Source organism: Scleropages formosus, chromosome 14, assembly GCF_900964775.1.
Source record: "Scleropages formosus chromosome 14, fSclFor1.1, whole genome shotgun sequence".
Taxonomy (NCBI): domain Eukaryota; kingdom Metazoa; phylum Chordata; class Actinopteri; order Osteoglossiformes; family Osteoglossidae; genus Scleropages; species Scleropages formosus.
The window spans coordinates 27,409,939-27,481,376 of record NC_041819.1 but is presented as its reverse complement, the minus strand read 5'-3'; the positions used below and the strand labels follow the sequence as shown (position 1 = coordinate 27,481,376).

The window sequence follows — 71,438 nt, the reverse complement described above, 5'->3', positions numbered from 1 at the left end:
CAAAACCTGGCGGTCTAGAAAGCGTTCTGGTGATGTGACGAGGCCCCTCGCCCCAGCAGAGCAAGGGGAAGCTATCACCTGAGCTTCATCTCAGTGACTGTGGTAGAAGTTCGCTGCTTCCTCGGGCGCTGTTATTTTGGAGCAGCGTCAGGGTGGAAGACGTATCTTCTTCTTACTGTACAAATTCCATCCGTCAAAAGTTCCTAAAGAGAGGCAAGTATGACAGCTTCAGAGCGCGGGGGGAAGTGAAGAAGGGAAGAGATGTCACCGTCACATGGGGTTTCAGCAGCACACCTCAGCCCGAGTCGAGAAAGAGAGAAGGACGACCGGGTGACAGTTTGTTTTCTGAAGAAATGTGGACAGTTTCCACAGATCACACCGCACTTCTTTTTCTCGTCTGCCTTTCCTTCCTCCCCAACATGCTCCACCTTCAGAGAAGGAGGATGGCAGCCCCTCAGCATCCACCCAGGATTAGTGTCTCCAACTCTCTCTATGAACTTTTGTGAAAATGCTTTTTGCTCAAATTCACAGTGACAAGCAGAGTAGCCCGGTTTTTTATTGAGAACCTACAATGTGGACTGAAAGCGTTCCATGAGAGGACTGGGGTTCAGCCAAGGTCTAGGATGGAGCCTCGGCTCAGAGAGTCCATTACTGTGGGAGGTCATGGAGGAGGTCGCAGCGAGTGACCCTCTGGGCCGCTAATTGCCCTCAATGTGAGTTAACAAAATGCAGGTCGTGGACGACTAGAACTGCCGGAACGCCGCCCCCCGTGGAATTTGCGGCGTTCCGCTGCTAAACGAGCTGTTGCTGATTAATATCATCATTATTTTTTGGCCATCGACATGTTGTTGTTGTTTGTCTTGTTGGCACGGCACGAAACAACTTTGATGCCTGTGTCTAACATACTGTCTGAACGGACGGGGTAATTAAGCTCAATTAGGGACTGTCGCCGAGTCTCTCCGCTCACGTCTCCACACAATCTCGGCGCCAATTAAACCCGTCCGATTCGTCCAATATTGAGCGCGCGCACACATCTCCTGCTCGCCGCTGTCTAATTAGCCAGCAAACAAACTGCGTGTCTCTCGGTGTTCTCCCGATGCCGTCTGGCTCGTTTCCAGCACAGATCTCGGTGAAACATTCGCAGAGACACCAGATAGTGGACTGCGTTTGGACAACGTTGCCCCGAAGTTGTCGAAAGGTTGTGGTGATACAGCTGTTCTGTGGCTGGTGAGTCATAAGTGAAAATACACAAAGCGGTCCTGCCGAGGTGCTGACGCGGTCTTGGTACAACCTACTGGAACCAGTCAAAGCAATCATGAGACATTCATTCGTGCTCAAACGTGTGTATATGGTGTGTTCTCTCTCCTTGCAATTCAAGCGTGTAAAAAAGTTGATGGCTTAGCTGACGGTGCAAAGTAGGCCAACGCTGAAAAGCCTCATAAAGGTCTCGGTTCCTAACTCCACCCTCAAAGCGTAACTAGGTTTTACTCCACCAACGATGAGGTAACTGGAGACCTTGCTCCAGCCTGATGAGTTTCTCTTTGCTGGTCTAGCGCTAGATCGGACTGGTCTAGCAACTCTACTGCAGGGGCAAAGAGGTCCGCAAGTGTTATGTTCGTCCTCCTTTTGAGGAAATACGTTCCATAGTTTCACAGTTCAGATCCAGGAGGAGAAACAATGTTCTAACCTTGACAGAGACGACTGAACAAACCAGAGAGGTACCTTGCTGAATCACCGTAGAAAAGTGTGGAACTGTAAGCTTTCTAAATCACTGTGGATTAAAGTCTCTCCTAGGAGACATAAATAATGTATAGAGTGATGCTCTATCGCACAGTTCTCTCTCCCTCCTTTTATTAATGTTTTGCGTCAGACGTGTCATCCGGAATCTTGCGCCAGAAGCAGAGCGATCCGCAGTTTTCTCCATAAGTTCTGTAGATTTGTCATGCAACCCTGGAGTCAGCTGCTCTGTGAATCACGCTAAGGGCTCGGGGCTGACCAGCTGCTCGCCACTCAGACTCAGCCAGTCCCAGCCTGGCACACAAGATTATGTGGTAAACACACTTAGCCAATCCCAGCCTGGCGCACAACTGTGTACGGTAAATGCATTCAGCCAATCACAGCCTGGCGCACAACTGTGTACGGTAAACGCATTCAGCCAATCACAGCCTGAAGCGCAACTGTGTACGGTAAACACATTCAGCCAATCACAGCCTGAAGCACATGACTGCACTTGATTGCAATGGATTATTATTGCTCCACCCAGAGGCAAATTACTCAGTGCACCCTATTATATTCTAGCCCTCACACAGTGCCTTAAAGCAGAGAAATCAGGAAATATTATAATATTATTATTATTACTTTTACAGGAAGATCTACAATATGAGCTTTGAGGCGGGGGACCATCTCAGGAGATAAGGGCGGGTTACTAAGTCCTATGGCAACAGTCTTGTAACTAGATAAGACCAAAGTAATATGTCATCCTAGGAGCGCTGGACTTCTGCAGAATCTGCTGGACCATTATCTGGACATGTTTACTGGTTCTCCTGGAGCTCCTGGGCTGCTCTGGACAGGTGACACTGCACCGGTTGTTTCCTGCCACACTTGGCTCAATTAACTGAGGGTCCAGGGAAGAGGAATGATTCCTCCGACTGACCCCAGCTGCTGAGCCCTGTAGGCTCACCTGTGTCACTCAGAGGTCCACAGGTGCATTGTGGGTAATTGCGCTGCTATGGAGAGGACAGTGTGTGAGCGAGGACACTCTCTGCGTTTCCATGTTTGCGTTTGTGGGGAGTTGTTTGTTGTTAATATCAGTGTAGCTTTATCTAATCCTGTCTTTATTTTTATCCACTTTTTTATTAACTGGATTTTCTCTGTGTGTGTGTGTGTGTGTGTGTGTGTGTGTGTTTAGAATATCCACCCTGAGGACCCTCCATTCCTTCCCATTACATGTGGGTGGAAGCGGGCACATGAGCCCAATTCCGTCGCATGGCTGGAGCCAGCAGTCCCTTCGGCAAATCCATCACTGGCAGCTGCTGGAACCCGAACATCTGGTCCCACCGCAGTGTCGTAAGAGCCCTGAGGGAGGCCTCGGCGAGGAATCTGATACAGAGACGTCGAATTCCTGCGCAGAAAGGCGGTTTCCTCTGCCTGGAGGCTTCAGCATCTCTATAAATGGATCACGCAGAAAAAGTGTTCTTCTCGGCTTGGTGGGGTGGGCGAGTAACCAAGCACTTGCGAACAGTCTTTTATTTCTTCGACAGGACAAACATTAGCACTTACAAACCTGAACACGGACCTCCTATATATGTGTACTCGTGTTTCGGACCTTTCTCACACACAAACACACACACACATATGTGGGCCAAAGGACAGGCCAGTTATGTACTGACACAACAATGGTCTGGACCTCAGGTTTGGACCCCATATAGGGTCTATCAACTGACCTTTCAAAATGTTCCCATGTATCTCCCCTGCTTCTCTCTCCATGTGCTTCCGGTAGCTGCTCATATCTACTGCAGTTCATCGCTTTGGTTGTGTTGTACAAAACGGTCAAAAGGTCTGAACCCTGATATCTACAGGAGCTGACCAGTCTCTACAACCCAGCAGAAGCACTGTGCTCCTCCATCTCTGGCCACTTGGTGGTCCCACTCACAACGGGGTCAGAAATCCAGTCTGTAGAGTCTCAGTTTTGGCCCTGATTGTTGAAATGAACTTCCCGAGTCCCTCAGAGCTGCTGAATCCCTGCAAACATTTAAGAAGGGTCTCAAACCTGTGTCTTTCAGAGTCATTTCTCTCCTGATCTCCTGAAAGCTCCATAAAAGAGTCCAACACCATCTGCTATGCCTGTAAACTTGAGGGATGTGAACCAGCAACACGGTGGTGTCAGAACTGTGTCCGTAATCCTATGTCTGTGTCTAAAGCTCTTTGTCTGTTGATGATGCACTTTTGTTTACTCTGAGAAAAGTGTGTGACTAATAAATATACATACGTTCTCTGAGGTAACAGTTTCACACTGATTTCTACAGCAATATTACTCATAATTAACGGGCTCCTAACGTGTAAAATTCTGCAGCTCCCTGTAACGTGTGCTGCAGGCGGGTGACACTCTGGTGTCGCTTTCCTCGGATACACTAACAGGGAATGTGAACAGGCTGGTCACAGAGCTCATGCTGCAGGACCTCTCAGGACACGGGGAACACCCCCCCCAGGGTCCGATTCGTACCCTGTCATCGGGCTGCTGCTGCTGTCCGTTACGTTTGGCCAAGCGTCACCGTCACCGCAGGGGGCGTCGCCCAGTGGCGTTATCTCAACCTGTCCGGCTGGTCCTGCAACCGTCTTCGTTCTGGAGCCCTGGTGACACTTGAGCCGCTGTTCACAGGGAAACAGGGACATGTTCTGCTCTAACTGCCTCTCATTTGAAACACTCTTCTTATGCGTGTGAAGAGCAGGAGGAGCAGATTCCTCTCCCAGAGAAGCGTGAAATGGGCAAAGAAAAATTTGGACAACATGACAACAGCAATAAGAGCGATGAAAGCCCCAACTGCCATTAGTGTGTGTGTGTGTGTGTGTGTGTGTGTGTGGAACCTGCAAAACCCAGGACTCCATTCAGAAATCTGCTACACCTTACAGCGTGATTGTAGCAGTAATAATATTACTGATCTATAATAATCATAAAATGTTATTTTTTATAATGATTTGCATTTACAACTCGGTGATGCAAAGCTATGCAGTGTTTATGAATAATACATGATAATAACATCAGATATGACTGTCCCTGGGCAGCACTACGAGGACTCGGGTTAGGGGATGTGCATTGCTTTCAAGGGGAAACATAACAACTGAAATTGCCTTTACATTCATTCATCTGCTGATGCTTTTTACTGGAGCAATTCACGATACGCACCTTGCTCAAGAGTATCGTAACTGGAGGTGAGACTCGAACCTGTAGCCATTGGCTCCAAGGGCAGCAGTTCTAAGCACGATGCAACCAGCGGCTCCACTCCTGCTTCCCCTTTGATGAAATTTGGAGAAAAAGACAAAAGAAGACCCATGAAAATGCCATTAATATGAATTTTACGTTTATTCACCTCATCTTAACTCAGATGAACTGAGCTGTACAGTCTGGCACCTGTTCTGCAAGGTAAAAATACCCAGCCAATCACTGCTTACCTTGCATTCGTTTGCTTACCAAATGGACCAATCACAGCCCTTGGCACATTCAGGCACAGTCTCATAAATGCAAACCCAGTGGAACAGACTCAACTGTGCTCAGTTTTATTAAGCCGGTGCCAGGGGAACCTTGTAGACTGACGATGCACTAATCGCAGGAAATATAACACCTACCGGGGGACATAATAGAGGCAGCTCGTGCAGAATCGGCCGTTCCCCGTACCTGGTCGGGAACACAGGTGTGCTGGGTTTGTCTCAATCCATCTGCGCATTGGGGCGGTGTTAATAACACGGAAAGGTCACGGGAACAGCTGCGTTTGGCCGTTCCTCCCACCGGCGACTGAGTGCGTCTCGCACCTGCTGGGGACGTGTGTCCACAAATTACAGTGAAACCGTCACTCAGAAGGTCAAAGGTCATAGTCCGGGGTCAGAAACTGTAGAAAAGGTGCTGGATCCACTGCTGTGTGGAGTCCAATGCACTGCAATATTGTTTTTAAAGTATATTTTCCATTATTTCCCAAAAACTCAGAAAAATGGAGGAAATATTCTTTAAAAATTTTCATAAACTTTTTGATAACATCATAAAACATATTTAGTTATAAAGGGAGGAAAATCTGTAATCGCTGTGCCATCTTTCAGTGTGTTTTATTGCCTTATTGTGTCACATTATTCCACGTGTTAAAACACTTTATTTGCGGAAAAGAAGAACAGTTTCGTGTCGATTATTACATTATTACATATAAGACACTTTTGTAAGGAGCACTCCAAAGTGAGCTGTAAAAGCAGAAAATGCACAAAAATATGAACTTTGGAATACCTTTTACAGTACAGAGGTGTTCGGTTAAAACTGCTACCTTTAGCCCAGAAGGATCCAGGTTCAAACCCCAATATCATGCATAATACAATTTATTTTTTATCATAAAATAATGTTACGTATAAGTAATTGTTCAAATGATTCTTTAGCAATAGAGTTGTGCCAAAATTGGTCTTGCCAGTAAAACTGAAAACAGAGGACAGGACCAATAGGACACAGCGAGAGAGCAGGGACCGAGAGGGACACTGGGGACAGACGGGTGATGTGAGCTGGACACTGACCATGTGACACATAGCTGTAGGTGTGGCTCGGTGCCCCGTCACACAGCCCAGTGTTGTCCACACACACACACTGACCTTGAGTCTCAACATCTGGACTCCCCACATGCATGCTGGGAGTCCAGGGTTCGAATCCCTGCCAAGTCCTTTGCATTTATTTATTTGGCAGATGCTGCGACACGAGGCTCTCGCTAAGCCGCAATGTTGTTGTCCGGCCAACGTGGCGCCGGGTCCCGGTGTCCAAACGCCGGACCACGGCGGTCCGGCTCCCTGCCTTCACCATCTGTCTCCACCGGCTGAACGGAGACCCCTCGGCTCACTGCTGACTCCACTTTCAGACTCAGTTTCTTCAAGTTTTCACATCTTTCTTTGCGTAAAACCACGTGCAAGGCACATTTTCTTACACTTCGCCATAAGAAACTCTTTTTGGTCGAATGGTCGTTGCGCAGATGGCGGGGGTGCTGATGCTCTTCATGACCTCATTACTGAGCATTAAAACCACGCAACAGGAGAGATTTACCAGCTTGAGCTGAAAGTGGCTAACGCTCCAGGGATCCAACCAAAAGTCGGGCCCCTCAAACACCTCACCCACGTGCGTCCTGCACCCTCGAGCAAATTGCTGCAATTTGTCCACTAAAAGTCATTTTAGGCGTCTCCGTGAGAACTCCCACCTCCTCCATTAGTTGCCACGCAGAGCCTCTTCAAAAAAGAACCCTTCAGCGACAGACACTGTGAGGTTGTGTAACGGGCCCTCGGCGGGACATGAGCGCGCGGCTCCCGCAATGCCTCTGCAGAAACCGCCCGTGATGATGAAATGATGACGGCCGAGGTGCCGAGGGGTCGCGGTGCTTAAAGACCAAGAGCTCGGCCTCCACCCGTCACAACGCTTGGGCGTTCAGCAAACCAACGGTGTCCGCAGCTCCTCGGAGCCACCAGCCCCATGGGCTGGTTCTTCTGAAAGGTGCTACAGAAACCTCTCAGGCACAACAGCAACGCCTCAGCAGCACATCCACACTTGTACGGGTCACGAGGCTCCCCATGCTCCCAGCGGCTGAAGCCTGACATGAACAATCACGTTGCGAACAAGGGCCATGCGCTTCCTGTCGGAGCAACCAGCTCTGCGTCTTGAGATGTTGATGTAGGATAAGTACCACTGACGTCAAGGATCTTCCACGTGAACAAGCGTGTGACCTGGACAAGGACTCGGCTTCCCCACTCTTTCCTCGTATTATCTGGTCACCATCTCAGAATCATCAACCATCAGCTGAAGCTCACATTAGGCATCATCTTGGAACAAAGAGTCAGATGCATGAATGAAGCAGATACTCAACCGCTACTGTATGACTCAGCTGAGCTGCACTTTGCTCGGAGTTCATCATCTAAACACAATGGCAGGACAACACAAACACTGTGGTAGTGTCTGTAGACCAGTAAACTGCAGGACCAGCAAAACATTATCACTGTATCTCAGTTTACAAAGTCCAGGTGCTTCCATTTTAGCGGAAGCAGTCAGGTAACGAAGAGTTTGGATGTGAGAAACACGGGAACTTCTCTGGAGGACCTGCAGACCAAGTCCTGTGAGATAGCCCTGGGTTCAGCAAGAGCACGACCTTCCAGGACCGTACAGGACAAGGGCCCTTCATCTGTGTGAGAACCCAGGATCTTGGGACTGGAGCCACCATCATCCAGTGTGTCGTCTTCCAGCACGTCCACATCGACAGGTTCTCCTGCCAGTTACTGAAGCACAAATAACACACGTGGGAGGGTGAAAAACGCTCCAGAAGAGCATCTCCACGCTCAACGTCGTGCATTAAAAACCCCACAGATCATCATTTCATCCAGAGGGAAATGCAGCCACTTGTGGTGCCGCTGCTCTGCTGTTCGGCAATCTGTGGGGCACAGGAGCGTGTGAAGTGTGTGAAGGTGCTGGGGGTCCGTGGGAGGACACACTCATTTATCTGTTAATTAAAATCCTCGGGAAACATGACAAGGCCTGGAAGGTAGACAGTAGTAAACAGCGCAGTAAAGGGTGTCACACCATCTCTACTTCCCCGGGGAAGGAAATGGGCCAGCAGGTAGCGTAGCTGTTCGGGTCTCCACCTTTTGATCAAAGTACTTACTCTGAATTGATGCCGGAAAAATTACCCTGCTCTATAAATTGGTAAATTACTGTATGTAGGTTGCAGGGGCGCGGTGGCGCAGTGAGTTGGACCCCAGTCCTACTGTCCGGTGGGTCTGGGGTTCGAGTCCCGCTTGGGGTACCTTGCGGCGGACTGGCGTCCCGTCCTGGGTGTGTCCCCTTCCCTCTCCGGCCTTACGCCCTGTGTTACTGGGTAGGCTCCGGTACCCTGTGTGTGTATGTACTGTATGTAGGTTAGTGCATAAAGCCTACATTCTACATTATATTATACTGTATATATCAGTGTACCTCTCTTTGGAGAAAAGAGTGGAATGAATGAATGAAACAGGTGCGTTAACCACTCTGCTACCTGTACAGAAAAGCGACAAACCGCAGCTGTTGTATGAATTCCGAATGACGTGGAACATTAATGCCGGTTGACCTCGGTGACCTCTGCGATCTGCTGACATCCCCCCCCAGAAGAAGACAATGGTGGGCCTGCTGTGGATTTATAGACACCCATGATCCATGGCGACAGTAGTCGTGGAAACGGCAGCGGAACCTGATCCTAGTCCACGGACTAAAGCAGCTGGTAGAGGAGTCCCGTTTCGCGTCCACATCCAGCGGGCGGCCGTCACATGACCCTCGCTCCACTCTGTTTCTTACTCCACAGTTACTCCGAGACTCGGGTCGCTCTTATTAACAAACTGCTGAGCTGAGTGGCGCAAGCATATTCCGTTTATTGATTCCACCTGTCGCCAGGGGCAACAGGTAGCTCTGTGACTGAGGCACCGCTTTCCTGACCAAACAAAGGGCGCGGACCGTGGCGTCGCACCGTTGACGAGAGAGCAGGTAGATCGGTGAACACCGGCAGCTGTAGGAAGGTGTAGCTTTATCGTTTTGGATAAACGGTTTAGCCAGCAAAGCTAATGACCTAACGCGTGGGTTTGGGGGGAGCCACTCAGAGACAGTATGAAAGGCCTGTAAAGTACTGAATAAGAAGTAGGATATAATTGTATGTGTGTATTTACAGTGCAAATGTCTGTATGCCGACATGTCTATGTCTACAGGGCGGCTTTCCCACACTTCCGCCGTTTCCTTGGAGGATAACTGAGATTTAAGGACAAGTTCTCCGGCCGGCAGACATATGTTGATCGGCGTTCGCCTGCGCCTCCGCGTCCCCTGTGAACCCGGGCCCTTCCTCCCAATTAGACACGATGAGAGCGCTCATCTGCGCCAAACAGCTGGAGGGGGAGGCAGTTGAAGGTAGGGGGCCGGGGGGGTTGCAATGTGGGCACTTCTCACTCTCAAGTGCTGATGCTATGAAAGCAGAGCTCACTGAGAGGTGGGATCCCAAACCCTTTACATTTATTCACTTAGCAGACACTTTTCCCCAAAGCGACTTCCAGTGAACTCTATGTAGTGTTATCAGCCCACACACCTTATTCACCAAGGTGACTTACGCTGCTAGATACACTACTTACACTGGGTCACTCATCCCTTCATCAGTGGAATGCACACACTCTCTCTGTCACTCACACACTATGGGGGAACCTGAACAGCATGTCTTTGGACTGTGGGAGGAAACCAGAGCACCCAGGGAAAACCCACACAGACAGGGGGAGAACATGCAAACTCCACACAGACTGAGCAGGGATCGAACCCATCCTCTCCACTACCCAGGCGCTGTGAGACAGCAGCGCTATTCACCTTGCCACCATGCCACCCATACTGGGGGCTGCTGGGAAAACATGTGAGTCACAGTACCCTCGAACAGAGGGAGCAGGTGGGAGGATCAGTGAAAACGCCACTCATGCCAGGTTCACCCTGTAGACCCACCTGGTTTGACCACGTTGATGCTAAGCGGGTTCGAGGTGCATTCGGCCACCTCGGCCCAGGTGTGGTTGTAGGTTCTCCTCCAGAGTGGTCCACCTCCAAACCACATTGTTTCCTTAGCAACAAGGAAGTGTTTCCAGAGCGAACGAGCTCCTGATTGCTGACCCTTGACCTGTGCACATGGTGATGCCATGTCATACAATGCTGGGACATCGTCTCCTCACCTTTGACCTCAACACCCCAATTAACGTTAAACATCCTGAGCAACGTAGTTCACCCAGCAGCACAGCTGATCACTCCTGAGTTTACTGTGGACCTCCCCCTCTCTCACGGATTAAAAATACAGTACTGTATAGTAATATTATACTGTGTAATAACAGAGGTGGTTCTTGGTTCACGACACCTTTGCGTTCCAAAAGCCCGATTGTGAGTGGAAAATCCCCCTTATACCATTTGAACCACAAGGACGTACAAACAATTAACATGCATGAATTATATAACAGGGATTTGTTTCAGTTTTTCTCTAATTTCTCATATTATTCCTGTTAAAAGAACACTAATATAGAACATGAATAATAGAAACACAGTGAAGTAATATAATGATATTTTCATTCTGCACTATTATTTGCAGTTTCAGTTGTAAACCTACTGTGTTCTGCTTCTTCTTTTCAGCACCACCAGAACGCTAACTTTCTCGCTTATTACTCAATGTGAAAAAAAGTAACGTGAAGGGAGTCGACGACGAAACGTTTTGCAAACAAAACACAGTCGCTGCTCGACGCCCAGTCGCTGGGACCCAAACTATGAGAAATATGGTATCGCGACAGCGCGATCGGCTGACGCTGTCGTACAGCAGATGGAGCGGTCGGAGTTATGACCAAACATTGGGACTCGAAAATAAGGGTTAGGGTGACGGAGAAGATCTCAGTCTTGCTGAACAATGTCATCATTCACTAGTGTTGCCCCCTTGAACCTCTGACCGTGGTTTGTTTCACCACTTCCCGCAGTATATCACTCCACGTTGGTCACACGGAGATCCTCAACCGATCATTAGGTCGGCTAAGAGCGGCAGATGGCAGGGTTGCTCACCGAACGGCGTCCCGGCCTTCCGTACGGAACGTCGCTTCTCTGAAGGCTCTCCGGCCCTTTAAGAGGAGAACCGATCCATCAGTTTGATGAGTCGGTGCAGCTGGAGGCCGGGATGTGTCGAGTGCCGCCGCTGCCTCCGCTAAGTAAAGCCCTTAACCGTTCTCCCGTGTGAGCCGCCGCTAACTGGCATCGTACTCGTCCCTCTGGAGTCATCACCTCAAGTGCGCTGACAGCTCTGGGAGACGCTGCCGGAACGGCGCAGTTGCGGGACTCAAACCGAGTGTCGGCGGAGACCGCCGCGCGGTCCGCCGTGAATCAGGTCCGTGGGAGGGGCGCGGCCCACCTCCTCGATGCCTCACGGCCCCAGATCGCGGAGGAGATCGAGGAGCGGCGATGATGACTGATTTATTCATTCCGAACGCTGACGCGCTGCCAAAGGGAGGCCGATGCGATCCGGGTGCGAATGAATCCCTTCGCCCGAAGCGGCGCCACTTCACAGCCCGTGTGTCATGAATCTTTAATGATCGCCTTCTGTGGTTCACGGTCCTCCCTCCCTTGGTGAGCCGGGGACCCCCGTCCTGTTCACGGCGTTGCTGACCGGCGAGGGCGTCGGGAGGGTTCACCCAGCGTGGGGGAGTTAGCACAGCTTGACTCGCACCGGGGGGGCTGGCAGCACATCTGGCTGTCGTGCTGGGTCGCACAGCCGTGGGGTCGGTGCCCATTTGAACACTCTGAAGATGATCCATTACTGGTGCTGCGCTGCTCTCAGCCTTACATAAAGGAGGGAGCAGGAAACTGTGGCCCTGAGGGTTGCAGGTTCAGATCCTGGTAAAGCAGTAGGGTGCGTAGTGATTGGGGCCGCCGCTGTCTGCTCAAAGGAGCCAGGTTCAAATCCCCCTTCCTGCTGTAGCACCTTTGATCAAGGCACTAACCCTGAACTGATACAGTAAAAATTACCCTGCTCTATAAATGGGTCAATCAGCATAATCGTAGTAATTTCCCTTGAAGAAAAGCATCAGCCAAAACAATCAAAGTAAAGCAACAAGTATTTTTCACTCATCAGAGGGATTGAGGAATATCTAGGTGTGAAAACAAGATAAAACGTGTAAAAATAGTTTAAAATCATGTTTCCTTTCTGTTCATGTGGCTCAGAATAAACAATCTGCTCAGAGAGAAAGTCCAGAAGACACGAGATCTGTGCTGAGGTCAAGACCCCATGCTGTACCGGGGAGGCGCTTGTTTACCAACACCGGCCGCGTGGACCATGTGCCGGCGTGAGCAGCGCTCCGTTCCCAACTGTGACGCAGCCATTCCGGGCTCCTCTTCACGCCTCTGGATTCTGCCGTATGTCAGGTTACATCATCGGTCCGACGAGAATCCGCGGGACATAGGGGGCCCCGGGGGTCCCGACCCATAACCTATTGCGAGGCACCTCGGCACCGCACGTCCTGCACGTGGACGTGGCGCAGGGTTCGAGAGCAAGGAGGGATGCTGGTGTTCGTTGTATTCTAACTGTAACGGTGTCGTTCCTACGAGTGTGTGAGGACAGTGCGTACGGAGGTTAAACCCAAAGGATGTGGGTTCGATGAGGTGGTTCCCTCTTGCAGACAAATCCCCGAGGGTCTGAAACCCATGCAGGAAAGGAACCAGTGGGAAACGGCATCTTCCGAGCATGGTAAAACACCCGGATACAGCAGAAATACTGCGCTTGTGTAACATCTGTCCGGCGTTAGGAAAACACACAGCCGAGGTGGACGCTCCTTCAGCAGGACACTTGGACCGTGTCCACAGCTCTCATGGTTAATGCATCGAAGAGTTGGATTAAAGAGCCTGTTTGCTCTGTTTGTTCCTGTGTGATCACAGGGCTCAGGGAGGGGCTGGAGCACTCAGAGCCCTCCCACACACACACACACACACACACACACACACAAACACACACACACACACGGGCACAGTGTAGAGCTCCTCACACAATCCTCTTCTCCACTTCTAACAACAAGGAAGCTGGTGTGAGTCACTGCTCCAGTGTGGGACTCAGTGCAGCGAGGCTTTCAGCAGTAGCAGAAAGCCTATGGTAAAACATGGTAACACTGCACATGGTAACACTGTAATGTTTTAACACTTTAAATGTACTATATGTTAGCACTACAACACTAATGTTCTCATAATAACAAGACACGGTAACACTAAACACTGTATGACAGACACTGTAACACTGACACTGAAACACGGTAATATGTATGTGATACTGTAACACTGGGGGGTGTGGTGGCTTCAGCCAGTGTGTGTGTCTGTGTGTGTGTGTGTGTGTGTGTTGTAAAACGGTGATTTATAGCATGGCAACACCAGCACCGTCATACTGTAGCAGGGTGACACTGTAATATTGCAAAACTATAACACTGTAACTGTAGCACCAACACTGTGAAAGTGTAACACGATCGCAGCACATGTGGCACTTAAACAGTGTGACACTGTAACAGGGTAAAATTCTAAAACATTAACTATGGTTTAATGTGGTAAAACGAACATTACCACACTGCAACAGTAAAGTGATCAAAACTGATACGTGTGTGTCTGGTCCTGATCATCCGGTGGAAGACCTAGAAAGACACACACACACACACACACACACACACACACACACACACACACACACACACACACACACACACACGCCTTGTCCGTCGGCTGACTGCGTGAGCGCGGGCGGAGCTTCGGGAAGCCACACACACACACACGCAGAGCTAGCAGCTCAGCGGAGTGTTCAGTTGGTGGCCGGTCCGGGAGGCAGAGAGAGAGAGCGAGACCGTGTGCGTGTTACCTGCACGACTGGGTGTTCAGCGCGAGGATCAGCAGATCTCCTCCAACAAAGAGTCCGGCTTCCTCCTATCGCAGTCTCGACACACACACGCGCACACGCGCGCGCGGGGGCGAATCTGTCCCACCTCCGCTCCGCTGACACGCGTTGGATCGCAGCCCCCGGCGAAAGTCGGGCACGAGGCGAGGGACTCGACACAACCACTTGCGCTGTTCTTCTTCTTCTTCTTCCTCTCGCAGCCTGAAGATCGGGCATCATCCTCCTCATCCTCATCGTCATCATCCTCATCATCCATCCCAGCCAGGTCAGAGAGAGAGCCATGTGGCGGGAGCAGGAGGTGCCGCGGTGTCCCTGAGTCTGATCGCGGACTCAGCGGCGTCTCCGTCCAGCAGCCGGCGGCTCGCGCGCGCTCACCGCTCCCTCCCTCGCGCTCCTCCACCTCACTCGCGGCGTGCCGCGTTCCTGCCTCCTCCTCGTGACTGCCGCTCTGTGTCCTGCGCGTGGCGTGGGTCACCTCTCGCTCTCGCGCCACGGCCCGGGCTGCCGCACCTGGCATGATGATGATGATGATGATGATGATGATGATGGGTCCCGGAGCGGAGCGGCGAGCCTGAGCGCGGGGCGGCGGATCGTCCCCAGGACCGAGGTGGACCGAGCTGGACCGAACCGGGTCTGGACTGGGCGGAAGTCGGGAAGAAGGTCACACCGGGAGGCTTGGCTGAGACCTTCTGGAGGATCAACACGAGGGGTTCGGAGTCGCGGTCCGGCGGAGGAGACGGAGAACCTGTAGTAGAAGACGCAGGAACACCCTGCTACACACTCCAACACACACACACACACACACACACACACACCAGCGCGTCTGACTGCACCAGCTGCTACTTCAAGGTGTGTGAAGAGCTGTGAGCTGAAGAGCCCAGAAGCCATGGAGAACCTGGTGCTCATCTTCATCTCCTGCGTCCTCTTGGGTGAGCACCTCTCCTATCTCCTCTTATTGTTAGTGTCACTGTGGGCTTACTCTGATTTACCGTGCCCAGTTTGTTACCCTGTCTGTGGCTGTGCTCTCCGCACTCTTCGCTCTAGATGTTCTAATGTAGCGGGGGAAGGTGGACGTTGAGGTGGTCACTCATCTCGGTGGGTCACTCATCTTTCACTGTTTGAATGACAAAGTGAGCACTGTACAGTGTTTTACACTTTTTACACAGGACGGGTCGCTCCCACCTGGCCTGGGCAGGTGCATGTTTGTCACTTTTATATCAATCACATATTAATGACACACATCAGTGTCATGCATGATGATGATGGTGGTGGTGATGATGAGGGGCATGTGAGGTTATATATAAACTGTTTACTCCTGAGTTACTCTGCTGGTCAGTGGTTCGTTACCCTGGTACGAAAGGTGTCCTGTGCAGGTGTTGCTGTAGCTGGACTGGATGAACTCATGCCATCTTCTCGAACCCCCACCTGAAAGGATGCAGCTCACCTGTGTAACCCAGGTGCAGCGGCAGAAACCTTACCTGAGAAAGTTCTGTGAGCGCTGGGATCGTCTCTGAATCCCGATGACTGAATCGAACCTGGGGCCGTGAGGTGCTGCTCCAGTCTGTCTGCTCAAGGAACCTTCTAGACCGAGCGACAGAAAACAAACACAAGAGCGGCTCGCTGTTGACGTGTCGCCGTGAGGCTCGACCTTGGGGATGGACTGATAGCGGCACTCGGTAACAGCAGTTGTGTGTTTTTTTCTCTCGGAGATAAAGTGCCTCCTGCGGAGAGCAGGTGGGATGATGGGAAATAAACAGTCGGTCGGCACCAGTAGGCAGCAGGACTGCAGGCACTATTGATGATGATGATGATGTCACAGTGAATGTGATAAGATGTTTGAGTGGTTAAGGTGGCAGATGGCTAATCCACTGTGTCCTGTATGCATGGGTTCGAGTCCCAATCTTGCTGCTCTTAGTCAGGAGAGTGAAGCTCTGGTATATTTCGCAAGTTGTGTTTCCGCAATGCTTCACGATGAGGCACCTTTTCTCTATCTGCTCAGTCTAAAAACAACGGGGGTCAGAAGTCTGTTCGTAACTTGAAACTGTTCATAACTCTGTTCAGAAGTCCGGAGTCATTCTGAGCAAATCACAGTCAATGAGACTTTAATAACAGGGGTCAGCAGGGGGGTGTACTGGCTACAGCTGCTGCCTTTCACACAAAAGACCCAGGTTCGAATCCCACCTGCTACTGTAGTGCCCATGATCCACGTACTTGGCCTAAAGCGACACAGTAAAAATTACCTGTCTGTTTATATGAGCAAATATTTCTAAGCAGCTTAACGCTACAAGTCACTTTGGAGAGAAGTGTCTGATGGATGAATGGATATTGAAAATGATAACCAAGCTCACGCATACAGGACCCAGGTATCTGCGGTGCTGCTTAGGAGTGAGGGATCATGGGAAGGGTCCCCAGCCGACTTGTCCCGCACAGCTCTGTCTTCAGTTGGAGACTTGGGCTCCGTCTCTTTATGAAAGTCACCTGTAGAACCATGAACCTATAGGGTTACGGGGACTCGTCCCGGCGGCACTGCGATGACTCAGGCTCGACAGACGAGCGAATATGATTCACGCCTCCCGTCGCCACCTGGGCCCGACTCTCTCTCTCACACACACACACACACACACGTTCGCACTCGCACCCCCACTACTCGGCGGGCGTTAGATGTTTCCGGAACCTGCATTTCCGGCGGGACGACCCTCGAGGAGTCGAAGCTCATCGGGTGGGGCGGTCTATCGGTCACAGGGCTCAGCAAATGCTGCCAGGTGTGTCTGTGTGTGTGTGTGTGTTTAGACTGAGTCATGCTGGCGCGCACACAAAAGCAGGCGCTGGTACACACTCACACATCTGTGTGACACACACGGGTAAACAGCCGTGATTCGGATTCCCTCTGTGTACGGTGTTTGCTAACGGAGGAAAGGGTGCAGCTCTGAGTCTCTGGGTACGAACCCTCGGTGGGGCAACTCACCGAAACGTGGCTCTCGGATCCTCATACGGGACACCTCGTTCCTCTAGGACGGACACGGTAAATATGATACCACGGTAAGGGGGGATGAGACACACGCTCATGATGTCATCAGATCGACCTGCCGCACCTGTTGGCATCGAGTCTGTTGATGGGAAGAAGTCTTTATTTCTCATCATCGCTGGATGAAGTGTGTGTGTGTGTGTGTGTGTGTGCGTGTGTGCGTGTGTGCGTGTGTGTGTGCGTGCACGTGTGTAAAGCCAAAATGTTGGTGTCAATTCCAACCCTGTTCTCGTCACAAACAATAATCACACACTATTGTGGTTATGAGACATATCACTGTCTATAGACCCAGTCCACACTGACACACACACACACACACACCAACACACACGCACTGCCACCGTGGTTCGCGCTGTGTCACCAAAGGCCGTAACACAGTTTAAAACCCAAAATTCACCCGTTCACCGAGAGTGACGCGCCGCAGACCACACGCGGTGCCCGTTCACACACCATCGGAGTAATTAGTGCGTTAGTTGGTTAGTGGTGTAACTCCGCAGTGTGAACCCACGTTGTGTCCTCCGTCGGCACACTTTGCGCGTTTTTCGTCTCTTTACTTTTCCCTGTGATGTGGAGGAGCTCTGTTTGAGCTGAGCTCCGCCCCCAGGCGGAAGGCGGTCGAGGGTCCGAGGGCCACGCGCTCTTTGCTTTCCCTTTGCTGCACGGAGCCCAATAATACAGTAAGAGAATCTGGCTCATCATCAAAGGCCTGATGTGGTTTATGGTTTTGTGCAGGACTTCGTATCCCTTTGTGCCGGGGTGGGAGTGGGGGGGGGGGGTGTGACTTGGCAGTCAGGTGTGGAAACTCAGAACCACAACCAGCTATAAAGGTGAAGCACCACTCAGTCTCCCCTCAGGCTGCTTGGGGGGGGAGGGGGGGTCTTACTGAACTGCACTGTGGACTGGATTCCCTCTGCTGTGTCAGTGATCTATTTAATTACAGTAACACTTATGGATCAGCAACAGACTGAGAGCTGTAGACGCAGACACTGGATTATGGACACGCGCAGTGTTTGTGTCTGACACCACCATGTTGTTGGTTCACATCCCTCCAGTAGCTTCTGTAGAAGTTACTTTCAAATAGCAAATGCGTAGGTAATCGTAGCAGATGATGTTGCACTCGTTTGTTGAGGTGTCAGGGGATCAGGAGAGAAGTGGCTCTGAAGGAGATGGGTTCGAGACCCTTCTTCAATGTGAGAGGGATTCAGCAGCTCTGAGGGACACGGGGAGCTTGTTCCAGCACACTGGAATCACAGCTGAGAACCTACAGACTTTTGATTTTGGATCCTTGTAGTGGGAGCACCAGAAAGGAGCTCAGAGCTCTTGCTGTAGGTACTGGGCTGCAGGTCCATTGTCCATCTTAAAGGTCACTTTGGAGAAAAGTACATATTTAACAAACAAATAAATATAATGTACATGGAAAGTGTGACTGCAAAACATGCTGCTTTGACAGTAAATCATATGTCTGTGTTTCATGTCCAACTGGGGCTAATTAATTTGCAAGGCCTTTTTGCCTTGTATGGAGACATCCTAGTAGAATGATGATGATGATGGTGATGAAGTAAAGCTGAGCCCTGCCCGCTGTGCTCTCCGAGGGCTTAGATGTTCGCTCCTGTCCTGCTAACACTATCGCTTTGTTTGCTCGTTAAGGGTCCCTGACATTGTGACTCGGGTTCGATTTACGGGTCGCTCGGTCATGCAGATTGACACTTATGGGCCTTTTGCTGAAGTGTTTTGCTGGCTGTGGACTTTGAAGACGTGCTGCCGTTGCTCACACCGATGGAGGTCGTGAGATCAGAGCCCGTGGCGTGGCGACGTGGGGCCGATGCAGGGCTGCCGGCTGGGGGGCGACGAGTCGTGACTTGTCCTCCCGCAGCACCGAGGTTCTGTGCCGCTGCCCTGCCGAGCTCACGTGGACCAGGCCAGCTGCGGGTTCGACCAGAGCGGTGCATCTTGGCCTGGACCATTAGCGGTCTCCTTCGCTCTGCGTTAGAGGAGGAGGGTAAACAGGGCGTCCGCTGGTGTCCATTACCATCCATTATGGCAGGATCCTGCCTCCTTTTCAGAGCTCACGTCTCCTGTTGTACTCTGCTCTTACACTGGTACAATGACAGGCCCTTCTCCAGCACAGGTGCTCGCACATCACCTGCTGTATGGATGTTAGCTGCTCCCCCGCTGCTCCATACCGGGTAACTTTCCAGAACGTTCCGAGTGTTCCGTCTGGGGGCAGGGATTGCAGAGACACGGCTATGGTGTGAGATGGAGTTGGTCTCCTGTCCTTCTGAGGTCCATTTGGGGGAAGTGGTCCCAGGGAGGTGCAGCGGGATGGAGCGGCGACGGTCGGGGGGTCCTTTGCCAGCATCTTCCCACGGAATGGGGCGGAGCCACGGTTCACCCAGAGACGTGACAGTTGCCAGCGCTGTTTCCCTACAAGGAGGCCATGGAACCTCCTGAAGATTCTCCAAGAAGAACTTCCAAACATGGAAGAGGCTGTAGACTCAGTCACTCCAGGCTCGCTCAACAGCGCCCACGGAGATGTGGCTCCGGTCCTTTCCGTGCGGAATGAAGAATCCGAGGAGGAGCCAACGAGGTTCCTCAGCATGGAGCGGAACCAGGTGGCAGTCGGTCGTCGTCGAGCTCCACAGGCACCTTCTTCTAACCCAATGGTGACAGGAAGGACCAAGCAGCCGCCGTGCGTTTCAGACTGAAGTCTCGTGACCAGATGAATCGAAGGTCACGTCTGGTGGACCTGGAAAACCTGTTGCTGTCACTTCAGCCCTGCTGTGGTCTCACCCCCCCCTTCCCCCGGACCCCCAGCAGAGCTGCCATTTCTTCTTCTCTGTGTCTCCAAGGGTTCGCTGTGTTACGCTTTAGGGATCTTCTCAGGATTTTGATCTGCTCCCTCTCCTTGGGTGTGGACCTGCTGAAATGGGCCTTTCATATGATTCCTTATTTGCATGTCTCTCTCTTTTCTTTGTCAGCTGAATTGTTTCTCCCTTTGGCTGTGGGGGGTGGAGGGGTGGTGGGGGTGTTCAGCTGATAAGTAGCTGGTCGGTCTGAGATGGGTCCTCGGGGGTGGAGTCCTGCTGGCTGACACGCTCGGGCCATTCAAAGGGGCTCAGTGGGGGGTCAAGGACCCTAACCCTGAGGTCTTGCGCGCACACAAACACACACATACACACACACACACACACACACACACACGCGCAGCGACCGCAGTCCTCGTCTTACTTTAGCCACAGGTTGTTGACCTGGCGACCTTTCGGGGGAGAAGGACCATCCAGGAGAGACAGAGCGGCTCACGTCCCGCCCGGCGCAGCGAGTCAGCCAGGAGGAATGGCGTGTCTTAATTACCGCGGTAGGACCCCGGGAGATCTCGTCCGTTCCTCCGGGGAAGAGGGAAGCTGAATGGAATAAAGCAGGCGAAATGTTAATGACGGATAAATTAGTAATCTGTTCACGCATGCAGGTTTTTCTGTTTGTCTGCAACGTGGATAAAAATAACGGCTTTGACTGACAAGCGCTCAAAATCTCTTTGAAGAGACGTCATTAATAATTAATTAGCGCGCTTCCTAATTTGCGGGTAAACACACTCTCTGTGTGTTACTGTGGCTTTTCTTCTGGGAGTTGATGAGTTATTGTTAATTTTTGTTCATTATTGTTCAGTCATAACGCACATCGAGGAGGAAAAGCACGAGATTGATCCTATTATTATTAATTATATTTATTATGTATAATTATATTAATTTCTGTTATTATTGTCCCTTGTTGCTCTGACTCCATTGTCTGAGGCGACTTGCAGGGATAACTCTGATGACACGAGTGACACCGAAACACTCGTTGCTCTTCGAACCCGGGGCCACGTCGGCCGCGGGGCTCTCCGAACGGAGGCGTCGTGCACAGTATCAATAGAGAGATTAGGGCAGGTTAAGTAGGAGGCAAACCGTTACTGATACAAGTAAACGGCTCCCAATTTCCGCCGATGGGGGCGAGATGCTGCGGAGATGGTTACCATGGGAACGGAAAGCGAGGGGATTTGGGAAGGGGGTGAGGAAAACAGAACCGACCTGTCAAATGGAGGATTGCGGAGAAGTGCTGCCTTCTTCTCCGAGGCTCCGAAGCCTCCGACTGGCATATAAACAACTTTGTCCAAATCCCCTTAAAGCATTTCCCATAATCCCCTTGGCCAGGAATGTCAGCGAGGTGCTCAGCTGGTAAAAAGCAGATCCCGTCTGTTCTCTTTCTGGATGCACTCGGCGTTCTGGTGCGCCGACGGGCCGGCCGGAGGGGTGGGGGGTGCTTTTCTTGAACTAGACCCCCCCAGAGGCTGGACCGCAGGCCACTGGGGGGGTATGGGGGGTATGAGGGGGTGGCGGCTGCTGGGTGGTGTCTGGAACAGCAACCAGAACAGAATGCAAAGAGCATTCGTGTGATGAGATGAAGCAGGACTGGATTGTGATTGTGTGTGTGTGTGTGTGTGTGTGTGTGTGTGTGTGTGTGTTTGTGTGTGTGTGTGTGTGTGTGGGGGGGACGGGGGCCGGCAGGACCGGCACAAACGCTCTTCAACTGGTTCTGTCCTGCTGCCCACACAGCTGCTCTAGCCCAGGTGGGTCCGCGGTACCATGACCCTCGGAGGCCGTAAATCGGGGCTTGTTAGCGCCGCCACAGCTGACGGGACCCAGCTGCTCTTCGGGGGGCCCGGTGGGGGGTGGGGGTGCTTCCCATGATCCTTTGCTCTGAGGTCCACTGTTTCCTGAAGCTCCACCCCAACAGACGCTGGCTGATCTGCCGAGGGCAGTTTAATTAATGTAGTAAAATTAATGCAAAGCACATTATTGCATCCTTCTCTGTGTGTGTGTGTGTGTGTGTGTGTGTGTGTGTGTGTGTGTGTGTGTGTGTGTGTGTGTGAGTGAGAGAGAGAGAAAGAGAGAGAATAAAGGTGTTTGGACTGCACCTGTCGTTCCTGTGGTCTGAAGCTCAGCCCAGTGTGTGTTCTTTTGTGACGCATGTTGTACACTGTGTGCACTGTGACACACACACACACACACAAAGCTAATGCAGATATTACTCTCGTTACGTTGCTGCTGGGAGGTTTACACATATTGATCACTGTTTATATGCAGGTCAGGGGCCCGTCTGCGCAGTTGCCTCCAGAGCGAACAGCATGACCTTTCGCCCTTAAAGACACCTTCTCTGTTGGATTATCGTTATTACAGGCACTCCTCACTTAACGACCGACTTCCGTTTCTACAACTATGTCGTTAAGCGAATTGGTCGTTAAGCGAGGAGCTGCCCCTTAGCGATATTTCAAGCGTACTGTACTGGTAGTGGGTTTTTGTCACCCACCTTTGCACCGTTTATAACACACTCACACAGACATATGGGGTCGCGGGGAACCAGAGCCTACCGACATTTTCAGTATATTTAGTACATTTTCGCCGACATCTTGTACTATGGGGTGCACAATAAAGTACAAATTTATAGACGAAATACGTAGTCTTGGAGATCGCGAACGCTACTGTAGTGAATGCTGACCGACTGCGGGAACGACACTGACGCTGAGAAAGGGTGATGCGAGATGAGATGCTTGACGCTGAGACGCCGCGCTGCCGTTTCCACGACCGAAGTTCTCGTACAGCGTGCGATACCGAATGGTCGGAGAGCCGGTCGTTAAACAGGTAGGTCGTTAAGTGAGGAGTACCCGGATTACTACGATTATTATGATTATTATGATCTGACACTTCTCCAAGGTGCCTTACAGTGTGAGCTTTGAACACTGAGCTACTTTTTTATGCTTCCTTTATCAGTGCAGGGTAAGTACCCTGACCAAGAGCACTATAGCGAGAGTTGGGATTCAAACCCATGCTCTTTGAATACAAACCACTACACCACCTTCTGTCACTGGCTTCTTGCTTGTAAATCCGATCTCAGGACTGGCCCACTACGACGTGGGATGCTGCATTGACTCCATGCTCTTCTGCTTCTTCATCCCCCCCACGTGGATCCAGGTGCTGATGCCTCACCTTTGATATGCAGATTAGGTGCCGTATGTGGAGTGACCTATGGAGCCCAGAGGACAACCGTCCCTGTTTACGTCTCTGGATTATAATTATGGTCCATTATCGTGTGACTCTTTTCTCCGAGATCACTGCTCCATATTCAAACCTCTATTTACACTGTTTTACCTATTCCTGCTGTAGTTTACTTTGTACTCTGTTAGCTCAGGTCCTTAGCTCTCTCGCCCACATCCTTGCTGTTGTGCCATCGGGTCGGCCCGGGTGCTGACGGCTCAACGTGCCGCCGATCCCGACTTCAAACCCCGCGGAGGGAGAGGCAGCAGTTCGCTGTCGTATTGTGCGAGGCTCCGGTTTGAAGTGGGTTTTATCCCCCCGCCCCCCATTCGCTAGTCCGCAATCCGCGCTCTGCTGCTTACCTGTGCAGTTGTGGCTGCGGCGGCTTTCCCGTGATCCTGGGAGGATTAGGCTGAAGGCGTCGGGTGCTAATGATGCTTTGGCACCGGGGCTCACGATAAGGTACGAGTGGCACTTGACTGGATTAGTGTCTCATTCCCACCCGGCCCAAATCCTGAGCCGCGCGCGGCGCTATAATCCTCCTCGGGATTTCCTCGAGGCCCTACCGGCGCTTCGGGGCTCTCGTATCCACGCCCCTTCCTGTAGCGAGCCTCTGAAGTAGCTCACTCCTAGGATCCTGCGCTGACTCCTCTACTGCAGCACAGCGTGAGTGAGACGCCTAACCCCAACCCCTACCGTGGGGTCATGACCTCGGGCTACAGGACTGCGGTCTTACAGAGGTGACGTTTTTCCCTGCCGTGGTCAAGACTCGTACCTGAACGGATGGAGCTGGGCAGACTGGGACGAGTGCGAGAGTCACTCCCTGGTCCAAGCGCTGGTACGAAAGCGCGCATCGAGGGACCGCAGAGGGTCGGATCCTGCCAGCTCTTTGAAGCCGAGTCGAGCTGCTAAATCCTGCATGAAAAGGTTGCGGGCAGCAGATCCTGTCCCGCTGAGCTGAGACAACGAGTCTCACGAGAGGGAGGTGGACAGCGGGCGACGGATCAAAGAAGAGAGACGGGGTCGTCAGACAGACCCTTTCACCTTGCGCCTTGTACCAAGCACCTGGAGTCGAGGCGGGGAGGGGGGGTCCTGCGGGACCACCGGCCGGGGGTGGGGTCACTGTAATGAAGCGTGAGGTTATAGGATCGATGGCGCACTGGGGCACATTCTGTCCTGTGACAAGTTCTGGAACCTTTAAAGTCTGAATATGGAACCACTTCTGCACCGTTAATCAGTGCACATCCTTGATTTACAAACGATCCAGATACAAATTTTCGCTTTTCCCCAAACCAGTTGAATTTATGCCTTCAGGTCTGACTTTACCACCATTTTCATTTAATATATGAGGGAAATTTTATTGAACTGTTTCAGTCGGTACCCCACTTTGAGTCTAGTAGTCCAATCGCTACATCTATGATGCAAATCACATGCAGTACATGCATAAATATATAAATGTATGTTTCTCTGTTTTACTGCAGTATTCGTAATATTTTTTAAATAAATTTTGATAGTTGCGTTCTGTTGAGAGATTATATAATCTATATCTATAGATAGATATATCTATCTGTATGAGCTATATCTAATCTACACACACACACATTTTCTGAACCGCTCGTCGTATTTCTATAACTATAATTTGGGATTTTCTGTGATTTTTAGGCCTACTTGAGCTCAGCTTGGAACGAGTTAGAAGTTTGTCATTTAGAATTATGAATTTTCCTCTAACTAACAAATGCCCAAGAACAGATTATGCTCATAAATGGGGCAACAGGTGTACTCTGTGCACCAGTGTTTAACCCCGGTAAAGTAATAAGGGAGGACGCCGCTGCACGTGATACGCTGGGTGCAAAGTGTGCTGGAGATAAAGCTTCCTGGTCCTCACAGTCACAAGGGGGTCATCATCATCATCATCATCTCAGAGCATCAGAAATGTGGCCTTTCTCCCACAGTGCTTTGCCTGGGGATATAAAAAGCACCAGGTTGGGATTTTCCTCCTAAATCCCATTCACAAAATCACAATCCAAAAATACCCTGGGAGTTTATGTCCACGGCTGCTGCTGCTGTCTTTAACACGCGTTCGCAGGTGAGGTGAGGCAACAGGGCAGCCGTGTGTGCGCGGGAACACGGCGAATGATGTAAAGGCGCATTCCTGTCGTTTTCCTGCCTCAGTGGGTAGACAAACGTGGAGGACCGTTGACTGCAGAGGAGAATGAGCGAAGAACTCTGTCCTTGTGAATTATTGATGAGGCACTTAGCGGCGTGCTCCGGCGGCCTTCGCGGACGCCCACTTCCTGCCTCCGAACCTTCCGCCACAGATACTCTCATTGGCTGGACTGCAGGTTTAACTTCAGGCTCCTCTTTTCTTAGTCACATGGAGATGATATTGGTCCATTATGGTAGGTTAGCACTGATACCCCTTGAGCAGGTTTTGAAAGTGCCAAGGGTTCAGTATCATGACCAGTCCACTCCCAGCTTTCTGGATAGACTGGTTGAGGGCCTTCTGATAGATCTGGTCAAAGGACTTGTAGCCTTCAGTCAAGACCTGAGGAAGGATTCCAAGCCTTGAGGAGGGACATTTTTAGAAGCTCCATTTCATATGGCAGGACAAGTTGAGGAATTTGTGACCTTCTGGTGGGACTGGTTAAGGAACTTGTGACCTTCATACGTGACCGGTGGTAGGTTTCTGGATCTTTGGAAGGGACTGTTTGAGAAGCTCCAGATCTTGTGATAGGACTGGTCAAGGAACTCGAAGTTGTCTGGTGACCTCCGAAAAGGGATTCCAGACCTTCCAGCAGGACAGGTAGAGCAGCTCCAATCCTTGTGGAAGGAACAGCCCTGGGACATTTGACCTTCAGCAAGACCAGTTGATGGATTTGCAGCACAGCAGATTCGTCTAGTTGGCCAACAAGTCGATTGCCTCGTTGTTGCTATGTCGGCTTCTGCTAGACGCCGCTGATGGACGTTTGATGAAAAATGTACACGTAATGAACAGAGCAGTCTGGTCGCTCTGCTCCATTGCCTTCGCCTGTTTCATCCACCCTGTTTATTAATTTTTAGGCTTTGCATTTTCTGTGTGCATCCAGGTGTGAGATTTAGTCACTAAGGCAATTATTTGTGCTATTTGTTTCAGGTCTTTACATGTACTTTTGCGTGCATTTGACAGGTCTCATGTTGAGCTTTCTGAGGAAGCCACGTGAGGATGGGTGCCTTATAAAAACAAACGGAAATGAGCTTCCTGTCTGCAGCCCGGGGCCCCTTGTCCTCCCCTCGGTTTCCAAACAATCATGTTAACTCTGCTACTACACGTCCCTCTTTACACAGCTCTAATTGCATGAAGAGAGGAAATTACATGGAAAGCCTCGATCCACAGGGGACTAGACCTTTTCCGGCAAATATCTAGGAAATGGAGGCGTCCAGACGGTTTTTCATGCTCGTCTTGACGGAGGTTATTGAGCGGTCAATTTCTGAAAAGGGATCAACGTCAGTTACAGTGAACCCTGGCTGGAAGGTCACACATTTTTATGTACAGATCATGGAATTTGTCTATAGAGCTTTTCCTCTGGATGTGCTCGTCCACTCAAGCGTGTCTGAGGGTGAGGATTTCCTATTTCTGCTCTCGGTGTGTTTCAGTTCAGCATGACAGCAAAGCTGCTCCTATACACTCGGGTTTGCGAGCTTCCGTGAGCATCTGTGAGGAAGGATGTGCGCAAGGGACTCTGAATGAGGGACGGAGACTCACAATGACATGGTGGTGGAGCTAATTGTATTTCTGGCTGGCCTTCATCCAGAAGGCCTGTTCAAGTCAAGTCGTTCCATGGAAAGGAGCTCATCATGTGGATAATTGTGACATTGCGGGGCGTGTTGTGAACCAAAAGGTAGGATCAGAGGAGTGCCTTTACTGCCTCGTGTTTGTTCAGCCTGCAAGGGACACCAGAAGAGGTTCCAAAGTGCTCCAAAGGGACACTTACACACGCATGCACACAAAGCAACTTAACACCACAGAAGGGCTGGACCTACTGGAGTCATGATGATCCAAGCGAGCTGAGATCTGAGCCATTGGGAAAAGTTAAGTGCGGTGTCCCTAGACTTCTTCCGCCGTATCCTTCCATCTCGCAGAGGTGTCAGTATACACAACATATTGGACTCTGGCTTTGAAACCCAGGAGTTTCCATTTTCGTCATGTTTGCACTCACTTTACATGCACTTCACATGGGCCAGCTTTGCTTTGCAAAGAGATCGTCTTGTTTGAAGAATTTCAAAGGCCGCGTGTGTGTATAGGTATGAGTGTGAGAAACGTTGAACACAGATGTTTTCCTCATAATGAGTTAATAATTTGGTCCCGATCTTGAGGGCACCTTGCAAAGTTTTGATGGAAGAGGCTCTTGTTCCCCTCCAAGAGAAGCGTAAGCAAAGTCCACGTCTTTGCATCTTCTCAGGGTCATGAGTTATAGGGTTAAGGATTAGCGCCCGTGGGAGATGCACACCACAGGACAGATAGTGCGAGCGCTGATTTTCGGGCGATCTGGGTTACAGGGAGGGCTTCCCCTCGGAGTCGTGTCCTGTCGTCGACGTGTCGGCAGCAAAGGCCGTTCCTCGTAGGACACAAAGGGAAGCCGCTTTCAAAGATCTCCTTGTGCGCGAGCGCTCGACACACCTTCGCTTCCTTGAGAAAAACACCTTTAAATATACATGTGACGAGCCTTGTATCTGATCCATATTTAATGGGCCTTTCCTTACATTTGCGTCAACATGTTCCAAGCTAAAGTGCGGCTGCTTTGGGTTCCTCTTTGTTTTTGCCGAGATGTTGGTCTATATTTAGACCTGCATTTCCGTCAAACCCAAATGAGCCTCCCAAATGTGCATTATAAATACGTACATCACCAGAAAAATCGCTGGTTTAACCACAACCGCTCAGAGAGGTAACTTTGGAGAGCGGTGGTGGTCAGTACAGGGCAGTGGTCAGTGGTGGTCACGAGAGCACTGTATACTTTTTGTGATCAGTGGAAGCCGGTGGTCAATGACTTGGGGTGTTTGTGCTCAGTACTGATCAATCAGGGCAGGGCTGTGGTCTGTGACCACGGGGAGGGTTGTTGACCACTTGTGGTCAGCACTGAGCCATGGACATCTCTTGCACCACTCCTCTTGCTCAAGCTCTTCCTCACACCGAAGCTCTTCTAGATTCCATCCTCGTCACATGGAGCATTTAATGAATCTGCCTCTGGGATTACGATGGCGGGTGTGGTGGATCAGTGCGGTCCTGGTAAATCTCAGCTCGTGGTCCAGGCTCCTGCTGTGTGCTCCTTAGCGCTCCATCCCTCGTTTGGCTCAGGAGAACGAGGACAGATGAGCTGCAGCTGCAAACATTTGCTCTTCTGCTGGAGTTCTCCAGCCGAGCTGTGATGGAGGGCTTCCCGCTCAGCCCCACGTTGGTTCCGTCTCTGCGTTTTGACTGTGTTGCTGTGTATTTTATAGTAAAGATATAGAAAAATGCAGATTTATTAGTGCGTTTCTATAACTCTGAGCAGGGCTGCAAAGGTGGGATGTGATCCTGCAAGCTTGCAGTTGTAAACATGGCTCTTTAATGGCAGAAGCACCGAATGAGGAAAGAACAGATGAATTATGAACATATTAAATCTTGTGAATTTCTCATCTTACCTGTTCAGGAAGGAAAAAGAACACAGAGAAATTATGAAAATTATTAAATAACATGATGTATTTTTAAAGTAAATGACTGCATGAATGAAAAGACACGGCACAAGTATAATTTGCAATAAAGATGATAAACACGTTTAGGTACCAGGTCAAAATATGGGGTTGAAATAATTAAGTGTTTTGCTTTTGTTTGTGATTAATATTCCAGGATGTTTGTTGTGATGCTGCTGACGTCATATGTGTGCATGAGAGTGTCACGGTGTAAGAGGGGGGCCGCGACACCCGTGCCGCTTAATTAAACGTGACTGTGTTGCAGAGCAGCAGGGAAACGCGTGTCGGACTCTGCCTCGCCGCTCTTGGCTCCGCCCCTCTGCACCGACCGGCCGCGCGGCAGATGGCGGAGCCTGGATCGGTGACCGCTGGCCGCAGAGTGATGCTGGTCCGCATCCAAAGCCCCCAAACACACTGCCCCATGGGGAGGGGGTGTGGCCAGAGAGTCATGTGACTGAGGGAGGTGCTGTGGGGGGGCTGGAGGGGATCTGACCTGCCTTTACAAACACACTGTCCCCCCTCATGAAGGGACTTGCAGGAAGAAGATAATGATGTGGATGGTGATAGTGGAGATGACGACATAGCGAACCTCACCAACGCTGTGAATAAAAATCCCTGTTGATGCGTCCAAAGGTCGTTCACCACAGTAACCCCGCCTCTCTGCGTCCCCCTCCCCCCACAGCGGGACCAGGCGCGGCGGACCGACTCGTCACCATCCAGGCCGGCCCGCTGGTGCGCACCGAGGGCTCCCACGCCACCATCTGGTGCAACGTGACCGGCTACCGGGGCGCAGTGGTGCAGGATTTCGAGTGGTCCTTGTACCTGGCGTCGGCGCCGGAGCGCGAGATCCGCGTGGTCAGCACCCGGCACGGCGACTACTCGTACGCGGCCTACAGTTCCCGTGTTGCCGCCGGCGACATCTACGTGGAGCGCCTGAGCGCCGATGCCGTGGTGCTGCACATCTCGCGGCTACAGGCTCGCGACCAGGGCCTCTTCGAGTGCTACACGCCCAACACGGACGGCGAGTACCGCGGTTCCTACAACGCCAAGACCAACCTGACAGGTGAGTGACGAGAGCATCCTTGGGCGGCTCCTTCAGCCGGCTGTCCGCTGAGAATCGCCCAGTTGTCACCTGAGCGTCAGTGTGGCGATTCCTCAGTGTTACCGGTGTGTTACCTCAGCATCGCTTGCAAACTACCTGAGTGTTAGCTGATTCTTACCGTAGTATTACCTGAGCATTTCCTCAGCACTCTACAAGCCACAGGGGTTAAACATGAACGTTTGAAACAAATCCAATGCACCAGAAGCTCTTGAACGACATCCGTGTTACACATGCGCCCTGACAGGCGACCCCCAGGGAGGGAGTGTGATCGGCGCTTCCTTTCATCTCGGCGCCCTGAGTGCTGCTCCTCGGATCGGAGCCCCGCCCACTCGACCCCCTTTGTAGTCGCCCTCAAAGGCCTCCCTTCATTTGCACTCGCGCTGTTTGAACTCGGTCGCCGGGGCTTTTCACCGCACGTTAATTGTAAGGCAGGAACTGCGAGAGCGGGTCTTGCCTCCCCAACGCTCCCCGCATCTCGACAGGTGTGTGTCTGTGGACGCCTGTTACTCTCAGTTGCACCGGGAGCCCTCCAGAAGGTGTGTCGAAGGTAGAGGCGGAGCCATGGTGGTCCAGCTCCATGTGGCTCTTTTATGTTCTACATGCTGTGCTCTGTAGTCTCCTGCTCACCTCATTTCATCTTCTCTGCTCTGTGACCTGAAGACAAATATCTAGACCTCACATCTCATGGACCGTTTTCTACGCCCTACGTTGTGTATCCTGTAGACCTCGCCGAATGGTCTCTGCACTCAATACCGGATGTCCCGTAGACCACGTTCTACACCAGAAGGCCAACAGACCGCACTCTACACCACACATCCTGTAGATCTCGCTCTATGCTCTACACTCCATCCGTAGCGCTGTGATGTCGGGGACTCGAGCAGCCGAGTGGGAAACTCCAGACCATCCAGCTTCCCGCTCCTGCTCTCTCACTGAGGTGCTCCGACTGCGAGGCGTCTTCGTGATCATATTACATCAGGGCTGAAGTGGGTTTGGCTGCACGATGCTTCTAATGTCTTCAGAGGATATGAGGACTCAGCGGCTTTTTGCGTGCTGTAAATAAACCAGGAGGAGATGCGTTTAGCGCCCCGGCGGAGGAGCGCTGCTTCTACACCTCGTTGTGCTTCTCATTTCAGGCATCATTAGCGTCACGCCAGCTCTCAACCCTTCGGCCGCGGCAGCTTTCCTGGCACGTTACAGGGATCCGGTCTTCACTGCACAGCGCCTTGGCCTTCAGCTGTGTCGAGCGCGTGGAGTGCGTTGAGCGTGTGTACGTAGGTCAGGGGTGGCTGGATCCCACCTGCAAACCAGAGTGTGTGTTCATGTTAGTAAAAGTGGTGTTAAATACGGTATTTTGCATCTTGTGGAGGCAAAGGTATCAAAGTGCTTGAGGGAGCAGTTTCTGATCTCAGATCTGGCACACTGTGCATGTGCAGACCTGTTGGTGCATGTGCTCTGTGTGTGTGTGTGTGTGTGTGTGTGCGCGTGTGTGTGAGAGAGAGAGAGACCGCACGTGTTTAAATGGTCTTCTGAAAGATCGCTCTGTAGGACGCGAGACGAGAACTAAGTGCGGCCTCTTCTTTAAATGGAACTTAAATGATCGCCGAAGGGGGGGTGCGGTGGCGCAGTGGGTTGGACCGCAGTCCTACTCTCCGGTGGGTCTGGGGTTCGAGTCCCGCTTGGGGTGCCTTGCGACGGACTGGCGTCCCGTCCTGGGTGTGTCCCCTCCCCCTCCAGCCTTGCGCCCTGTGTTGCCGGGTTAGGCTCCGGTTCCCCGTGACCCCGTATGGGACAAGCGGTTCTGAAAATGTGTGTGTGTGTGTGATCGCCGAAGGACTGTTTGCTAATGAGAGCAGACCAGGCTTCTGGAATGTTCCGCCAGCCGTCCACCACACACACGGGTTCCTCGTGACTTATCCTAGAATCCGGTCTGTGTTTCCGTACGAGCTGTTCTGCTGTGGAAGTCGGACACCTACTCACAGGGGAGTTTCATGCAGCTGGGAGCAAATCCCTGGTTGCAGGACGCGTTACCGCGCCGCTCCCTTATTACCGTGGGAACGAGAGAGAGGGAAAGAGAGAGATTGACAGTGTAGATAAGCGCTGTATCAACACGGGCAATTTCTTCATTTCTTATCTCCGTCGGTTTATGGACGGCGCACCCACACGCTGCTCTGGCACGGGGTCAAGTTTCAACCGTGCGATGATCTGGACGTGGGCTCCTGTCGAACCAGATGCACGGCGGTGGGGTCATGTGACCACGGGGGTGGGGGGCATCTTGGTCTTTATAGCCCAGTAAAACAGGCATTAAATATGATCTTGGCATGAAATTAATTTTTTTACTAGGAGGATTTACAGCTTTTGGACCTCTTCTCAGGGCAGGTGAACAGAAGGAAAGTGCTGGAAATCACGGTTTCCAAATATGAGAGACCAGTAAGGTTTAGGGCTGCTCTATAAGATGCGGCTTGGGGTTTGTTGGCTCTGTGTGTGTCCTGAGTCTATGGATTTTCAAAGGAACTGCTGACAGTTCCATTAAAACCAAGGCTGACACCCTGATGCCCACCTGGAGGCGGGGCCTTGGCTCCGGGTTTCCGTGGCGATGCCAGGGATTAAAATAATACCTTGCCTGCTGGGCGCAGTAATTAGTTTGTATTTTAAAGCCCATCTCCGTGAAATGGGAACTCGGGCCTGGAAGGAAGCCATTGTGGCTCCGGATCAGTGTCATCGCCCTGTACTGATGGCGTTACCCACAATCCTCTGGGTGCCACAGAGAGCCAGAATTACGCCACTCTCGGGTTCCGTTTCCTGCAAATCGCCCCCCCGTCGTAATGACCAGTTATGATTACAGGTTATGCTGTGTGACATTTGCAGTTTATGCCGGATCTGTGTAACAGTTGGGAAATGTGCCAGGAACACGGTCCTTGGAGGATTCGAAAGCCCAGCTGTCTTCTCGTCTTCACGTGCTTGTTGTCAAATGGAGACGGACGGCGGCGTTCAGTGTTCTGCGCTTCTGTAGAGTGTAGAGATGGGGTTTGTGGTGATGGGGCTTCACGCTCCTCCTCCCTTTCTTGGCTCATCACTCCTTGGCTTGAAATAACTAGGCGGAGAGTCGCACCTGTGAGGGGGGTGGAGTTTGTCACCGTGGCCCGACTGCTGAGAATCTGGGGCTCGCGGCCGAGACGCCGCCCTGCGATCTTGACGCTCTGTCTCTATGCCAGGTTTAGCAGCAGCAGCAGCGGGTCTCGCCACGTGGGCCTTGTGTCTCATCTGTGACAGAGATCTCCTTCCAGTCATTTCCCTCCTGCCCCGGTTCTTCCCTCTTGCTCAACTTGTGTACCGTAGCGCCTCCTACTGCTGCGACCCCTTAGTGAAGAGGCACTTGATTAGGGAAGGGAAAGGCAGAAGGGCTCGAGAAACTGAATTGAAAAGGTTATTGCATTGAGAGGAACTTCTGTTGTACCCTTGAGTTTGGCTCTTCCAAAATATACAGAGTCTGCGCACCCTACAAACAAAACTTGGCACTAGAAGCTGGTACCTCGTCTTGTTCGTAACTCATTTTGTTCGTAACTCGTTTTGTTTGTAACTCCGTAGTCGGTTTTAACACTAAGTTTCAACACAACAATGTTTAACCACAAGCAATCAACCCTCAATTTTTTTACTGGTTAGGTTCTATGGAAGCCTCAGGTATTGGTATATTTGATAAAAGTCCTGTGTTAAGGCTTTATCATTTGTATTAACGTCAAGCTACATTGAGAATAAAAATAGATTGTCTCCAGGACCTCCTGTTCGGTGCTGATTGTTGACCAACTCATCCCATGAACATGTTCCTCGTGCTTTTGATCACAGACACTAGGGACACCAATCAGGAGCTGTAAACACTGCGGAAGTGAGCTGAATTAAGACGGTTCCACATTCCTGATGCTCTTTGCTGCCAGCTACACCTCAGAGGGTTGATACATTTCCCACTCCCTGCTCTAATTTTAGGAAGTTTTTACAGAGTAAAGTGATTAAAATAAATAAGTAAAGGTGAGAATGCTGGTATCTTTAAATATGTGTGACTTAAATGTGTATAACGTGAGGAGCCACTGCACAGGAGTGTGACGCCGTGGCTCTACGAGTCACTTTGGATAAGACGCTGTGTTAACCCTGTGGTAGGAATGCGCCCCGACTGCGGGTGCGGGTGCGAGAGCGGCTGTTCTCCGGAATGAGGAGGAGTGGCAGGCAGGTGGGGGGGAGCGTGTTGGGGGCAGGAAGCAGCTGCCTCTGCGGGCGGACGCCAGTAACTGAGGTCGCGGAGCGGTTCTCGACCGGCCCAGCCTCTCAGCGCCACTCGGACTCCTGGGATTTCCTTTATTTCACGCGGAGTCTTTTTACCCACAATGCACTTCTGCAACGAATTGCAACGTATACGTGTGTGTATTCACTTTCTGAGGCTGTTGCTCCTCTGCCGATGCCTATTTATTAGCCAGGTGGTCTCGAGTAGGGGTGGGTCTTTACTGCTCAGTATCAAGAGACTTTAAACCACCTGGAGCAACGGCCCCCTGCAAAGTGCTGCTGCTAACGTGAGCCTGAGATTCTAACTCCACTGCGGGGTGGGGGTGGGGGTGGGGGTGGGGGCCAAGTTCCTCACACTGCTAACAAAGATCACCCCCCCCAAAGGTGTTGATAAGTGAGAAAGAGGTAATTAGCAGGTGACGAGGAGGCAGGGCAAACACCTGCTGTTTCACCGCTTAGAATATGTACAGATTATTGTGGCACAACAACACCTCATGTAACAAGCAAATAAACTGTGCTGTCGAGTAAGGAGTCGCAGGCACACGCGCACGCACCCATGCACATGCGCGCACACACACGCTCTCTCTCATCACACTGACTTTACGTCCTACTCGGGTCTCAGCCTTGGTGGTCACCTATTCACAAGGTGTGATTGGCACCGCTCTCCTTCCCAGTGTGTGTGTGTGTGTGTGTGTGTGTGTGTGTGTGTGTGTGTGTGTGTGTGTGTTGCAGAGGAGCTGTGAACAAAATCAATGCCCCCTCCACTGGTCCCCAGAGCTCTACACAAACGGCCCTTATTAACATGTTAATTGCCGCGCTACTCATTAGGGAGGATTGGAAAAGCGCTTTTGTTGCAAGGAAATGTGTTTAAACTGGGGCTCAAACGCTGTGAGGCCCGTTTTAATTCTCTAATTCATTTTAATTCTCCACTTTCTATTTATTTCTTAAAGAAAAGCTCATCACGGTTTCAGAACAGAGCGACGAATCAGAGACTGTGTGTGTGTGTGAGAGAGAGAGAGAGTGTATGCGTTGCAGCTGTAGCCCTCGTGTGACAGGACACAGGTGGGGAGTGCAGCCCATCCCGCTGCCGCACCCCCAGCCACACAGACGGGCCGGACCGGGTGCGAACACACACCCTGGGAGCAGCTGGGGGGGTCCAGCCTTCTGCTGTCCTGCCTGGACCGTGTCCCCCATGTCTACAGAGAGCCAGCGGCCCCCCCGCAGCTGCTCAGTCCCACCCCACTGTCCCACCAGGCTACGACGCACACGCGCGCACACACACAGAGCTAGCTGTTTGTCTCACACATAACAAAAGGCCCAGTGTGACAGACTCCCCGTGGGGCTCTGCCGACTGTATTAAACATAGTCCTGCTGTTCGTACTCTCCTGGTTGGGGAGGTGTGTCTCTGTGTGTGTAGGTGGGGTAATTTCTTCAGTGCAGAGGGAGATTCAGCAGTTCTGAGTGAGAGGGGGAAGTCATTCCACCACATTCGCTTGTGTGTGGGACCACCAAGAGGAGGAGTGTAACAGTCTGCTATAGAATTAAAAAATGATCTGAGCGGCTATAAGAAGCCAGGGGAGAGCACAGTAAAGCACAGTAATTTTTACTCTTTCAGTTAAAGGTGAGTAGATTTACATTCATCACACACTTTTCTTCTAAGTGACTTCCAATGAACTCTATGTAGTGTTATCAGCCCACACCTTATTCACCACAGTAACTTACACTGCTAGATACATCACTTACACTGGGTCTCTCATCCATACATCAGTGGAACACACACACACTCTCCGTCACTCACGCACTCTGGGGAACCTGAACAGCATGTCTTTGGACTTTGGGAGGAAACCAGAGCACCTGGAAGAAACTCACACAGACACAGGGAGAACATGCAAACTCCACACAGACTGAGCAGGGATCAAACCCACATCCTTTTGCACCACCCAGGTGCTATGAGATAGTAATGCTACTCGCTGCGCCACATGCCGCTCCATTTGTCAAAGTCAGGTGGAGGTCAAAGTCAGATAGCAGGAGGTGGGATTCGAATCCGTGTACTTCCGATGGCAGGTCACAGCACTAACCACCGTGTCACTTCTTAGCTCTTGATAATGAACAGGCAGCATCTTCGGCCGAACGCTGGCTGAGCTGTGATCAGACTCCGGGACTCCAGAACATTCCGGAAACAAAAGGAGAAAGGCTCCTAAATGCTGTGTCCAGTGACTGTCCATCAGTGTGTGCAGTGGGACCCTCCAGTATAGTACTTTACCCCTGGGCCTTGCTGGAAATACCATGCTGTGTGTCAATGTTTAGAACAAACTGATGATTGATGCACGATGAAATCATTTCTAGAGTGGCAGCGTATATATATACACACACACACACACACACACACACACACACATTGTTCCTCCTGAAAGGTTCAATTAGAACAAAGAGGCATCTGTCTGCATTTTGAATGCCAGTATCAACTGAAGCCCCTGGGCTGCAGGTGCAAGAGGAGTGGGGAGTATGAAGGGGGGGTCCAACAAGTGTTGGGGGGTCTCCCTGGGCTCTAGTGTGTGTTTGTGTTGATGGAGGCAGCCTGGAGGAGCCTGTTTGTGTGTGTGTGTGTGTTCTCTCTCTACCCCAGCTTTCTCTGTCCCTCTCATACAGTGTGTGTCCCACTCACCCAGCAGGTGTGTGTCCCGCTGGTGTCCCTGCAGGCACTCGGCTCATTTTCCACACTGCGTTTGATGTAACTGTGCGTTGCGGCACCACGGGGGAGTTGGGGGTTAACATGGTAACAGACAGAGAGGACTGCAGGAGGCGAGACTGTGCTGGACCGGTCACAGGTACCAGGGAGCCCCACTGGAACCCAGATTATTATATTTACCCTTTTATACAGCGGGGTGTCAGTACCTTAATGAAGGGGACTGCAGGAGGCAGGAAGTGGGATTTGAACCCAGGTCCTTTGAATACTAACTGGCAGCTCTAGGCACTGCACCACTTGCTGGAACTTTAGCTGGTTAACTGATCTGTCGGTGAGCACCTGATACCTGTGGGGGTTAAGAAGCGTGTGTGTGTGTGTGTGTGTGTGTGTGTGTGTGTGTGTGTGTGTGTGTGTGTGTGTGAAGGGCGGGGGAGCTCCTCTGATGATGTTTGTCTCTGAAAATTTGGACTTGAGGGTACAATTCATATGAGAGCAGCTGCTGCTTCTCTAACCAAGCTGCACGTGTGTGTGTGTGTGTGTGTGTGTGTGTGTGTGTGTGTGTGTGTTGTGTATGTCCATGAGGATGATTAGAGAGACGCAGCAGCACTGTGACATCACTCCACTTGTGTTCATTCCACTGTTCAATTTTCAAAGGCGGATTATTGTTTTTCCGTCTCTTTCTGCCCATTAGTTCAGTCACACGGCACAGGATACACACGTGTGTGTGTCTTTGTTTTTATGTATTCCATCTCCTTTATTGAATTTAATTCAGTTAAATCACTTACAGACACACATCTAGACATTTCTCAATAAAATCCTGACAACACCAACACAGAAGAGTTTGAACCCTCATCACCTCCATAAAATAAAAAACTAAATACTAAAAATACAAGAATTCTTTCTGTTATCCAAAAATCATAGGTAACAAGTAAACGTCACACCGTCTTCACACACATCCAGGAAACTTTGTCCACCAACATCGTCATCTATAACGAACATTAAACAAAGACACGCGTGTCCTTATAGCTCCACCAGGGTGTGGGTTCGAGGCCATGGGACAAGTGACCCCACCGGCGACTCCGTGCTCCACGGTCCTAAAACGCCCTTCGCTGGAGGTCGGCCTGTGACACCAGCACACGGGTTCACGGAAAAGAGAATTCTGGGAAATATGAGAGGGGATGCAGATAGATGGACAGGTGAGATGACGACAGCGGGACGTCCTCAGACGCCCCCTACGGCCTCCTGTAGCTGAGCCTAATCTGTGGCTCCTTTAAGACTCCGGTGGGGTCCAGCGAAAGCGATTGGGTTCAACTGCGGGGTCGTGACCTCATTACACCCTGGCAGTCACACGTTGTCCAGTATGGGTATTAGTTATTTACCGCCGTGGATGGTGTGGATGAGTGTGTCCAACATATGAGAAGAGGAGTCGAAACGGCAGTGGGACTGAACAGGTGTAGCTGGTGATACTTTAATAAATATGTAACTTCAGGAAATACGCTGCATTATTATTAAGTGTGGATATGGATTATTAAAAAGTGCACTTATGGGTTATTATTACGGATCACGATGCGCACTTGAGGGACACGTTTGGCTTAAAGACCCTCTTCCTGTTTGCTCTGCGGGTCCTTATTGCTCTGTATCGGTGAAGCGAAGGCCTTGGAGCACATGAGCACACGGTGACCCGGGTGCGAAAGCTCTGGAGCTTCTCCGTCCTTCCTTCCTCTTTCCTCCCTTTATTCGTGCGCTCGGAAACGCCTCCGCGCCTCATGGTACGTACCGCGGTCGCGCTCGCCCAGCAAAGGGCCCCCGAGGGTCACGGTTTGGCCGCGGTGCGAGATGATGTCACCGCTGCAGCCGGGCCTTATCTAATCAAACCCAGGAAGCACGTTTGGTTGGCCGTCCCAAGTCCCAAGCCCCTCCCTCATCATTAGCTGCCCCCCCCGGATGTGAGCACATTGTTTCCGGCAAAATGTTTTCCAGCAGCTGATGGACTGAATGATATCAATAATAATATCAGTAATGTGTGCATGGGGCACTAATATGATTTTTGTGTGTTTGTGCAGTGGGGGGGGGGGGGTTATTACATTGCCCTGCTCTGCATCCATTAGTGTCTCACTGATGGACAACCGCTCATCCACTCATCACTCCTGCGGTTGTTTTATGATGGTGTTTCCTCGGCCGGCTTTGCCCCCGCAAAACTGGCAGGAAAAGTCTTAGCCAGTGTCTCTCACACACACACACACACACACACACACACACACACACACAGAGCTCAGCAGTGATGCTGTTGCTACATTGACCACGCCCACTTTGACTACTCTGGTTTGAATTGACCGCATCCACTGTGGACTCAATTGACCACGCCCACTCCGGTCTGGGTTGGTGAAGCCCATGTGAAATGACTGGGGCTGGCTTGACCACGCCTTTTCTTCTGGTTTGACCACACCCACTGGCTGGCTTCTAGCAGACACACCTGTGTCCAGGTAAAGGCTGCTGTACTTACATTTGCCTGTAAACGAGGGAAAGTTCAGTCGTTCATTTGATTTCCTTTTTCTGATGCTAATTTGCTTATGATGGTGATTTAAAAGTAATTTCCCATGTGTAACGGCCTCCGAACTGGGAGCTCGAACGTGTCCCCGAGATGTGCGTTCCCCTTCCCTCGAACCCCTGGGCAGAGCCAACAAAAACATCCTGAGAGCGTGTGCGCGTGTGTGCGGGGCATTGCCATCGTGGTGCGGCAGCCCCAGGGAGTCATTCAGTGCCCCCACCAGTTTGTTCCCTGGCGATGCCACAGAACGACCCCCTGCGGTCAGGAAGTGTCTCCACACAGACCTCCAGACTGTGACTCACATGGTGATCGAGCCCCATCACAGAGTCTCAGACTGTTACTCACCTCATCTCTGAGAACAAGGTAAAACCGAGAGTCCGTCTCAGCCTTTCAGGGACGGAAGCTCCGCCCCCTTCCCGGGCTTCAGGATTGGACTGAAGATGAAAGTGGGCGAAGTTTGGGCCTTTAACTTTGGGATAGCTGAACCGATATAGTAAAAATTACTGTGCTGCATGAACAGGTAAATCGGTGTAGGTAACTTTGGAGAAAAAGAGAAAAATAACGAACAGAGAGAAGACGTCGCCGTGTGTCCATCTCGCTGACCTCTCACTGAAGGCCTCTCATTCCTCTCTGCTGGCGCCGGTGCCCTCCGCACACACGGTCTCTCAAGTGCTCTTGAAAAACGAGGTGATGCAACCAAGTGTAAATAGGCAGGGCGCAGGCAGGGGGGCGCTGTCTCCTCGGCGGGGCGCCCCGCATTGTTGGACGAAACAAGGACGGCGTCTCTCTCGATGACTCGCGCATCCGCGCCCCAAATTCCCGCTCTTTGAAGTTCGGCCCCAGTGTGGAAAATATATGAGGTATCAGCATGTATTCTCTACTAGCCCATGTCTTTACTACGGTATTCTTGCTCTTTTGCTTTATTGCAGATATGAATTGGCTCCTCCGTGCTGCGGGTGCGAACAGAGCAAAGGGGGATGGGCAAGCGGAGGAGACGCTCTTCTCCGTCTCTCCGAGATCCTCTCGGCTCTAAGACAAGGTGTTCTTCATGCCTCAAAGGCTCGATCTCGTTAACATTTTGAAAGCTGTAAATCATGGAAATTTATGACCTCGTTCATCAGCGACGCCGCCTTTGAGTGACGTGACCGCGGTCGTCCCTCTCGCGCCCTTTCTGTCGGCTCCTGTTGCAGGGTGAGCTCTTATTGGTCCGTCACGCCCTATTTATGCAAATTCCACCAACGTTACACGTTAAGGGAGATCTCAGCTGTCGGTACAAGAGTTAATCTAGATATGAACAAAGGGATTCGTTTCGCTTTTCTTCAAAGTACTTTGGGTTCATTTCCAGGATGGATGTGATTTCGCTCCAACCGTGATGCTGATATGAGAACTTTTAGAGAAGCAAAGGTGCCTTTATGCTATTATGTAAAGTCTACTTGGTTGTCATATGTCCTTTTCTTAGCAGAAGGGGATAAGTAGAGCACGATGTGCTGTGTTGCATGGTCAAGTAAGGGTTGTGAGGGGCAGAAGGTTCCAGAAAGGTTTGTCTACGCACACGTGGTTTAGCAGAACTGGTCCCGTATCTCCGTCATTCGGGAACCTCAGGTGCTTTGTAATGACCTCCTGTGAAGACGCACACGCATGCACGCCACCTACAACTGAGATGGATCAGAAGTGTCACACAGATGACAGTGACAGTGGACAGCCCCCGTCAACACTGAGGACACAAGTGGAGCACAGAACTTTCTGGAAGGACTCTATATATGGTCAATAAGACGCTAGACACACACGTGGCAACACAACACACTCATGAAGATACTGTTTCTCTCTCTTCTCCTTTCCTTCCTCCACCCGCTCCCTCCTGCCCACACACACACACACACACACGCACACACGTCATCCTCAGTTTCCCACTCACGAGCGCACTCTCATTTCTTTCCCACTCTTTCACTGACGGTCCTGTCTCCCACACACACACAGATTCCTACACACACATCTAGAGCATGGGCACACTCCTCTCTCCCACACAAATATAAACTGTTATGTAATATGGGTTTTGTAGGTGCCAGCCCTTGGGTCTGCGATGGGTTCCCCACGCACACACACGCACACACACACAGCCAGCGTCACCCCCTGTTTGTTTTCTCCGCTGTCAGCCGATCAAACCCGACTTATTTCGTCTCCTTCCTTTGTTCCGATGTCTCCGTTTGCGCTCGGCTTTCGTTCGTTTTGCCGGGGTGACGTCTGTCTCGGCAAAAACACACAGACCTCCCACCGTCGCCAACCACTCAGCCAATCACAGCGAATCAAAGCAGCCGATGGAGAGACGTCTTACCTGCGCGGAAGAGCGTGTACAGGGTTCTGATCAGTCCCAGCATGGGGGGTGTGCCAAGTGACACACCCTTGGTACCGTGTCAGTTCAAGGTAAGTTCCTTAAGTTCCTACTAGAGCAGCAGTCGAACCCAGTTGCAAGGTGACACCTCTCACCACTCTGCCCCCTGCTGTCTTAAAGGAGTATTTCGGGGAGGTGGGGGTTCAGCTGCCTGTTTTGCACGTTTCGCTTCCAGTTCATTTTCCAGCGCTGGTCCCCCTGCCAGCAGCACAAACCTCTACCGATTCCCCCGTAGCTCAATTTGTCCCGAGCGGCGAGAGCAGCCGTCGGGTTAAAGGCCGATTAGGAGACGCCACTCGGGCACCTGGGAATCGACCCGAGATGAGGCACCGTGAGAGGGAGCAGGCGTGGGGTTCGAGCCCTCCCGTCCCTTAGTGCTGCCGACGGAGCGTCTCCGAGCGGGACTGGCGGGTTGCGCATGTCGATGCGCTAATTAATCCCACAATGGAGGTGAAAACCTTGGGCGAATAATGGGAACGAGAGGAACGGAGAGACGGCAGCGGGTTCGACTGGCACGGCGGCGGTAATTGGGCAGAGTGGCGGTGAAGTGGTCTCCACGGTAATAATGGTTGCTCTCCGAGGCTTTGAAAAGACCCAAACGTTTCTAAGTCATTTTCGCAAATTGCTTTGTCAGCTATTGGTGTAAAACCTGCATGTACACACGCACGCGTGCACGCACACACACACACACACACACACGCACACACACACACACACACACACACAGAATGTTAGGAGCGCTGTTTGAGTTTGCTGCAAGCTGACACAGAGGTGTAAAGGTCTACGCAATGGGCTGGTATCTGTCAAGGCAGCAGAGCCGTGACTCCTGGGACGTGTGATGAGCGATGAGGGTCTCCTGGATGTTCTCTGAGGTTCCTGTGCTCACAGTAGAACATTGTGAGAAGGTACCTGTCAGAGGTGGACCACAAAGCAGTGAGGTCCATTCCCTGCTGTTCTGTCCTGCGCTTGGGCTCTTCTGTAGAACTGGACCTTACGGAAGGTGATCTGCGTGCCGCGTGTTCTCCGTTGTCCCCAAGAGTATAGCTGTGTGTGGACATGTATTCAATCTCCTGAAGACTCTTTGGTGAAGACGTGTCTCCATCTCCCGAAGACTTTGTCCTCCTGACCTCCTGCAGACCTGCTGCAGAGACATGTTCAAGTGGTCCAGAAAGGACAAAGAGGCTGCATCACACTGGGCTCCATTAAGCTCTCCATTAGATGTTCTGCAGAAGCCCTCATGAGATCATCGAGGGTTCACTCAAGTTCTCTTCAGCGGAGAGAAGCTCTGCGAAAGCACCTCCAACCACACGCAGGACGAGCTGCGGTGGGAAGCTGAACCCAACACTCATTCCGGAGGCAGCGAAGGTTTTCCCCCCATTTTCTACAGCACTTAAGAGGAAAGTTCTGCTCTAAACCACAGGAGGCGTTTCGATCCTTTCGCACCATCCGTGGACGAGCGATTCGTGAAGAGCTGCGGCCGTTGCCTGGTTAACGTCATATGCGGTCAACGAGAACACGCTTTTAGGACCGTGCCGTTTTTGGACCCTGTTCGCTCGCGTTCACTTCAGTGGCCAAACTTGTGCGGCCTTTTAGGTTTTTTAAAATTCATTTTGCAACTCTGGTGTTTATTTTTGATGTGTTATTTCTACAAATTTCTTCTAAAATAACTTTGTTGTGATTTCCCAACTCCGCTTTAATGAAATCATTGTAACAAATTGTCCCAGGAAATGGATTTACGGCCGTACTGGAGAGGGCGTTTAACCCTGATGGCAAGCGGCCGATGACCGTGTTGGAGAAGAGGATTCTGGGTAAAAGAGATGAACGCTGCTTTTTTCTTCGGTTCCACATCCTGCTTGCCGGCGTCACTGTCTCCCACAAACAGACTCATCACGTCTTCGGATGCTCGACAGCCCCGTGTTTGTCTCTCCATTGTCTCCGACTCAATAATCCGTTGTCCTGCCTGACTGACGTTTCCTGCGGTTGCTGCGGTTCCGGTTCCCGTCCGTGTGACCGCGCAGCGACCAGACAGAGGGTCCCCAGTACAGAGGAGCTCTGAATGGACCTGTGTCTGCGCTCCTCGCAACAGGACTCTATTGTTGCCGGGATATTGTGTGCCGCTTGTTAGGCGTGTGTCGCTGCGGTTCCATTCCGCACACCAGCATGGATTCACGTGCACCGGGAAGCGGAGATGTGGACGTTTCTCAGCTGGTTGGCGAATTGGACCGAGGTCATGGTGGAGTGTTGCACTGCTCCTCTAGTCCAGCTGGAGGCGCTCTGGTGGTGTGGTGGTCGGTGCTCCTCTGGTCCCCTAATTGATCAATTAATCACTAATGGGCTCAGACGGTGCCCCCCCCACCCCCTCTCTCTCTCTATCTCTCTCTCTCTCTCTCTCTCACCCCCCTTTCCTCTCTCCCCCCCCCCCCCCCCCCCGGAGTGCGGAAGCGCACGTTTTCTGCTAATGCGAGCTCCTCGAACGCCCGAGCGACGGGTAGCAGACAATCCCATTAGGAGGAGCTGGCTGAGTCCTCGCTGCGGGAAAACATGACTGCGCTGGTCTCTCCCTGCTGCTCTCCCCGGAGCCTCGGCGTTATCTCTGTGTGGCAGGCCTGAACGTCCCGGCGCCGCGCTTCCGTTAGAGACGCCCCAACTCGGTGTGAAACCAGATCAACTCCCCGTGTGGGTCAACATTTGAGTAGAAGCGGTCCGCAATTGGTGGGAGACCCCAGCGGGATCTCCATCCACGTGAAGAGTGTCCCTCAAGGACTTGAACTTCTCATCTGGGTGGAAAAGCAGGAGAACCAGGAGCTGCGGAGTCTCAGTCGTCTTCGGTCCAAGGGGGTAAAGAGTGTAATATGTACCGTGGTACCCTTTTGTTTGGCCTCTCACACAGCAGGAAGGAGGGGTGGCACATCGACACCAGGAGTGTACAGCACGTGTCTGGAGGTGGGGATCAAGAAGTTGATGGGCTCACACGAACACACACACACATGCACGCAGGCAGGCAGGCTCAGGATGCTCCTCCATCTGGGCAGGAGGTCCTGCCCCAGTGACCACCCTTCACAGCAGGGTCTCAGGTCCTTCCCTCCTGTCTCTTATCCACCTGCTTTTCCTATCCGGAATCGTGTCCTCGGGTCGTGGTTCAGTTGCAGAAGTTCCAGCTGTTTTTCTCTCCGTGGCTGAAAAGAACCTGCCGAAAGGCTGAGGAGTGAAGGTGTCCAGCTGGGAGGCCGTGATGCTCCTGGCCTACAGTTTGGCCTCAGTCACAGGATACGTTCTGCGCCGCAATGTTCCGGAACCCTCTATCTGCTCAGCCCTTTGGGGTTCGGAGGGTCAGGAGGGGGCTGAGAAGGGCTCGGCCGACTGTCTCAGTCTAGCAAACGACACTGGAATATTCTAGATGTCTGCGTTACCGCACATTTCTCTGCCTTTTCGGAAAGTACAGTTCAGGTCAAACATTCGGATCCGGTCAGTGTTTGCGTGTGTGATGCTGCTCTCTGTGACCGCAAACTCCTGCGGTTCTCTTACCCTCACAGCTCACACGAACGGGCGAGTGCCGGAGTCGTAACGGGCCAGCGCTCAGATCGGGTGAGGCCGGGCTCTTCTCCGAGGGTACGGCGCGTTGGCATGGAAACGGCTGGCTGTTTCCATAGGATACAGGGCGTTGGCATGGCAACAACAGGCTGTTTCTGTAGGGTACAGTGAGGGTGCGAGCAGCCTGGCGGGGTGGATCTGTGAAGCTCACGGTGCCGTCTCCGTCACCACCTTCACACAAACTTCCACCCGACGGGGGGTTCGAGGAGCAGGAGGCCCATATTTCTCAAGGGCTTCTCCCTGAGCGCATCCCACCCGGTCCTTATCCACATGGCTCAGGTTCGAATGACCACGGTACCTGGTCTATCGATTCTGTCCAAGGAAGGTTTCGTCTGCAGCTTGTCCTCCATCCATACTGTCTTTAATGTGACTGTCAAGCACTATTTCCTTTTGTCGCTCTGTTTTAAACTGGCAGCTATATGAATATGAATCTAAATATAAATATTAATATGAATATGAAATGCATTCTGCTCCTTCCCGCAGATATGAGCTCAATTCCTCATAGAACAACGCTTTTCTCCACATCTTTTCTCAGTGGAAGCGCAGCTGCGTGGGTTCGAATTGATATCCCAGACAGGGGTTTCGGTAAACCCTCCCACTTCTGTATGCGGTACATACTATGGTACATTTACTGTACTGATCACACTGATTGGATGCTATGGCCAGTGGTGCTCAGCGCAGGTCCACCGCTCCACACGCCTCGATTCGTCTTCCGCCCCTGTTCTCCCACCCCCACACCATCATGTGCGTGAGCTCTGCCACCCCCCCATTCCGTGACGCGTAACCAATGGAGAGGATGAATAATGTCCTGCCCACGCTGAGTGCACTCCTCCTCCTTCTCCTCCTCCTCCTGCCCACGGGGATCATCTGGGATGAGCGCAGCTTGAAGGAGGCCCACCTGGTGGGGGCCGTTCAGGAATCCATACCCCCTTGGAAAGGGCTCTGTGTCTGGGGGGAGGGGGGGTTCAGGGAATTCTCACACTTTGGCAGTCCCTCTCCTCTCTGAAACACACGCAACACACACACACACACACACACACACACACACACACACACCCACACCCTGACGTGTGTCTGAAAGGGAGAATAAAATAAAGATGTGCACATAAGGGAAGGAGTGAGAAAATTGTGGCTGCTCTAAAATGAGGAGCAGAAATGCTCCTGTGAGTTATGGTGTATGTTCTTAATATATGACTGAGGGCTTCACATGATCTTCATTCCATCTGCTGTGAAATATTGTAACTCAAAGCTTGATTTAATAGTGGAAGTGACTGATTCATGATGGTGCCCATGTTATTATTGTTATTATTGTGGTCAGTGTTGTTGTTATTGTTGTATAGTGATAATAATTATACATATATTATGTAATGTATAATAATAAATGACAATGATGGTCATAATTCCTTTAGGTGATGCTGTCTGGGGGTGGATTAATTATGATTAATTAAGGGTTTTATTATAATGATCAGACTTTGTGTCCTATTTGCACACTAAGCTAGTTACACTGTTTTACCCATTTATATAGCTGGGGAGTTTTCACTGTATGAGTTCAGAGTAGGTACCTTGACCAAGGCTCCTACGGTAGGGGGTGGGATTCGATCTCATATCCTTGTTTTTTTTTTTTTTACTTGTCAGTCACTGGGTGGCTCAACAGACCCATGGACCCCACATCGACACCCCTCAGGATGCTGGATCGCTTTGTTTAGACCGGGAACTGAGGGTTAGGGTTAGGGTCAGTCGTGGTGATGTCATCAGTGAGTGACGTGTACCCCCCCTTTTCCCACAGTGATCCCCGACACCCTGAGCGTGACTTCGACGGCACAGACGCTCAACAAGGTGGAGGGCGACAGCCTGCAGCTGACCTGCGATGTGAGCCGGCAGACCCAGCAGCACACCCACCTGTCGGTGGGCTGGTACCTGCGCTCGGAGGCGGGAGCACCCCCCCAGGACCTGCTCACGCTCTCCCGCGACTTTGTGCTGCGCGCCGGCGGGCCCTACAAGCAGCGCTTTGCCTCCGGGGACTTGCGCCTCGACAAGACGGGCAGCACGGCCTACAAGCTCACCGTCCACCGCCTGCAGCCGGCCGACCAGGGCCTGCTGTACTGCGAGGCGGCCGAGTGGATCCAGGACCCCGACCGCTCATGGTACGCCATGACCCGGAAGCAGTCTGAGAAGACCGTGCTCAAGATCCAGCCTGCAGGTACGTCGGGGGTAGAAGAGCAGGAACCAGGGGGCACATGGGTCTGGACAGGGTTCCTCACTGAAGGCACCATTAGAAGGGTCAGACTCAGGGTGTCACATTGGATGAGAACTAGTCAGAGCCCCAGGTGAGACTCTGATTGTGCAATTTCACTGGGACAGAAGCAGTAGCTCCCCCTGCTGGGGGTACATGAGAAATCACTCCTGTCCTCGATGGGGACCTTTACTGTGATGGGTAAAGGTGTTTTACCACATTCATTTAGCCGACACTTCTCTCCAAAGCTGTTTACACTGATTTACCCATTGATACAACAGGGTAATTTTTGCTGGATTCATCTGTCCTGCGTTTTAAGTACCTACTCGAGCGATGAACATCGGTACATCACATGGAAAGTAGCAAACAGGGTTTACTTAATTATCATGTCTGCAACTATATCTCTCTTTCTCCCAATGTAATGAACACATTGTATTTTCTATGAGATGTACGTTGCTTTGGAGAAAAGTGTCTGATAAATGAATAAATGTAAACGTAAATGTACTGCATCAGTTCAGGTAAGTACTTTGGTCAGTGGTATCACTGCTGCGGGTGGGATTTGAACCTGACGGACGGTTTTGAGCATAAGGTAGTGATACTATCCACTTCGCAGCCTGCTGCCCTGCTTGGCAGAGCACAAGCAGATGGGAACAGACACAGGCAGGTCTCACACACAGGCAGACCGCAGCTCACTAGGCGCACAGACCCCATCAGCCACCACAGGAAAGATTCCTTCACCACGTGAGCCCAAGTTCCCGCCCGTTTCACACAGGAAGCCCCTCTTTCTAACGGAAGGGTCTCCCTGGCAGCTGAGAGAGACGTTCTGGTTGGAACACAAACGCTTCCCTTCTCTCCAGCGAATGGCAGCCTGGTAAGGGCGCCGCGTCGGAGGTGCGATTGCCGTCCGTCCTCCACACCTGATGGGAACATGATGTGCCGGAGCCGCTGAGCAACAGTGAGTCACGCAGGTTCCCTCTGGCACTGGTCGGGATGGGACTGGAGCGTCGTCCTAAACTGCCCTGCGGGGAGTTCCAGTCCCCGAGGAGAGGAGCCCTGAGGAGATTAGCAACGTTCTGTCGACATTCCAAAAAGCCTGAAATCTCGGAAGCCTTTAAAAAACAGGAAGAGGCCACTGGCCGTTCCAGAATGGTAATTACGTTCATGCACCAGAGACAGGCCAAATCGCACCCGCGAAGCAGATGGACGCAACAGTACTTCCCCCGGTTTGGTTCAAGCATCACTGAACTAAGCTGAAAAATGAGTGCAGGGACCGTCCAGAAGGAAGTGAAGGTGGAGCCCTGAACCCATGTGAGTCGCCCTCACCCCCCATTCAGTTCCCTGGGCTCTGAACAAGTGCGGTTAAGCCTTTCAGGTTTCGTCTGAGGACACGGTCTTGCTTCCTGTTCACGGACCAGCTGTTGGCACCATGACCAACCTCTTCTTACAGGCTGCCGTTCCACCATAAACCTGCTGATCACAGGGAGGCCAGAATGAGGAGGATGAATGTGAGATGTGCCCTAAATGTACGTTGCTGAGGTCTCTCCAGTTTAGTCATATTAGTCACATCAGGGATACGGTCGACCCTTCTCACAGCCACGATTTCGCACGTCTCGGCACCTTCCTGTGTATCGAAGGCCTTGTTTGGAATCATCAAGGCATCCTATGAATCGTCTTCACCAACTGGGGGTGGAGGGTGAGGATGGTGTGTGGGTGGGGGGCTGTCCTGAACCTCCTTCATCATCATGTTTCTCCTGCGAGAACGACGACACTCGCGTCAAGCAGCCGTGGGCCTCCAGCAGACGCGGAAAGCCTGGAGATTGGTCTCTGCAGGAGTCGAGGGCCTTTTCAAAGCCCCGTAAAACACTTAAACAGCAGTTTGTAAATCTTGTGGTGATAAGATGATGCCTTTGAAGTATTTATGAGCGCATCAGTAATTAGTTTCCATCTCAGAATTCCGTGTCTTCTTATTCTGCTCTCTTTCATTTCGACGCCCCCGGATCCACCCGTTCCTGCCAGCGGGGGCCCTCCCGTGTCGAGCGGTTCCAGGACCTTTTTCTCGGGCCCTGTTGATCAGCATTAGTCGCATTAGTCAGGATCCGGGGGTCGTCGCCACGCCGTGTCGCGTGCCGCTCAGTCAGAGGGGTATCGGCTCACGTTCACCCGCTGCTCCGTTGGCCGTCGATCCCCCCGATGCTGGAGGCAAGGAGCGCAGGGGCATCGGTACTTGCTGGAACCCGGCAGCATGTGATCACCGAGAGTTTGAAACTCTCTCCCCAGCACCACCTGCCTCCTCCATCCCCATGGAGGCTTTCATCGGCCCGCACTCAAGTAGCAGGATGTTGCGAGGTTTCCAGCGGCTTGCAGAACTGGTAATAACAGGACGGGGTTATGCTGAGTTACCCTCGCTTCCTCCAGAGGGAAGTACAAAGTGCCTGGCAGGCTGGCAAACGCAGCACATCAGCAGCTCTGCTGGGCTTTGCATCGAACCGAACTGCTCGAGCTCACAAGAGCACAGCTTTCCAACGGGAGGCTTTAACCATGGGGATGAAAGAGCCAGTACTTTCTGAAGTGAGGAAACGGCAGGGCCATTAGAGACCATGAACTCCAGCACTCAGAGGTGCCATGCTGCTCGAGTCACTGATGGAGCTGTAGGAATATCGGGTGTCTCTGTGCTGATACATTATAGCCTAGACAGCTGCAGGAAGTCCAAAATAAATAAATAAATACATCTGAGGCAAGGAGAAGATGAAGACGAAAGGGAGAACTTTATGTGGGGCAAGTGACCTGAGGTGTAAGACAAGTATATTGCTTGTAGAATAAGCAGTGATGTAAGAGGTGGAGTGGGATAGGATATGGTTTGGCGACTTCAGGTAGGGTTGGCTAAGCTGTAGAGATTGGGTTGGGTAGGGTTCTACAAGCAGTGCGATATAGTTCGGTTGAGTTGGGTTGGACAGGGTTGAGTAAAGCTAAGCTGGGTTGAATGGGGTAGGGTGGGCCAAGGTGGGGTAGGATTGGGGTTGATTTGGTAAGGAGTTGGGCAAGGTTTGGTAGGGTTAGGAAAGCAGTGGTGTAAGGTTTGGGTAGGGCTGGGTAAGTTAAGCACACGCAGGTCCAGCGAGACAGCAGTGAATATTTATTGGACCGTTGATATTTGTTCTGGCAGAGAGCCATCAGAGCTGTACCTCTGAAAGCATCCAGTCATCTCCAAATCCCTTGAATGCCACGTCCTGTCTGCGACATCTCGGAAATTAATTAAACTGCTTGCTGGAGTAAGCCGTCTGATGCTATTTTGGGCTGTTGTATTTTTGGAAGGCTCAAAAAAGGAGGGAATAAAAGACTGTTAATCTGCCATTTCTGTTTCCCGAACAAACAAAACATCTCCTTTATTGTTACACACACACACACACACACACTTTCTGAACCGCTTGTCCCATATGGGGTCACGGAGCCTACCCGGTAACATAGGGCGTAAGGCCGGAGGGGGAGGGGACACACCCAGGACAGGACGCCAGTCCGCCGCAAGGCACCCCAAGCGGGACTCGAACCCCAAACCCACTAGAGAGCAGGATGCGGTCCAACCCACTGCGCTACTGCACCCCCCTTCCCTTTATTGTTACTTTACTGCTTATTGTCTTCATCACGCAACACACACTTCACAACAGCGTTGCTTTGGGTTTTGCTCCATCAGTGTAAATCACTGCAGTGCTGTTTAATGGGAGGTCTCAGAGATGTGTGGGAATGGAAATAACAGAATAGTTTCAGTTCAGAACGTGAGTCATGTACACCTTCCCAACACACAGGTGTGTGTCCATGGAAGAGGGTTCTGCAACCACCCCAGTCTCTCATATAAGTGTGTGTGTTCGTCTCTGTAGAGAAGGACTTCAGCATCCAGGTGAGCACGGAGCGCCGGGCCTACACAGCCGGAGAGCCCCTGGAGCTGCGCTGCAGCATCGACGCACAGAATGTCCAGGAGCGCTACTTCTCCGTGTCCTGGGTGTTCAGCAGCTCCCAGGTGGCCGTGGTGGGTCCCAACGCCGTGCCCGTGCTGGTTGGTGACTACGTGCAGCGCGAGGCTACCGGCCAGCTCACCGTACGCAAAGAGAGCCCATCCGTCTACCTGCTGAAGCTGCAGAGCCTGCGGCCGGAGGACACCGGGAAGTACACCTGCAGGGTGACCGAGAGGGAGCGCACGCTAACCGGGGACTTCATTGACAGGAGCAAAAGGTCTCGCAACGTGCAGATCACCGTGCAGCCCCTCCGTAAGTAACACCGCTTTCCAGTAGCATCTCAGTGAGTAACACTGCCCCTACTGGTCGGTTTAGTGAATTACACCACTCTCTTATGGGATTGTATTGGGAAACACTGCCCCCGCTGGTCTGTGAGTGAATGGCACCTCTCTCTATTGACAGATTATCCTCGCTGTCCCACTTGCCTGATGCACTAGGAGAGCAGCTGACAGTTAATGAGATGTCAACATTGCTGACAAATTGGCACTGATACAAATGTTAGCTTTTCCCGTGGATGACTGCATATTGATAGAGGATTTGGGCTTAGAGAGCGACTTCCCTCCCATACAAATACGGGCCTTGAAGGCACTGTTGAAGATACAGCTCTCTTTAATTCAGTCCACATTATTGCGCTAATGCAGTCCTCGTCGATGAGGTTTTAAGAATCTTGGTGAGTTTCACACGGAGAGGAGAGGAGGATTTTCCCTGCCGAACACCCAAGCAGCCAGGAAATAAAGTCCTTCACGAGCCAAGGGAGATTGACAGGCTTGCCTTTGAGGCTGGAGCAAGCTTGGGAGGGATTGAAACGTCCCTCTGGGGCAGGGATGTTTGAAGGCATGCTGCATTTGGCTCAGGTCAAGGAGATTAACTGTTTAAAAATTGCGATTGCCCATTCGAACCCTCTCCCTCTCCAAATCGGTCAGTACCCGAGTCCCCCGAGAGTCACCGTCACCCATCTCATTTTTACTGAAACACATTAAATGCTGCCATGGCTTTTTATCATCTGCGTGTAGCTTAACAAACAAAGCAGCATCTCAGTATTTATACACTTTGCATGTGCACGAACTCATAAATAGTTTTCAAAATTTTGCAAATGAAAAATTATTGATGTATGACTGTGAAAGGTAATTAAAGAAGCAGATAAAACAGATGGCATTTAAAAATGGAAAAATTATATCATGACAGAAGAGATCTTGGTCACAGAAATACAGAAACAAAATTAATATTCAGAGATAATGTCAATTCATGTATTATTGCAGCTCAAACGCAGAGTTACAGTAGTGAGCAGGGTGGTGGTGTGAGATGGAGACTGTTCCAAACTCCTGCTACTCCCCGTCATCTCCGGCTACAGCATCACCCCAGGCTCCACTGTAAATAAAAATTTGAAAAACTGGACCTGATTAATAATTTTAACATTTTCATTAAAATAAGGAGGGAAAATTTTTAAAAAATCAAATTGTTCAAATGTGAAAACCTTATAGGAACCTCTCGGTCTTTGCCAGAACAGTAGTCATTGATTCAGACCGTCAAACAGGTGGATCTTCTCATCTCATAAACACCTGATGTGGGAAGGGTAAGCAGAACATCAGTAGATACTGCGCTGGGCGAAACCTTTATACTCGTCACTGGCTTCACATCGTCTTCATAGACCATCTTCAGGCAGATCAAGGTAGAATCGCAGACAAGAATTTTTAAAAGCAGCGTAAACAGCGTTTCTGCACTGCAGCTTTTGCGATGGCTTCTTTATCACAGAAACGCAAAATTGAAACCGCTGTCCTCCCTGAAGGGGCGTTCAGGTCAACTGCACCGATGGGGTATCATGTGGTTGACCCTTCCGGAAGCGCAACTTTAATATTTCCTCCGGTATTCTCAGGTAAACCCATGATTTTAAGCTTAGTGCGCCGTTCTTCTTCTACGGCTTCTCTACTCTCACTTGGTGCAACCGAGCTTCTCGCTCCAGGGCACCTATTGATTCAGTTTGTGATTCGTCTGAATCCTCAGCAGCAGAAATCTTGTGTTCGGACCCAGCGGTCGCGTTTTCAAAACTACCCATGTGATCGGTTAAACTGCTACGTTCCGTCTGTGTTGCCGCAGTGGTGGATGAGCTCAGATTCTCTACCATGTTGCTGTCATGCGCGAGACCAACTCGTCTCTGGCGGTCACTTGGTTCTTCTAACAGCACAAAGAGCAGCCAGAACAGCAGTTTCTTCACATGTGTCTGTTGCAACCGGTCTGGCCTTGAAGCCCCGAGTCGGTTTAATTTCCACGACTCGTCCTTGAGCTTCTTGAGCCTGTCAGAGTGAGGTGTACAATGAGTTGGACGGTCCTTGTCCCCCTTGGAGCGAGACGTGGTGAGCTCTCACTATTGTCTTCTCAAAATCAACGTAGGGGAAAAAAGATGAAAATTGTGGGTTCCTCAAGCGGTGCTACAATTTAAGTGTCCGTCTTTGATCAGGTCATGTGATGTAACTAACTGCGGTGAAATAAATGTAATCTCATTGTGTGTCCCGTCCCCTCCGCACAGGGAGCAACATGACCGTCTCCTTGTCCAGTAACTCCACAGAGGTGGAGGAGGGACGGACCATCCAGCTGACCTGCGAGGCGCACTCGGTCTTGGACAAGGCGACCGGGCTGTCCGTTACATGGCGGTGGGCGGACGGGAAGGGCGGAGCCAAACAGGACTTGGCTGCGCTGGACGGGGAGGGTGTGGCCAAGCCGGGCCCCACCTACTCCGAGCGCGCCGCTTACGGGGAGATCCGAGTGGAGCGAATCGGGCCGAGCGCCTTCCTGCTGGCCGTCCACAACTCGGTGCCCGGTGATGAAGGCCAGTACGAGTGCGCAGTCTCCGAGTGGGTCCAAGGCACCAACCGCTCCTGGGAGAAGATGGGGGAGAAATCAGCCACCAAGTCCATGAGTGTGAAAGCAGTAGGTAAGTCTGTGCGCCACGGACGACTTGAGCCCCATATCCGTTGCTCTTAAACGCTGCAAGAGTGTGTTTGCAACTGTTGCGTAAGGGAGGAAGTTCATTGAAAATGTCAGCGTTTGCTGTGCGGTCCTTTCGTACGTCGACTTAATGACCGCGGCTCCTTGGGGCTCTTTTCTTCATCATATGTTTACTGACTTAAGAGAGGTCCGAACCCACAGAGGCTGGTAGCTGTTACAGAACACACCACTCGTGTGTAGCGAGGCGTTACGAAGAGCATTTGAAGTGGAACGGAAGGTAACGAGTCCAGTGTCGCTAAAGGCAGAACACGGCCGGTTCCCTGTGCGGTCGCGGTTTAAACTCCAGTTACTCTTCGGTGGTTGAGCCTGTAATACCACTGTTGAAATTGTGCAATTAAGGGAATCTGTCGGGTGCTAAAAATGAACGTTTATTTTCATAGGAGAGTTTAATAGGAGTTCGACTGCGCAAGGTTTTGTGTTCGCGTTGACCGTCCGAGGTTTTGTGTTCAGTCTGATCCCCCGAGAGCTCTGCTCACGATTCTCCCCTCCAAATGCTTTGTGCTTTCTGCCCCAGAATGATTGACAGGCCCTCCTGCCATTGACCATTCTTTATTCAGGGGTCTTTCCTGCACCACAGCTGGGGGTTGGGGGGGTGGGTTATACAGCATTCCATTACAAAGTCATCAGACGGTCATTCCTTTCACTGGGCGCCGCACCAGGCCCGTGACTGCGGCCTGTTTTTTCATGAAACACAATTCAAAAAGCCTCTATAATTCATAACCCATCTCCCCCTGTGTGTGAGTGTTTATTATAGGAAACTGTATAACAGACTCATTACTGATTGGGCTTCACACTAAATATCATGTAATATTTCTGAATTGAGGGGGATGTGGTGGCGCAGTGGGTTGGACCGCAGTTCTCCTCTCCGGTGGGTCGGGGGTTCGAGTCCCACTTGGGGTGCCTTGCGACGGACTGGCGTCCCGTCCTGGGTGGCGTCCCGTCCCGGGTATGTCCCCTCCCCCTCCGGCCTTACGCCCCGTGTTGCCGGGTAGGCTCCGGTTCCCCGTGACCCCGTATGGGACAAGCGGTTCTGAAAATGTGTGCGTGTGTGTGTGTGTATTTCTGAATGCTCACGGAGGTCAGAATACGTGCGCCTGCATGCATGTTTGTTAGAGGTACGTGTGTGTGTGTGGAATACACTGATTCCTCATGTTACAAATGGCAAAGTTTTGAATTTTTAAAGATACTTTCCAGTTTGTTGATTTTTTAAAAATTTTAACATTTTTCCACCACCAGTGAACAGAACCCGTGTTTAGCCTCCAAACTGCTAGATGGCGGTAAAGAGCCCCAAACGTAAGAGGAGCGTGGTACAGTACCGCCTCGATTCAACTCGAGTCCGCAGTGTTTACAGCTCCCGACTGCTGCTCCTGAGGGTCGGTGATCAGTCACAAGATGAGGAACATATTAAATTCTTACAGGGCAAATCAATCAACAATCAGCAGTTTGGTGGAATGATACATTGTTATTTTCAGTCATTTTAAATTACTTCTAATTATAATGGAGCTCAAATTCGCTTACAATATAGAAGAAAAATTTCAAGATTTTTTAAAAATTTATAATAGCTAAATCCAGGATCCTTGTGCGAGCTAACCTGTGAAGAAGTGAACCGAAGTGTTTACTACCGAGTGTTTATTAATTGTGATTTTGTGGTAAAAGTGACTTTGATGTACAAACAAACAGTTTCACACAGAGTTCAGTCCCAGGTGTGTTTGCAGGCGGTGGAGTCGCTGCACGGAATGAAAGGGGTCTCTTAATGTTCTCTCGCTTTCCTGGTGTCGCATGTTGAGGATAAGCATTAGGTGGGGTGTCGCTCTGAGTGTGTGTGAGCGTGTGTGAGCGTGTGTGTGTGTGTGTGTTTGGAGCCCCTCTCCACCCACTTAATCTCCTTGAACCTGACTTTAAAGCAGAGCACGGCTTTCATCCAAAGTCCCTCCAAACAGGATATTCACTGCACAGCAAATTCCAGGCCAAGTACACCCCCCCCCCCCCCCCCCCCCCCCGGTGACCGAGCCTCCGAACCCGGGACCCCAGAGTCACTGCTGCACTTCCTAAACCGCCGTGCGTCGGTCTGTTTACTGACAAGCCCGCTGACCATTTAGCTGCCTGGAAAGGGATTAATTTCATCTCCATCTACACGTGAGATTCATGATGAGTGCAGGAAGGTTCCGGAAACGTTGAAGCAGAGAAGAGATGAGTGAGTAAATGGGCAGTCAGAGCAGCGCAGAGTCACACGTTCAGGGGTTTGACTGCTGCAATATTCACATTTATAAACCATTTGTGCACGATGAGCACGATGGGCTGTTTACTGATGGGGTGGATGGGCCCCCCCCCCCCCCAGTGATAATCCTCCCGTTTCATCCTCCTCTGCGGTAACGCACCTTTTCCGTCACGTTGCCGTTCAGTTTTTTGGACCCAGTTATGTCTGCAGTCTGATCTGATATGATTTAAACAAGATTTGTTCCAGGGAGGGAACCGGCACATTCCGGATGGTTCCGTTCCATCGCGCTGGGACAACGAAAGCCACTGCCTAATCCGCTTACCTGTTACCTGAACTGAGTGCTGCGGGCGGGTGGGGGGAAAATTCCATTTCAGGTCATGCTGACCAGGTGAAAGGGGGGAGAAGTATTTATGTACTGTGTTTACATACCTGGAGCAGCAGGGGGCGCAGTGGTTAGAGGCCCTGGGTGCCAACCTCATGATCAGGGTTCACACTTTGTAGTGATACAGTAAAAAATACCCAGCTGTGTAAATGGGTAAATAACAGGTAAATAATGTAATGTAAGTCATTTTGGAAAGAGTTATTATAATAATAATAATAATAATAATAATAATAATGTTCCTTATTGAACTGCATGACTTGGCCAGCAGGTGGTGTGGTATTTAAGGAGCCATGCATATATAAGTAACACTGCAGGGAAGGAAGACTTTATAGTTATTGTTTATTAATATGTACGGTGTTGGATGCTCTAAATATCCATGTCGAATAATAGTCAGAGCCATCAAACTGGAAAAAATGCGTAACAATATGCGAGATATAATGTCCTTTATTACACAAACTGCTGCTGCTGCTTGTGTTACTGTTTATTACCCTGTTTTTCTCATTACCCTGTTTATTTCGAGGCTGAATGTTGCTGTGCCTCAGCGTGCCAGATCCACCCAGTGGCCCATGACCGCCCTCCTCAAGTGCTCGTCTCTAACCGTGACCGTCCTCTCCCTTCTCGTCCCAGAATCCTCCTTCTCCGTGTCGGCGTCGTCACGGAAACCCAGCGTCACGTACGGCGACTCGTTCGACCTGCAGTGCATCGTAAAGCCCCGGCACAACCCGCGCGTGCCCGCCGCCGTCACCTGGCGCTTCAAGTCCTCCGAGGGCGCAGGCGACGCTCCCTTCCAGGACCTGGTGACCTTCTCGCACGACGGGACCCTGCAGTGGAGCAAGGCGTCGCTGGGCATGGGGGCCAGGACCACGGTGGACCGCACCGGCAACGTCAGCAACTTCCGCCTGAGCATTAGCCGCGCCGGGCCCGGCGAGTCGGGCACCTACCGCTGCTTGGCCCAGCTCTGGAGGAGAACCTACAACCGCACCTGGGCCAAGGTGGCCGAACGCACCTCGAACCCGCTTGGCATCAACGTGGTCAAACCAGGTGGGTCTACAGGGTGAACCTGGCACGAGCGGCGTTCACACTGATCCTCCCAGCTGCTCCCTCTCTTCGAGGGTCCTGTGACTCGCACGTTTTCCCAGCAGCCCCCAGGACTTCCACCCATGAGCACCGCGGCTCAGGGCCGTTGCCGTGGCGTCGGTTGGCAGGGAAACCGGAGCTAGAGGGTGGATCGCACTGCCCCCTGCTGGGCTTCTGTGGCACGAGCCTCCAGCCTGCATGGAGAGGACCCTGCTGTTAGTACGACTTGTGTGTACACACACACACAGAGAGAGAGAGTTACACAGACACAGTCGCTCTCACACATTCACCTGCTGATTCTGTAGCTGAACGATTAAAATTAATGTTATAAATGCATTTAAATATATAGTAATTTAGTATGTGTGTGTGTATAGCAGGGGCGTGGTGCTGCGGTGGGTTGGACCGGGTCCTCCTCTCTGGTGGGTCTGGGGTTCGAGTCCCGCTTGGGGTGCCTTGCGGCGGACTGGCGTCCCGTCCTGGGTGTGTCCCCTCCCCCTCCGGCCTTCCGCCCTGAGTTGCCGGGTTAGGCTCCGGTTCCCCGCGACCCCGTATGGGACGAGCGGTTCTGAAAGTGTGTGTGTGGCATATTGTAGTTCAAATATAACTGAATACACAGTAAATACATGGTACATGTAGAGAACTGTAGTCGGGTCCTGGGTCAGTAGCGGTAATTAGGGACCGCAATAAAATGATTATTTTCTCATTTTCCATGTTGTATTATGGGATGGATGATCAATTAGGTTCACATGATTCTGAGAACCGTTTAGTGTTAAATGCCGCTGATCTGCTCTGTGTTCCCAACACCTGGCTGTTTACATGGTTACATGGTAACGTTGAAAAAGTAGGGTATCCAGGCACTGAGCTGTGAAAACACGGTAAGTCAAGTTGTCGGACGCCGGCCGCTGAATATTAATGGTGAGGAGTCCTGGTTCTGCGTGTGTGTGTGTGTGTGTGTGCGTGTGCTGTGAAACAGACATTTTGGCAGCAACTCGCACAAGTGGACAGACTCAGACGCACCTCTCTCTCTCTCTTCCCCCCCACCCCCACCCCCACCCCCCCTTTCAGCGCCGAAGCTACGGCTCCACCAGAGCAACCAGAGCGTGGTGCTGGTGGAGGACGGCCGGGTTCAGATCAACTGCTCCATCTTGGCGCAGACGAGCGCGGAGTCGCAGCACACGGTGCTGTGGTTCGCCCGCCGGGGGGCCCCGGACGAGGCGGGGGGGCCGTCCGAAGGGGGGGAGGCTCAGGCCGAGCTCCTGCTCAAGATCAACCACAACTCGGCGTTCGAGTACGGCGCCTACGCCGAGGAGGAGCGTCTGCAGAGCCGCGTGCAGGCGGAGCGTCTCTCCGCGCAGCTGCACCGTCTCACCCTGCACCGCGCCGAAGCCGCCGACTCCGGGACCTACTTCTGCCTCGTGGAGGAGTGGCTGCCCGACCCGAGCGGCGCCTGGTACCTGCTGGCCCGGGAGGCCTCCGGCTTCACCCGCGTGGTGGTGAAGCAGCCAGGTACAGGGGGGCGGAGCCGGGCCGCGTGCAGGTGTGCGTGTGCGGGTGTTGACAGGAGTGCGAGCGAGAGCGCGAGTCCGCGGTTGTCCGGCTGCGGTAGGACCCGAAGAAGGAGGGGGAAGAAAACCGGGAGCCGAGTCTCCCGTTCTCCCTAATCCCTAATCCTGGACGAGGTCCACGGTCACCTTCATCGACACCTTCGTCCTCATCATCAGAATCGGAGCCACAAAGTCAGACCTGTTACATATTTTTACCGCCATTTCTGAGCTGCCTGTGAACCTCCACCCGGTCCGACCCCCCCGGTTCCCGACGCCCTGGAGTTCAGGTGACGGAGCCGACCACGCCCGGTCCATCTGGTCACCCAGCCGATGCGCGTGCGGTCGGAACTCCGCAGCCAACGCACGGGGAGGCCAGCCGTGGACACGACTGCACCTGAGCTCCGCTCGAGGGACTGTGAGCGCAGCGGAGGGACAGGGGCCCTTAACCGCCCGCCGGGAACCACTGCACCCCCCACAGGGTCCGAAACACCTGACTGGGTTCAGAGAAAGTGCATCGTCAACATGGGAAAGATGACGGTCCTTTAGTTAGTGTCCTGGACCCCAGAAGTGGTGAATGTGGCAACAACAACAGTAATAATAACAGTAGTAATAATAATAATAATAATAATAATAATGATGATATTGATAACAATGCGAATGCTGTTACTTTGCTCAGTCTCATCCTGCTCTCTTGGCTCAGATCCAACCGATTAAAGAAAAACACTCAAACATTCATGGCTCTTTTCCTCCCTCTTTTCTCGAGTTTTTTCTCATTTTTGGTAAATATTCCCACCCTGAGTGCGGAACAATAATAAAGGTGTCACTGAACGCAAAGGAAAGGGGACTTTTGAAGATGAGGTCGGTGACGTGCGAGAGGTTCAGGTGGGGGTCGGAGACCATTAACGGGAAATGGGGGCTCCCAGGTCGTGGTCATGGAGATGCCGCGTAAGGTCACTGACCGCATTCTGACTGAAAGGAGCGATTGGGGGGGGGTCGTCAAGCCCCCCACCTCCTCAGTGTCTGGGGACTCCTTCCACGCTGCAGTACCAAACGCGAGGCAGCAGGTGGCACAGCGGTTAAGACGAGAAGTTCTGGGACACTTTGGTACCCAGCAGTGCAGAGGAACACAGTGCTGTACCGTAGTAAAGAACCCTGTTTCGAAGAGTAGTGCACAAATGTCATATTTATAAATTGTCCCCTTCATAGAATCTCCCCCAAACAGGATCATTTTGATTATTTATTTTAAACTGGATTTTAAATTTTTTGTATAACTTTTTTTGCTACCAGAAACTGTAGAGTCGAGAGAAGAGGGTGCGAAGGAGCGTCGCCTCGGTGCGCAATCCGGGACCGTTTTCCCACAATCCCCTGGTACTGAGGCGACCCCTCCCTCCGTGGCTCTTTTCTGTTCCCGGAAATCAAAGTAAAGCTCAAAAGAAGGAGACGTGATGATGCTGTAAACACTGCAATGATGGGAGCGCAGCACTTGCCCGCGTCACAGCCGAGGACCTCGAGCGCCAGGAAGGGTGGAGCCGGTGCGCCTCGTCCGGGGGGGGGGGGCGCACTGCAGCACCCTGGAGGGTACAAACGGACATGCGGACGCGATTCTCTGAACCGAAGGCTAGGTCTGAGAACTTTTCGACTACACCCGGTTAGCGTTACTGAACACACACTGGCTCTCTCTTTGCTCCGTCTTCGTCGTCTCGGTCCAATGATTCCTGGTCTCTGTGGTTCCGTAGAGCGAGAATGAAACGGCCGATCGGTTCGCTCATCGCTGTGCGTCTCTGCCCCCCCAGAGGTCCGCCTGCAGGTGGAGGAGACCGAGTCCAACGTGACGGTCCAGGAGTCCTCGTCCTTCCGCCTCGGCTGCAGCATCCCGTCGCAGTCCAGCAGGGAGTCCCGCTTCTCCGTGTCCTGGTACGTGGCGAGGGCGGGACGCGACGGCGCCGAGGACTGCGTCTTCTCCATCGGCCACGACGCCGTCTTCGGCAACGGCAACTGCAGCCCCTCCGAGGCCCCCGGGCCGGACTCGCGGCTGCGGTTCGAGAGGACGACCTCGGACCTCTACAGCCTGACCGTCCAGCAGGCGCGGTCCGGGGACGAGGGCAACTACTCGTGCCTGGTGGAGGAGTGGCTTCTGAACCCTCGCAAGGCCTGGTACCGACTCGCCGCCAGCCGCTCCGGCGTCACCGTGGTTGCCGTGCTCCCCCAAGGTACGTCCGCACCTGAGTGTCTGAGCTGAAGCGCGGCGGGTTTTCATTGGGCCTCCTGCTCTTCCGCTCTCGTACGTGATGTCCTGCGTGAGGGTTCGAGTGCGGCTTCCGTTTGGTTTCCTCACACCCCCCCCCCCCCCCCCTCTCTCTCGCCCACCCCCAGTGTCCACCCTCATGTCGGTCGTCTGCTCCAACGAGTCGCTCTTCTACTTCGTCTTCTTCTACCCGTTCCCCATCTTCGGGCTGCTCCTCATCGCCGTGCTGCTGGTGCGCTACAAGGCGCGCGGCTCCTCCAAGAGCCAGGAGGGCAAGAACGGCGCCCCCTTGCTGTGGATCAAGGAGCCGCACCTTAACTACTCCCCGACCTGCCTCGACCCCCCGACCCTCGGCCTTCACCCGGGCTCCGTGGAGTAGCCCCGCCCCCTCGTACGCCTGCAGCCCCGACACCCCTCGCTGATGGGGGAGGCAGGGGGCAGGAGAGGAAATCGCCGGGAAGGATTTTCCAGCCGTCTGGCCTGTCCAACCCCGTCTCGCTGTGTCTAAACTGTCCAAGTGTCTGCACGTCTTTGTCACTTCTGTCCTGGGCTGGACTCCCCAGGCCAAACTGCCCCCCAACCAACAAACACTGCCCCCCCCCCCCCACCCGCCACCAGATCCCCAGGACCTACCCCAGTCAGACTAAGAGCCCCCTTGTTTACTGTTTACCTTCATGGATGGAAGAGCATTTCTCGACCAGCAGAAGGTCCACAGCAGACTACAGGACCGAAACCTGCGCTTACATGTTGCCATGGCAACGGTTCCTTGTTTTGGGAAGCTTCCTTTTCATTTTTCTCCATTTCCTGTGCAGTTTGTACCATTCGGACAGTTTGTCTGCAGTGATGCCCTGCTGTTTACTCTCCACACACAGTCCTTCTTCAGAATGCTTTCAGCACAGAGCGGGGAAACGAGCGCGAGAACATTCCGGTAAAAAGGGTCGATTCCAAATGCAGAGTTGCTCCGCGGCAGAAACCGCAAGAGAACGGGGTCGAACCCCTCCGTATGGTCACTCGAACCCTGGCCCCAGGACTGTGAGAAACATCAGTCTGAGTCTGGAGCCTCGGAATGAAAGCTGAGGATGCGGTGGGAATTCTCGAAATGACTCTGGCTCCCTGGGAGTTCAGTGACTGAACCCTGGTGTCTGTCGTTTCTGGCAGAACATTCCGGAGCGGCTATTCAGGTGAACGTGAGAGACTTCAGCATATCATCGGGGTCAAAGCTGCCCTTTCACACGCAGGGCCTGGTCCGTGTTGCTGCGGTGGCTCATGGGACACGCAGCCCCGCTCTCGGAAAACACGGTCCTTCACCCCAAAATGGATGTGGCGCCGGAAGCACTTCGGATCGAGAAGACTGAGCGCTTGTCTTTGTCGGCTCGGTGCTAAAGGCGAAGGAATGTTAGAGGGGGACACTGAGAGCCGTGCCCTTGCGTGTGCAGCGACACGTGTGTGGCGCCGTCCTGAAATACAACCGCAGGTGAGCAGCGGGGAAGAGAAGAGGACGCAGAGCGTTGGGTTGTAGTCGACCGGGACCCGAACGCTGCCAGCAAGGACTGCGGAGGAGCTGTCGGTCTGCCACAGGGCGGCGCCGTTTTATTTATTATTAGATGTGGGTTTGGACTTTAGTTTTTATCTGCAGTTGCAGTAGAGCTTCACATAGTTGTGTGACACTTCCAGACTGTCCATGTACTGTGAAACAAAACACACACAAACACACACACACGTGTACAGTATGTCCTCGATTTAACGACCAGCTGGGGGAGGGGTGTCCAACACCGCCAAAGGTCCATTAGACCCAAATGTCCCTAAAATAGTGTCGATATGAAACTAAAAGTCCATTAAATTGTGTTTTAATTCACACCACTTATATTTATATCATAAACTACATATATTGAGGACCATGAATTGGAAAATAATAATAAACCTGTGCAGCAGCGCGACTGATGAAGAACATATATACCGACATATGAACCAGGCTGTTGCAGTGAAATACCCTCATATGAATCGTAGAATTTTGTCCATTCACTCCGAAAACCATTAAATCGTGGTCCATTAATCGAGGATTTACTGTACTTACTATAGTGCGGGCGAACGGGTTTACTTTGATCCGCAGTGAGAAAGTGTCACACGGGACGTCTTGGAATGGGTGCAGTGGTGGTGTTTTTAGCAGTGTATTTACAAGTGTGGCGTCCGGTATGTTTGCGGTCACACTCAGCAGAGCAGCGGTCATGCATGTCTTCAGACTGGACCAGTCCGGCCATTGAGAAGCTGCGGTGATGTCCTCCTGTGGACACTGCGGTGGACGTCCTGCACCCTCATGTTCGTCCTTTACAGGTGACGGAAGACCTTCTCAGAGCTCAGCGATCCATCCTCTCCTCAAACGTGACTCGGGAAGTTGGTGAAGCCGGACCGACCGCGTGTGGAGTGTGGGCACGACCGCATCCCAGTCTCACTGTTCGAGACACAGGTGTGTCAGGTGGTCAGGAGAGCAGAACCTCGCTGAGATCCTGTGCTCACGGACACTTAGGGCTCTCCCCCAACGAGGTGTTGTGTGACTAGAAGGAGACCCTTCAGTTGTACCATCGGACTCCGACCACCCTGTTCATGAGCCGCTGCCGTCCCAGGACATCCTACAAGATCAGCACCGACCCCTGCGGTTCCTTAACCATCCAGAGAGCTCAAACTGGGGGTTTAGGAATCGCTCATTTGGGGGATGGAGGGAGGTCTTCACACTGCCTTCGTGGTCTTTGGAGGTCTTAAAGTGCAGTTAGTGTCATGCTGATGGTCCAGGTGTGAGAATGTTCTGGAAATGCTGAGTACGGCTGCAGCACGTTGTTGCGCCCTACTGCGGTAATTTTGAAGTAGTCAGTCTGGCCTCCAGTAGAGCGTTGACTTCTTCCTCGGTCCACATTTACATGGGGAGCCGTAGCATCGCGTTCCTGTTCCGGTTGCTGTAATAAACAGTGTAAAGCAGCAGGTCGACTCCAGACACCGCCCTCTGACTCCAGTCTGGTCCACCTGTGGTCCTGAAACGTGTACCCGGAGATGGTGATCAGTGGTGTCACTCATGGGTTTGTGGACCTTGGAGCAACACAGTGTCTCAAGCAGCCTGTCCCTTTGGGTGACGCAGCTGTGTAACGAAATGCACGTCTTACTACGGTAAACTTAAATGCATCACGGAACGGCGGGAGAGCAGGGTCCCCTCGGTGCGACTGCACCCATTGGTTCTGAGTCGTGTCTCTGTCCCACTGTAGGTGCCCGGCGAACTCCTGACAGTGGTACCGCGCTGTACTGCGCTGTACCACGCCAACGTTGGGTGTTTGCTGTACGTGTGAAAGCGTCGTGGTCGTGTTCTCAGTTCTGCAGGAGCCGCTTTCTTAGGTGTTGTGTTTTCTATTTTTGTTTCGATGTACTTTGTACAGTGCACTGCGCTCCAATAAAACGTACAGGATCACATCTTCTGCACGTCTTTTCTATACATTTGTCATGGGGGGGTGGGGCATGGTGGAGCAGCGAGTAGCGCTGCCACTTCACAGCGCCTGGGTGGCGCGAGGGAACGTAGGCTCGATCCCCACTCGGTCTATATGGAGTTTGTGTGTGTTTTTGCTTGGTGCTCTGGTTTCCTCCCACAGTCCAATGACATGCAGTTCAGCTGGACTGGTGATGAGAAAGTGACTGGGGGGGCTACCCTGTCATGGACTGGTGCTCTGTCCAGGGAGCACCTCCTCAATCTTACCCCCCCAGGATTCCGGGATAGGCTCCAGACCCCTGTGACCCTGATCAGGAAACGTGTTTAATGAAATTGGGGAAAAAAAGAAAGGAAATTCATGGGTTGGGGGAAGGGGGATTGGCAAATTCAGAGAGTGCAGTTTCTCTTAAAAACAGTTTCTCGTGTAAAAGTAATGATCCAAAAATGTACTTGAGTAAAATAATCAAAGTACTGATGTGTGAAGAAACTTTGATTGAAATTGTGCTTTTTAATGTTCTGAAGCATCAGAAGTTTTTCAGCTTAAACAGACAGTTGGGAATAATACAGCTCTCTTTATACAGTATATCTTTATATTCATACACTATATTATTGCCAGCTGTCTGTTTAAGCTGTTAAAGCTGCTCATAGTTCAGAATATTAAAAAGCACAATTTGAATCGATGCGTGTGCGTGTGTGTGTGTGTGTGTGTGTGTGTGTGTGTGTGTGGTCAATAAAGTCAATAATTCAATCATTTCAGTTTCCTCCCACTTGTCCTGTGAGCGTCACCATGGTAACAGGCTGAACATCCACCGTCTCTCAATGTCCTGTTCCCTTTTCCATCAATCCTCCACTGGGACACTTATTACAGTGATGATGATGATGATGATGATGTTTGGTGGTCGGTTGGTAGTCAAACCACTGAGGCCCACGTGCCCTTAGCAGTCAGTGTGTCCCTCTGCCTGTTCTGGGACAAGTGAAGGTAAGTGGGTGACAGAAATGTGACCAAGAGATGGTACTTTTTCTGTACAAATTTACCAGAGAAAAAGTGAAAAGTATCGATTCCAAAAAGTTCCATTTCTCTAGAGTTACTTTAAGTAGAAGGAACAGAGTAAATGTAACCCATTCCCACCCACCTCCCGTACTGTTACTATGGTACAGCTGATGTTTTAGACAAATGTAATTTAACAAGAAATTTTTAAAGGATTCCTTGCACATGAATTATTGATTTTAGTTGTGTTTCATTCTCAGCGTGTGTGTGACAAGGACACACGTCACTCCATGTACATTTACACTCATGAAGGACTTTGTCCTCTTTCTGTTCACTCTGTCCTTTGGATGGACGGTCATCTTGCTGCTCTCCCCTTTACCTGCTTTTGTTAAGTTATTCACCTGAGAGGGAGCGTGTGAGGAACCCCAGCAGCTGTGTGAACATTACAGTCAGTGGTGAGTAGAGGCCGCTGGGTGAGGAACACTGAAGCTTGGGGTAAAAGACGGTAAAAGTAGCAGAGTGAGCAGTGCATGTGGGGAGCTCTGGTCTTGACTCATGTCCCACACAGAGTCACAGACCCCGAAGCCCGAAGTGCTCGCTGTCCTCTTACATTTTACATTTATTCATTTAGCAGATGCTTTTGTCCAAAGCAATGCACATCCCAGTAAAAGTACAACTTATGCATTACATTGAGAATAAGAGACATAGCTGCAGACATGTGACTCAAGTAAACCCAGTTTGTTCCCTTCCACTTGCCACACCAAGGTTCATCGCTCAAGTAGGTGCATAAGACAAATAGACAAATCCTGATACCCACATTAATTTCTTTCTTTTTTAATGAAATATTAGAAGATACACAAATAAGCAAGTACAATGCCAGAGTAGTGGCTGAATAAAGGTTGTATCTGGGGATGCTTCTGGAGTTACGATGCGTGAACAGTTACACCGTAAATGAGCTGGAGAGATCTTGGGCAAAGTGGATCTGGAAAAGGTGAGTTTTCAGACCCTTCTTGAAAACAGACAGAGTTTCCGCAGTTCTGAGTGACAGGGGAAGGTCATTCCACCACAACGGACCCAGAACCGAGAACCTCCGAATTTTGCCTTTCGTGCACAGGACCACCAAGCGAGCAGAAGTAGACGAGCGAAGGGGCCTGGCTGGGGTGTGGCAGTTGATGCATACTACTGATGCATTTGTACACAGTAACGGGGGTTTTGAATCTGATTCGGGCAGCTGTAGGAAGCCATTGCAGAGAGATGAGTAGAGGAGATACATGGGAGCGCTTTGGCAAATCAAACACAACTCGTGCAGCAGCATTCAGTAGAAGCTGCAGAGGTTTGATGGCATTAGCAGGAAGGCCACACAGAAGAGAGTTGCAGTAGTCCAGATGGGAAGTCACCATGGCCTGGACAAGTAGTTGGGCGGAGTCACTAGTGAGGTAGGGACAAATCCTATGAATATTATGCAGGATGTATCTGCAGGACCAGGTTGTGGCTTCGATATGTTGAGAGAATGACAGACTTGCATCAATCGTTACTCCCAGACTCTTAGCGAAGGAGCTAGGCGAAATGAGTGAGTTGTCCAGTTTGATCGACAGGTTGTGAGAAGAGGATAGGCCAGTTGGGAGGTAAAGAATCTCTGTTTTGGAGAGGTTCAGTTGGAGGTGGTGATCATACATCCATGAAGAGATATCCGACAGGCAGGCAGCAATGCGTACGGAGATGTCTGACGCACCAGGTGGAAAGGAGAGGAAGAGCTGGGTATCATCAGCATAGCAGTGGCATCTGAATCCATGGGAGGCTATGACCGGACTGAGGGAGGAGGTGTAGATGGAGAAAAGAAGAGAACCCAATACCGAGCCCTGCGGAACACCGGTTGAGAGAGGCAGAGGAGAAGAATGAGAGCTCCGCCAGACCACTTGATAGGATCTGTCAGAAAGATAGGACTCAAACCATCTGAGTGCCACACCTTTGATCCCAAGCTGGTTAAGAGAGGAGAGTAGAATCCGGTGATTTACAGTGTGGAAAACTGCAGATAGATCGAGGAGGATGAGGACCGAGGAGAGGGTGGCAGCTCTAGCAGCTTGGAGAGTGTCAGATACCGCCAGAAGGGCGGTCTCAGTGGAGTGACCAACTTTGAAACCAGACTGATAAACATCAAGGAGATGGTTCCTGCTGTAGCGCCACCCAGTGGTTCCCTGCAGCACCGGCAGGAATAGGAAGGTCCACACTGGAGAAGCACTGAGCTTCTGCTGCCTCTTTGTGAGCCCTGCTGCAGAGGGGGGTAAACAAGGTAAACCACATTATGGCGTTGTACCGCCACCTAGTGTTGAATCTTTGTATTTCACTTTTTCCAACTCAGCAGCGCCCCCTTATGGACGGTGATGTGCACTGAGTCCTCAGGTTACACTTTATAATGACATTGACATTTACCCCTTTAGGTGATATTTTTCTCCAAAGTAAATTTCAGTGTGAAACTACTTACAGACATTTCTCAGTTTATTTGTTTTTAATTGTATTTTCTTCAATGGGGGGGCGCAGTGGGTTGGACCGAGTCCTGCTCTCCGGTGGGTCTGGGGTTCGAGTCCCGCTTGGCGTGCCTTGCGACGGACTGGCGTCCCGTCCCGGGTGCGTCCTTTCCCCCTCCGGCCTTACGCCCTGTGTTGCCGGGTTAGGGTCCAGCTCCCCGCAACCCCACTCGGGAGAAGCAGTTTCAGATGGTGTGTGTGTGTGTTCTTCACATCTATTTTAGTGCAGTCAGCATTCTGTACCCGGCTGTTAGCGAACAGTAAAATACACCGAGCCACGGTAAGAACGTGGGACCTGATGAATGCAACTCACGTCCGTGGTGTTTACACATATCTGCACGCTGTTCCTGAGTATCTGTGATCAATAACTAAATGGTTGTACATTTAATGGATAAATTAGTCAACAGTCCACATTAAATACCAGTTTGTGGAGATGACATGTTTTTGCTTATAGTTGTTTTAAATTAGTTTTAATTTTAATGTAGCTTCAAGTTAGTAAAAATGTTACAAGTTTTAAAGTGCAACTTCATTTATTACATATATATCTGAATCCCACTCAATGAATAAATCGAGGTATATACCATATTACTGCGCTATAATTGATTGTGCTGAGAAAACAGAAAGTGGCCAGAAGCTGATGAATGGCACACGTGAACTGAAAAGGAGCTGATGAAGATGCTGTATCTTTACTTTCATTAATTTTAAGGTAATTTTATTGTCATGTTCTCACTCATTCGCCCTGCAGTCTTTCTCTACGGCCTCTGAACAGCAATTGCGTTTTGCTCTCATTGTTCTTGCGTGTTGTCCCCTCAGAGCTGCTGAATCCCTTTCATCATTCAAGAAGGGTCTCAATGTGTCTTTCCTGTCTGTCCTCCACATCATGTCCCATGTGAACTTCAACAGGCCAGAGAACTTGTTACTATCGGTCAGGTTTTTTAAAGGGAAGGTGTGCAGTGACAGCGACTCCGAAGGCACGAACATGGTGGAATCAAGGAGAGCTCACAAACCATCTTGAGGAGTGAAAAGAGAGGCGATCCACACTGTAGCTCCAACATCCTGACCCTCGCTGACCTTCAGAATTCAGTTAGAAAGCTTGTGGAAGACTGAGTGCGTGGTTCCGCATTTTCCGCACCACTGTGAGGTGTAGCTGATGATTTTACACTGTCTGTGGGGATTTTACACTGTCTTCACCAAGCTCCCCTGGCAGCTGCTCTTGCTCTCATCCTCCACCCCACTCGTTACACATACACAGACAGACCATCACAGCACTGACTAGTAACCCCCACCAGAGAGATTCTTTACTTTTTGATCAGATATTTAACCTGCATATAGCTGATTTAAGTCAAGTAATCCAACGAGTTGTTCTTGTGGAACAGAATTACAGGGAAACCTGATCATCACGGAGAGATTCTGACATGGCACCTGCACCGGCTCCCATCGCTCTTTATACAAGAGCTCGCTGTGTCTGCGCTGTCCTAGTCCACTTCAGCTCATTCAGTACCAACCTTGGTAGTGTCACTTACTTTGTTTTTCATACCTCTAGATGGGTAGCAGGGGGTGCAGTGGTTAAAGGTCTCTGAAATGGGGGATGCAGCTTCAAATCCCACCTCCAGCTGTAATACCCTTGAGCAAAGTACTTACCCTAAATTACCCCAGTAAAAAAAATTATCCGGCTATATAAATGGGTAAATAACTGTAGCTACCTTAACACTGTAAGTCACTGTAAGTGTGAGCTGAATGTACACACAGTTTCCATTTTGAGCAACATCTTTCATTATCTCTGCCACTTGCACTTCTCATAAACATGTTAACATGTATGATTATTGTTTAGTGTAACACATCCTGCATACTTTACTATGGTACTTTCACCGCAGTACCACTTTTTCCTCAATTGGGGTCGGTGCTACAAGACCAGTGAGGGTGTCACCAGCACCAGGGGCGATTCCAGGATTTTTAATGAGGTGGCACAGGGGGGGACCAAGACCAGTTGGGGGTGGGGGGGGGCATGGGAAAGCAGAAAATTCTATCATAAATACATACAGCGTTGAAAACTGGCTTATAAAACACTAGGCACGATTTTCAGGCAGCACATAGTATACCATGAAAACAGATGTGGTCTGGGTTCGAGTCATGTCTCTCCTCTTGGGAAAAACGTGGTACCGTACTGTGATTCCGCATGGCGAATCAAGCAGCTATTGACAGCG

At 51.5% G+C, this 71,438-nt stretch overlaps 1 protein-coding gene and 1 long non-coding RNA gene across 2 annotated transcripts in view; one reads left to right on the top strand and one right to left on the bottom strand.

Moving 5' to 3' along the window:
• LOC114912206 (uncharacterized) overlaps positions 1-5,681 on the bottom strand; it is an 8,571-nt gene extending 2,890 nt beyond the window's left edge. The window contains exons 1-3 of the long non-coding RNA XR_003798147.1: positions 5,393-5,681; positions 4,904-5,011; positions 4,223-4,368 (exon numbers count right to left, since the gene is read on the bottom strand). This is a non-coding gene — a long non-coding RNA (uncharacterized LOC114912206). The remainder of the gene's footprint in view (positions 1-4,222; positions 4,369-4,903; positions 5,012-5,392) is intronic.
• A 9,148-nt stretch (positions 5,682-14,829) lies between these two features.
• Positions 14,830-62,866, top strand: LOC114912195 (immunoglobulin superfamily member 3-like). Its single transcript, XM_029257918.1, has 9 exons — positions 14,830-15,091; positions 29,644-30,024; positions 47,333-47,746; positions 51,652-52,038; positions 54,311-54,715; positions 58,017-58,430; positions 59,532-59,972; positions 61,804-62,220; positions 62,384-62,866. The coding sequence occupies exons 1-9, from the start codon at positions 15,049-15,051 to the stop codon at positions 62,632-62,634; spliced, it is 3,153 nt and encodes a 1,050-aa protein (XP_029113751.1). The 5' UTR covers positions 14,830-15,048; the 3' UTR covers positions 62,635-62,866.
• Positions 62,867-71,438: the final 8,572 nt, after the last annotated feature.

Bases quoted from the DNA above. Each gene is read 5' to 3' on its own strand.
- LOC114912195 (XM_029257918.1), top strand. From the start codon at position 15,049: ATGGAGAACCTGGTGCTCATCTTCATCTCCTGCGTCCTCTTGG. The intron at 52,039-54,310 runs GTAAGTAACACC...CCCTCCGCACAG, and splicing joins GATCACCGTGCAGCCCCTCC to GGAGCAACATGACCGTCTCC. The intron at 62,221-62,383 runs GTACGTCCGCAC...GCCCACCCCCAG, and splicing joins GGTTGCCGTGCTCCCCCAAG to TGTCCACCCTCATGTCGGTC.